Raw genomic sequence first — 72,089 nt, 5'->3', positions numbered from 1 at the left:
TAGGGGCCTTACAACTTTGATTGGGACCCTATCCTACTGTGGCTGGGCTGATATTTAAGATGCAAGACAAGGTCCTCCCCATTCTTCCCTCTCCTCTCCTCAAGCAGAAGGAACAAGTCACTTTTGGAGCCATGAGCTGTGCAGCCTGGAGTTAAGGAAGGGATTATGCCAGCACTCCCTTGCCTGTCGCAGCTGGTGTCTCAGTATGCCATGTGCCCTTCAAAATCCACTATCTCTTGGCCTAGTTCAGCACTAGGACTCATTAAGAATTTCAGTCTTTCTGGCCTAGACTGCCTTTCCAGTTTTCTTGTAGAAACAGAGTGCTGTGGCCCTTGGTGGTGAGGTTTGCAGGCACTCAAATTTGGACTACAGGGATTGATGATTCTCCTCTGGCTGGGGTTGGTTTAAATGCTCCCTCCATAGGTGGGTGCCAGCTGAGTTTGGTCCAGTTTTCCTTTCTGTTCTAACAGCACTGAGTTCAATGCCTCACAATTGCTGTGTTCTCCCTTCCTAGCTGGAGATGCTCTCTTCACCACACCACTGCTGCCAGAGGGGGAAGAGAGGGGTGGTGTCAGAAATTTAAACTGTTTTTTTCTATCTCTTCAGTGCCTCTTTCAGCAATATGAAATTACAACTAGGTGCTATGAGTGCTCATCTGATCGTTGGTTCTTATGAAGATGTTTTTTTCTATATAGATAGTTGCTAACCTGGTGTCTTTGCATGGGGTTGTGATCTCTGGAGATTTCTATTTTGCCATCTTGCTCCACCTTGCTCCAACTCTAGTTTTCTTTGATTGAAGCATTTCCTTTTCTTATTTCCTGAATGTTATCAGGAAATGACTCTCAAGATTCAGTATGTTCTCTTTGGCTTTGGCTCTGTCATTTCCCTCAAGAATTATCTGTTTTGCGGCTTCACTGTGCATTGTTTAGGTATGTTTTTACAAAGGGATTATTTCCCCAATTTTCATTTCAACCTTCAGCAATCCATTGGTTATCTCTATCTAGACAAGCCATTCAGACCTGAATCATCATCAGTTTCAAACCAAACTCAAGACCTAATTTATATGCCTAGCTTTATTTATATGGATGGTGTCATCATTTCTAGCTATACAAGCTCACAGTCTTCAAGTTATCCTTGTTTTCTCCTGTCCCTTAACACTGGAGCCCTAAACTGTAAGCCAAAGGCAGTTCGCAGGATCCAGCAGTGAGTGAGATGAGAGTACTATGAGATATTTTTGGTTTCAATTTAGCAACATTTTTATGTCCTGACGATATTCTGGATATACCTCAGCCAACCTCGTAGGTTAGGTTTCTGCCTGTTCTTCATATCCCCTTTCTTCTCATTTAATTTTCTTTTGCATCCATATCTCCAGTTTTATTTGAATTCCTTTCCTAGCTCTTTCTTTGTTTGCTTTCTCTTTCTCTTTTATTGGTAATCAATCATATATTTTTAAAAGTATTATCTTCCCTTTGTCTCTCCCCATCAGCATTAATTTATTGAACGATACCTACTGAATCCTATCTACCTCTCTGTCTATCTCACGTTGTAGTTCATTACCATACTCATTTTCATCATCCTTCTTAATCTTAAAACAATTCCAAGGGAACAAAGACCATTGTATAGCAATAACTTTAGCATACCCTGAAAATAACCTTATGGTCTAAGAAGAATGTGCTCAGAGTCTCAACCTAAGGAATCTAGAAGTGACCAATCCAGATTCACTCCTTATCTATGAAGGACATCTGAACCCCTGGCCCATCTCTTGCAATGCAGGCCACACAGAGGATCAAAGCCCTTTGTTCTGGATTAGAGGGAGGTAGCTACATGAAAAGTGCTAAGTAAAAATGCTATAAAAACTGCATGCTTTTTACAAATGGTAGCAGTTTGGCCTAACCAGCCTGCCACCAAACCAGGGCCATACCTGTATGTGAATCCTCCCAGTTAACCCTATGTCTTGCTCACTGTCTTTGGGTCTCTTCCTCAGCCTTTCAGACAGGGTGTCACCCCTATTGGAGTCAATAGAGGTTTAATACAACAACCATTTATGTGTTACTCATTATTTTGTCTTGTATCCCATGGTGCCAAGCACTTAATAGGTATTCAGTAAGTGTTTGTTAAAAGAAGAAAGGAATGAAGGGAGGGGAGGAGGGAGGAGGTGAATTTGCTCCCCACTTTGCAGATGGGCAACTAAGACAACAGTCATATAGCCAATTGGTGATGGAGTCAGATTTCTACTCTTCATCTGGTTAAAGTCCAAACCTATAATAAGGACATTACTTTTCTGTGTCCCCACCTCTAAACTAGATGCTAAAGGAGAAGACAAATATCTAAAAGACAAAGGTTCTGCACTCTAGTAGTATATAATTTAGTAAGGGAGTTAACAACACAAATAACTGTAATATAAGTTAGGATATAATTATGAGTCCACAATCTCCAGAATGATTTGTTCAGTATCTAACTTCTGGGTAAATAATTTTAATGTGTAATAGAATAAAACAAGTTAGTAAGAAGTCTCCAGATGGAACATTCTCCTTTCCCCTAGAGCCTTGTGGTTGCCCTTAAGAACTAGAATCTTAAAATTTAAACAAAGAGGGCTCTCTATCACAAGTCAAATCGAGAGGCTCAGGTTAATGAAGATGCCTGTATAGCTCTGAGACTAAAATCAGATTCAAGGTTCTGAGAACAATTCTTCAGTCCTGGCTCACAAAAGCCCAAATAGTGCCATTAAAATGTGATGGAGTTTATTATCTTTCATAAGTTTACTCAAGAGAGGAAACTTCTTTATGACTCAGAAGAGATAGAAAGTGAATTCATTTTAAAAGACTAAAGTAGACAAATAGTGTCATCTCCCACGCATACCATACCATGTAATTCTAAATACAGTTCCTCCTTTGAGGAAAAATAAATATGAGTAATTATATAGTTCCAGGAGTTCTCTATTACATGAATCGTGGCTCATGGAACCAAAAGGAAAATATGAGTCCCTTGGAAGGAACCTAGTTGAAAAGCTACAGGTTGCGACCTGTATATTGATAGGAGCATTTGTGACACCTGTCATTTGGACCAAGTGTTTACTCTGAGGAATGCGACCTTGTAATAAGATGAGGTTTACTACAGAAAATGTTGTTCTTATGTAAACAAGGGCTTGGGATTTTCTATTTAAAATGATTTTTATTTCTTCCAGAGTATTAGAAGATAAGATCCCTCTAAGTTCCTTGGAGTACTCCTATTTTATCCTTTCCTCCTATCACTGTTGTTCCTTCTCTGTTAATTTTCAGCAATCGTTTTTAAAGTGGCCATGTTTTTTTTCAATAATTGCAACTTGGAGGGTTAGATCTGTTCAGAGGTTTACTGGATATATTTTAGCAGTCCATACTGGGTGAATAATTATTTTAGCTGCAAATTTATCATCTTCGTAGCTTTAGTTTTTATCTAGCCTTTTCTCTTTTTCATTTTTAATTAAAGTACAAGACAATGTGTCAGCAAGATTAATCAAATTGTGAGTCTGAGAAGTAGCCAGCTAGGGCAATGTCTCTTTACTATTAGAGCTAATTTTTTTTCTGTAGTCCATTTATAAACTTGGGAGTTCAGGAGAGTATGATTTTGATGATCAGCAGAAATCACCTCAGAAAAACCTGAATGCTGTCTAAAAGTCTTTTCAAACCCTTAAAGTATGACACTACTGACTCATCTGGATGTTGCTGACATTGCTGTATTTTATTTCAATCAACTCCCTTTTGGAAGACTAAAGAAATGGTTGCAAATAGTGCCTTTCAGTGTCATGGGCATTCCAGCAGTCTTCTTTTGAACATTTATGGAAATCGGGAGATTTTCCAATGGGCTTTATCTAACCAAGCCTCGTTTTTAGCCTTGTTTTTTTTTTGAAGCTAACATGTAAACTAGTTGACATAAATCAGAAAACTCAGGGTAATAAGCTCAAATACTTAATTTCCCTAGCAGGGCAACGTAATTTAGACAGTAAAGGATAAAGAGAAAAAGGAGCTGAGGGAGGAAAAAGAAAACCTTCTGAGGGAGAAGAAGCTTCAGCAGCCTTTTTAAATTCAGAAATTGTTTTAGACAATCTTTTGGTTTTATTTACTGTAAAGAAATAATTTTATCAGAACCTCTTTTGGATACATTCAAATGCCATTGAAAATAACATTCCCAATTACTGTTTTATCCTACAGTCAACTTTTTCTAATTTGAATATGCAAGTAAATTAGTAGAAGTATTTCAAAGGCACCCCATTTTAGCCATTGAATTTTTGGTTCTTCACAAGTTATATGGGACCATTTTTAAAAATAATGATAAGAGGTGGTACCATAAGTATTGTACATTGAATCTAGCTGGAATATCTAAAGATGGATTTTTCCTCAAGGAAGACTTAGTTTTAGACAGCTGGTTGTCCATCATTTGTATTTTCCTCTTAAGGACTAAAAGCTTAAAGAGAAAGGTGTTTTGGATTGAGTGTGCTACTTGATGGAATAGCTCCCCAAGTGCTACCCTTGGGTTGGTTCTTCCCTTTTATGTGTCCTCAATGAAAACCAGGAATTCTGTGTGCTTAAAGCATGGGAAATCAGTACCTTATGTGTGCCCACAAGTTTAAGCAAATTTCCCTGTATGTTCTTCTTTTGTAGTTAAGCTCTGAGACGTGTACAAGTCCTTGGTTGACTAAGGTGCTTTTGGCTAAGAGTAACAGTGTCCTTTGTCTTCAGGACTTATCACATTCTCATAAAGTCTTTTATGAATTATTGGTCACTCAAATTAAGAATTCTAACTTGCCAAATTGAACCAAACTTCAAAACCTCATCAGTTTAAATCACAATTTTGCTTAAGCCACAGACATTTACTTTCTCATGTTAAAGAGAAACCAGATTTTGAACTAGAGAAAAGGTTGCAAACTTTAGCAAGTAAGACAAAATCTTAACCTTAAAGAGGATTATAACCACAAACTTGCAAACAACAGAATCTCTAGAATGATAAAAGTGAAACTACTACTTTAAAGCTTTAAGGTAAGCTTCAATTCCAGCTCCATCTGGTATGGAATCAGGCTGCTTGAGTAGTCTGCGCTTCACCGAACCCAGGGAGATTTGAAACCAGAGAGGAGTCTTACTAAGGGCTCCTACAAACTGCAGCAAAAGTCAGTTGGATGGAAACAGTTCATTCGTGCTGGTACCAGCATGCTAGTTTGTAAAGAATCAACATAGGAAGCTCACTTTGGGTCCCATCTGAGTCACCAATATGTCAATCTGAAATAATGGAAAGGATCAGAATCTAGTTTAAATGAGTTTATACAAGTGTAAAACTCAGGATGGCCATTTGGAAAATACAGACTCCAAAGAAATGGGGTCAGTGCTCAGAAATTGAAAAGGGAAGGTCTTACTTATATTTCCATACATGGCTATTTTATGAGTTACAGCAATTTGATTAGTTACAGCTTGTTCCCCACCTCACCCCTACCATTTTAAAGAGTATATTTAACATTCCACCTTAGACAATGTGATAGTAATGAGGTCTTTGCCTAAGAGAAGAAAGAGGTGGGGCCGGGCGCGGTGGCTCACACCTGTAATCCCAGCACTTTGGGAGGCTGAGGTGGGTGGATCATGAAGTCAAGAGATCGAGACCATCCTGGTCAACATGGTGAAACCCCGTCTCTACTAAAGATACAAAAATTAGCTGGGCATGGTGGCGCGTGCCTGTAATCCCAGCTACTCAGGAGGCTGAGGCAGGAGAGTTGCCTAAACCCAGGAGGCGGAGATTGCGGTGAGCCGAGATCGCGCCATTGCACTCCAGCCTGGGTAACAAGAGCGAAACTCCGTCTCAAAAAAAAAAAAAAAAAAGAAAGAGGTCTTTGCCTGTTAATCTATAATGAAGATTAACAGTTAAGCGGAAATGAGTCTTTTCTAAGAACCCTTTAGTCTTTAACAACATTTTACAAAACAATATAGGTAAGGGAAAAGGCTAATCTATAACCAGAGAAACAGAGGATGCAGCTGCCTAGGTTATATGTCTGTTACATGACTCAAATCCTATAATCACAATCTATTAAGGCCTATAATAATTTAAAGTTCCAACAGCTTTTGCTCTGTTTTTTAACTTTTATTTTAGGTTCAGGGGTACATGTGCAGGTTTGTTACACAGGTAAACTGCATGGCACAGGGGTTTGGTGTACAGATAATTTCATCACCCATGTAATTAGCACAGTACCCAATAGGTATTTTTTTCTGATCCTCTTCCTCCTCCCACCCTCCACTCTCAAGCAGGTCCTTGATTTCTGTTGGTTCCCTCCTGGTATCCATGTGTTCTTGATGTATAGCTCCCACTTATAAGTAAGAACATGCAGTATTTGATTTTCTGTTCCTGTGTTAGTTTGCTTAGGATAATTGCCTCCAGCTCCATCCATATAGGGGCAAAGTCCGTGTTCTCATTCTTTTTATGCCTACATAATATTCCATAGTGTGTGTGTGTGTATATGTGCATGCCACATTTTCTTTATCTACTCTGTCATTGATGAACATTTAGGTTGATTCCACGTCTTTTCTATTATGAATAGTGCTGCAGTGAACATACACATTCATGTGTCTTTACGGTAGAACTATTTATATTCCTTTGGGTACATACCCAATAGTACAATTGCTAGATTAAATGGTAGTTCTGTTTTAAGCTCTTTGAGGGATTGCCACATTGCTTTTCACAATGGCTGAACTAATTTATATTCCCACCAACAGTATATAAGTGTTCCCTTTTCTCTGCAACCTTGCCAGTATCTGTTGGGTTTTGCCTGTTTATAATAGCTATTTAACTAGTGTGAGATAGTATCTCACTGTGGTTTTGACTTGTATTTCTCTAATGATTAGTGATGTTGAGCATTTTTTATATGCTTCTTGGCCACATGTATGTCTATGTCTTCTTTTGAAAATATCTGTTCATGTCCTTTGCCCACTTTTTAATGGGTTGTTTGGTTTTTGCCTGTAAATCTGTTTAAATTCCCTATAGATTCTGGATAGTAGACCTTTTTTGATGCATTGTTTGCAAATATATCTTCTCCCATTGTGTAGGTTGTTTACTTTGTTGATAGCTTCTTTTGCTGTGCAGAAGCTCTTTAGTTTAATTAGATCCCATTTGTCAATTTTGGCTTTTATTGCAATTGTTTTTGGTGTCTTTGTCATGATACCTTTGTGAAGTCCTTCCTGTGTCCAGAATGGTATTTTCTAGGTTATCTTCTAGTGTTTTTATAGTTTTAGGTTTCACATTTAAGTCTTTAGTCCATCTTGAATTAATTTTTGTATGTTGTATAAAGTAGGGGTCCAGTTTTAATCTTCTGTGTATGGCTAGCCAGTTGCCCCAGCATCATTTATTGAATGAAGAGTCATTTCCCCATTGCTTGTTTTTGTCATCTTTGTTGAAGATCAGATGGTCGTAGGTGTGTGGCATTATTTCTGGGCTCTCTACTCTATTCCATTGGTCTATGTGTCTGTTTTCATACCAGTACCATGCTATTTTGGTTACTGTAGCTCTGTAGTATAGTTTGAAGTTGGGTAATTTGATGGCTCAAGATTTGTTCTTTTTGGTTAGGATTGCCTTGGCTATTCAGGCTTTTCTTTGATTCCATATAAATATTAAAATAATTTTTAAAAATTATGTGAAGAATGTGGTAATTTGTAAGGAGTAGGATTGAATCTATACATTGCTTCAAGCAGTATAACCATTTTAACAATATCGATTCTTTCTATCCATGAGCATGAAACATTTTTTTCATTTGTTTGTGTCATCTCTTATTTCTTCTAGCAGTGTTTTATAATTATCATTGTAGAGATCTTTTAGGTCCCTAACAGCTGTATTCCCAGGTATTTTATTCTTTTTGTAGCAATCGTGAATGAAGTTGTATTCATCATTTTGCTCTCAGCTGGATGTTGTTGGTGTATGTACAAATCAGTATTCTACTGATTTTTGTACATTAATGTATCCTGAAACTGATGAAGTTGTTCATCAGATCAAGGAGGTTTGGGGTTGAGCCTATGGAGTTTTCTAGATATAGAATCAAGTCATCAGAAAACAGGAATAGAGCGACTTCCTCTCTTCCCATTTGAGTGCCATTTATTTCTTTCTCTTGCCTGATTGCCCTGGCCAGGCCTTCCAATACTGTGTTGAATAGGAGTAGTAAGAGAGGGTATCTTGTCTTAAACTGGCTTTCAAGGAAGAAATGTTTCCAGCTTTTGCCAATTCAGTATGATGTTGGCTATGCATATGGCTAATTATTTTTAAGTATGTTCCTTCAATGCCCAGGTTATTGAGTTTTTAACAGGAAGAAGAGATGTTGAATTTTATTGGAAAGCCTTTTATCCATCTATTGAGATAGTGATGTGGTTTTTGTTTTTAGTTCTGTTTATGTCATTAATCACATTTTTTGATTTGCATATATTGAACCAATCTTGCATTCCAGGAGTAAAGCCTACTTGATCATGGTGATTAGCTTTTCCATGCGCTGCTGGATTTGGTTTGATAGTATTTTCTTAAGGATTTTTACTTCTATGCTCATCAAAGATGTTGTCCTGAAGTTTTCTTTTCTTGTATCTCTGCCAGGTTTTGGTATCAGAATGATGCTGGCCTCATAGAATAAGTTGGGGAAGAGTACCTTCTCAACTTTTTGGAATAGTTTCATAAGGAATGTTATCAGTTCTTCTTTATGTATGTGGTAGAATTTGCCTGTGAATCCATCTGTTTCTAGGTTTTTTCTAATTGGTAGGCTTTTTGTACTTAATTCAATTTTGTAACTTGTTACCAGTCTGTTCACAGATTCAGTATCTTCAGTCTTGGGAGGTTGTATATGTTCACAAATTTATCCATTTCTTCTAAATTTTCTAGTTTTTGTGCATAGAGATGTTTACATCTCTGTAAATGCCTCTGGTGTTTTCTTGTATTTTTGTGGGGTCAGTGGTAACATCTCTTTGTCATTTCCAATTGGATCTTTTTTTCCTTATTGGTGTAGCTAACAGTCTATCTTATTAATTTCTTTAAAAAACAAACTCCTGGATTCATTGATATTGTATATATGTTGTATGAGTGTCTCAATTTCCTTCAGTTCAATCCTGATTTTGCATATTTCTTGTCTTCTGTCACCTTTGCAGTTGATCTTCTCTTGCTTCTCTAGTTCTTCTAGTTGTGATATGAGGTTGTTAATTTGAGATCTTTCTAACTTCCTAATGTGGGTGCTACAGAATTCTCTCTAAACACTGCCTTAGCTATATCCCAGAGATTCTGATACATTGTATCTTTGTTCTCATAAGTTTCAAAGAATTTCTTGATTTCTATCCCAATTTCATTGTTTATCCCAAAGTCATTCAGGAGTAGATTGTTTAATTTCCATGTAATTGTATGGTTTTCAGTCATTTTCTTTGCATTGATTTCTATTTTGTTTTGCTGTGGTCCAAGAATGTGGTTGGTATAATTTTGTTTTTTTATAATTTGCTGAGATTATTTTTTGTCCAATTGTGTGGTCCATTTTGGAGTATGTGCCATGTGGTGATGAGAAGAATGTATATTCTGTTGTTTGGGGGTGAAGAACTCTGTAGGTATCTATTGGATCCATTTGATCAAGTGTTGAATTCAGGTCCTAATTATCTTTGTTAATTTTCTGCTTTGATGATCTGTCAAATATTGCCAGTGGGGTGGTGAAATCTCCCACCACTATTATTTTGTGGGAATCTAAGTGTCTTCAAAGGTCTCTAAGAACTTGCTTTATAAATCTGGGTGGTCCTCTGTTGGGTACATATGTATTTAGGATAGTTAGGTCATGTTAAATTGAAGACTTTGTCATTATATAATGCCCTTCTTTATCTTTTTTGATCTTTGTTGTCTTAAAATCTATTTTGTCTGAAATTAGAGTTGCAAATCCTGTTTTCTATTTTCTATTTGCTTATATCTTTTCCTCATCCCTTTATTTTGAGCCTATGAATGTTCTTGCATATAAGATAGGTCTCTTGAAGACAGCATACCATTGGGTGTTGCTTCTCTTTGTCCAGCTTGCCACTCTGGGCCTTTTCATTAGGGTTTTAGCCTGTTTGTATTCAAGGTTAGTATTGGCATGTGCAGATTTGATTCCATCTTCATGTTGTTAGTTGGTTATTATGCAGACATGTTTGTGTGGTTGCTTTATAGAGTCACTGGTCTGTGTACTTATGTATGTAGTGAGTGGTAATGGTCTTTGCATATTTAGTGTTCATTTCAGAACCTCTTGTCAGGCAGGTCTGGTGGTAAAAATTCCCTCAGCATTTGCTTGTCTGAAACAGATCATTATTTTCCTTAACTTATGAAGCTTAGTTTGGCTAAATATGAAAGGGCTGGAAATTGTTTTCTTTATGAATGCTGAATTTAGACTCCCAATCTCTTCTGGCTTGTAGGGTTTCTGCTGAAAGGCCCACTGTTAGCCTGTTGGGGCTCCCTTTTTAGGTGATCTGCTCCTTCTCTCTAGCTACCATTTTTTCTTTTTTTCTTTGTTGAGACAGTCTCACTCTGTCACCCAGGCTGGAGTGCAGTGACAAGATCTCAGCTCACTGCAACCTCTGCCTCCCAGGTTCAGGCGATTCTCCTGCCTCAGCCTCCTAAGTAGCTGGGATTACAGGCACATGCCACCACGCCCAGCTAATTTTTGTATTTTTAGTAGTGATGGAGTTCCCCATGTTGGTCAGGCTAGTTTCAAACTCCTGACCTCAGGTGATCAACCCACTTTGGCCTCCCAAAGTGCTGGGATTACAGGCTTGAGCCACCCTGCCTGGCCCACCATTTTTTCTTTTATTTCAACCTTGGATAATCTGATGGTTATATGTCTTGAGGATGGTTTTCCTGTGTAATATCAGGAGCTCTCTGCATTTTCTGGGCTGAATGTTGGCCTTCCTAGTGAGGTTTGGGAAGTTTTCATTGACAATATCCTGGAATATGTTTTCTAAGTTCCTTGCTTTCTTCCCATCTCTTTTAGGGATGCCAATGAGTAATGCATTTGGTTTTTCTTACGTAATTCCATATTTCTCAGAAATTTTGTTTATTCTTTTTTATTCTTTCTTCTTTTCGCCCATTTCAGGAGCCAGTCTTGGAATGCTTGAGATTACTTTCTCAACTTGGTCTATTCTGTTGTTAATACTTGCAATTGCAAGTATGAAGTTCTTGTAGTTTTTTTTTTTTTTTTTTTTTTTTTTTTCCAGTTCTATGAGATCAGTTTGGCTCTTTTTGGAAATGTCGATTTCATCTTCAGCTCCTCTATTATTTTATTCTGATTCTTGGCTTCTTTAGATAGGATTTTGACATTCTCCTCAATCTTGGTGATTTTCATTTCTATACATATTCCAAATTCCATTTATGTCATTTTAGCCATTTCAGCTTGGTTAAGAACCCTTGCTGAGGAACTGGTGTGGTCATTTGGAGGAAACAAGGCACTCTGGTTTTGTGAGTTGCTGCTTCTTTTTCATCTGTGTGGTCTGATGTTTCTTCAGTCTTCAAAGTTGCTGTCCTCTGGATTTTTTTCTTTGGCATTTTTTTATGATTTGATTTGAGTATGGTATAAGGGGGTTTGGTTATCTAACTTAGATTTTAGACTGCTTCTAGGTCTTAGAGAAGCCTGCTTTGATTACTGTCCCCATGCTGGCCTTTCCTTTTCTTGGGTATTTGGATTTCCCTCAGGCAGTGGCCACAGTTGTCAGGCGAACCATATTCTTACCAGGTCAGCCTTAACATGTTGTCTGTATGCTTTCTGGGGAAACACAGACTTGTGCCTGTTCACAGAGTTCAAATGGAAGTAGAACCACTGGGTTTGAAGCTCTCTGAGTGTGATCCTTCAGGCTATGGGAGGCAGGGGTGGGTAGAGTTGCCTGCCCTGCCATCTGGATGTTTCCAGAGCAGCAGGAGGTTAATGGCCCTCAGCAAATTCAGGCGGAATTAGGATAGCTGAGCCAGAAGCTCTAGCAGATATGGCTTGCCTGCTACCAGCAGTAAAAGCAGATGGGGATACTTCCCCTGCCATATGGATGCTCCCTGGGACAACAGGAGGCTGTCCCTACTGGCTGAGTTTCTTCAGAACCAGGACCACTCAGCCAGAAGCTCTAGCAGGCATTGCCTGCCTAGTTACCGTGGCAGGTGTGGCTGGGGTGACCATCCAAATTTGGGCTAAAGCAGGACTGCTAGGCTGAAACTGGAGCTGAGCCCTGCTCCATCAATTATTTGATCAAGCTTACTGCTCCCAGGTACTGTAGCTATATCCTCTATTGGGCTATGATGCCAGCACTGTTCTCTTCTGGAGCCCAAGGCTTATAGAGGTTCCCCTAGACTCAAGAGTTTCTCCCGCAATATGTCCAGGTTACTCTCTTCCCCAGTCTAGAAGCACTGTGTGGGGGAAGTGGTGCAGAGGGTGCAGGAGGGTTCTACCATTCTCAGTCTTGCTCAGGTCCCTGTGGAGAGTGTGAATCCACTGGGGGCTCTCACTTACTCACCCTTTCCCATGTTGAAGATGTTCTCCTGGCTCCACTCTGAGCCCACACTGGCTGGTGCCCAGCTTTGCTCCTCTCAGCTTCCCTTGCTGCCTTGGTGGCTCCTAACATGGTTTCTCAGATGACTGGCCTATAGGGTCAGTGTTCACCAGTCCTTTGTTTCCTCTCCATGAGAGCAGTGCACTGCTTCTAATCTGCCACCTTGGCCCCTTAAATTTACTTTGAAAAACACTTTGTTTGGCTCAGCTGAGCACATATGCTGATGCGTGAGCAGCTTTATTTTTAAATTACTTATTCTTGTACACATATTTGGTCACAGAAGTGTTTTTTTGTGTTGAATGTGAATATAGAGAAAAACAGTTCGTGTTTTTCTATTTTATAGAGTTGCAAGACAACTTGGTTTTTAGAAGAAAAATTGGGCACAGCCTTCTGGCTGCTTACTAAATAGACAGCAGGTAGCATGCTGAAAATAATGCAAGGCTACTAGGATATAATAAAAATAGCAAGCAAGTAGTATGGTTGAGTTAGTATAGAATGCAGCTCCTGGAATACAACATTTTACTATTATGAGAATAGCATTAGATATGGACAGGCAGGTTCCATAGGTATTTCTTGCATTTCTTAGTCCCCAACCAGTCTAGGATTAGAATAAGATTGTCATAAATCAGACATTTCAAACCAGATAGTATGATAGTATTAGGTCAGCTGGCTAGCTATTTGTGAAAAAATAAGTTGAATCATGGCATTAGTCTTCTATATAGAAATTCAGGTATGTTTTAAAACTAAAATATTAAACTCTAAAAGCACAAGAAAAATATAGATATATGTGAATAATTGTATTCTTTTAGTATGAATAAAAGTCTATATAGCATAAGCATAACGCCAAAGTAGGAATCATGAGGCAAAAAATTTAAGTAAGTATGTTAAAAGAGAAAAACTTTCATTTTGTGAAAAAAATGCCAGAAGCTAGGTCAAAAATAAAATTAAAAACTGGAAGAACATGTTTAAAATAAATGTTATAAAAAATTTACATTCCTACACTAATTCAATTCAAAAGGAAGACATATACCTTTGTTATATTCTGATAAATAAAAGTTTTTTTACCTGTTAGCCAGGTTGTCAAAATATTATAGGAATTTTAATATCTAGCAATAACAAGCATATAAGAAAATGGGCTCTCATACAGGATTAATGGGAGGATAATTGCTACACTTTTTGTGAAGGATGCTTTGGTAATGTGTGCCATAAAACCTTCAAAAGGACATGCTCTATAGCCCAGCAATTCTACTTTAAGCAGAAGAAAAATATAAATCAATGCATGTGTCAAACATTTATTGTGGCATTGTTTATAAGAGTGAAAAAACTGAAACAATCTAAATGTTTAGTCATTGAAGAGTGGATAAATATTTTGATCCATCTGTATAATAGAATGTCAGGCTGCTATTAAAAGTCAGAATCTTGATATGTTTTTGTTGACATAGAAAATTATTTATAATATGCAGTTAAGTGAAAAAAATTGTTGTCATTATATAAATTGTACAATTTCCTTTTTAAAAAAGCACATTATACAATTCGTATAATTTTTTTAAATGTATGTATGTGGATATACATATGAGAGAGAGAGAAAGAGAAAAACAGATAGTGGCTAAGGTCTTCATTGGGGTTGATTTGGCTTTACTGTTGAAGACATGTGGATTAAATCAGGGGTTCCCAATGCCCAGGTCACAGACCAGTACAGGTCTGTGGGCTGTGAGGAACTGGGTGACACAGCAAGAGATGTATGACTAATTTACCTCTGTATCTACACCATTTATAACAAGATGCATGGTCCCTTGAAAAGGAACTTGTAACAACCTGGAATTACTTAGAAATCACACCTCACAGACAAACTCTCTAAGTGTGCTCCTGTAGGAAAGCAGCATGGCAAGAAAAGTGCCATCTTGAAGTGAAACTACCTTTAATTCAGGCCTAATTCACAGCAAGGTTAAGAAACAATACCTACATCATAGATAACTCTTCATAAAGATGTATCTCTAACTTCCCCAGTGGTCATAAGCATCACAAGAGGGTTTGGGACATGACCAGCCTCGCATATCCTACCAAAAAAATTTATTGCTACAGAAAGGATATTTTCTGGAGTTAGAGTGTGTAGATCCATCATCTTGTGGCTGCCCAAAGCATTACTTCTGTTTGTTAAGTCCCTAATAAATGTTTCTTTCTGGGAAACTGGATTTGTCAGCCTCTTTCTTTGTTCTGTTAGCTCTCTTGGCCTTTGGGGGTAGATTTGTATATACCTACTTACCCAGAACATTTGGTGAGTCAGTCAGAAGCTGAGAGACCATGAGATGGGAAAGAGGAATAAGGCAACTGTAGGGTAAATCCCAGGATGGCCAGTCATATCTATGTGGGATGGTGTGGCATATCTGTTAGATGCATTTGGACTTCCATGTGAGTATGGAGACACCCTGAACATGCTGGTTGGCCTAGAGTGGTTATTAACTGAAAGGCATATGGTGCAGTGTGGTAAGGAAGGGCAGTGTATCACCACTGCAGTGGGTTGGCTGCCTCTTTGGGGCATTCATTTGTCAACACAGGTTCAGCTGGCAATAAAAGCAAAAAGCAAATGGCTAGAGGAAAATTTGTAGCAGCCTGATAAAAAAGTAAATGTGCTTTTTCACTTCTCTGATTGTGTCCAACATAGCTGCACATTTTATTTAAAAAAAGCTTGCTATAGAAATAATATTTCTGGAGAGTGAGTGTGGGAATCTACAGTCCCTAAGCTGCCCAAGGCATTGCTTCTGTTCATAGGTTCCTATCAAATGTTTCTTTCTGTGAAACTGGATTTGTCAGCCTCTTTCTCTGGCTTCCCAGCTTTGTTGGCCTTTTAGGGGGAGAGTTGCATATATCTGCTCACTGCAGAACATCCTCATACATGAAATGGATTTTGAGATTAGAGAAAGAAGTTTTACTTATAATCCCAAAGCAAACAAGAAAAAAATTTGTACTCACTCAGGAGGTTAGGGACTAGGAACATAGCTTAAAGAGTTACATATGATAGGGCTAAAGAAGGAAATTTGGCCAAAATAATCTGACAGAATTCAATTTCAACAAAGGTAAATTAAACCAAGGTAAGTCAATTCGTATAAATTTGTGTCTAAATTAACATCTCTAGCCACAAATAACAACTCACACTTAAAGTAGTAGTTGATGAAGCTAGCTGACACAGAGAGCCACATATCAATCTTGATTATAGAATCTTCTGAAACTTATGGTTATTTCAAAATATTTGGACACTGAGGGTGCATCAAAAGGGTTAAAAGATTATGGCTGGAAGACAAAGTCAATATGTCTCTCTATTCTCTTCTCTAGATATAGCTAAAATCTCTGGACATTATACATAAAACAAACGTAAGAAACTCAGAAAGGTGGAGACAAAAAGACAGGTCAGTTAGGGACTTTGAAACCCTAAAAACAGCATCACACTAAGGTCTCTAGGTTTCCTTTTGTCTCATATATTTTACACTGGATGCTAGAGAAGCCTGTAACTGAAGATACCAACGTACACTGATAAAAGAAAAGAAAAAGCCCCAAGAAAACCAAGAAAGGGTCAAAGGATCAGCCTAGTAAAAAAGAAAAAAAAATTAATTAATTTAATTTTTAAAAATAATTTTGACTATTATTTTATATTCAAGGAGTACATGTGTAGGCTTGTTATGTGGGTATATTGTATGATGCTGAGTTTTGAGGTATGATTGATCCTCAAATCACCCAGACACTGATCAGAGTACCCAATAGTTTTTCAACCCTTGCCCTCCCCCTTCCCTTGCCCCTCAAGTGGTCTCTAGTGTCTATTGTTGTCATCTTTATGTTCATGAGTATCCATCTCAACATTTCCCCTCAGCATTGCCTTTGTAGAGATTCTCCATGAGAGCTCAACTCCTGCAGCAGACTTCTGCCTAGACCTCTAGGCAACTCCATACATCCTCTTAAATCTAGGTGGAGGTTTCCAAACCTCAACTCTTGGCTTCTGTGCACCCTCAGGCACGGTACCGTGTGGAAGCCACCAAGGGTTAGGGTTTGTACCCTCTACAGCCATGGCCCAAGCTGTACCTTGGCCCCTTTTGCCCATGGCTGGAGCTGGAATGGCTGGGACACAGGGTGCCATATCCCAGAGTTGCACAGAGCAGCAGGACCGTGGGCATGGCCCACAAAACCATTTTTCCCTTCTAGGCCTCCAGGCCTATGATGGGAGGGGTTGCTGTGAAGATCACTGAAAAGCCCTGGGGACATTTTCCCCGTTGTCTTGGATATTAACATTCAATTTCATTTTACTTATGCAAATTTCTGCTGCCAGAAGCTTAAATTACTCCCCAGAAAATGGGGTTTTCTGTTTTACCACATGATAAGACTGCAAACTTTCCAAACTTTTGTGCTTTGCTTCCCTTTTAAACGTAAGTTCCAATTTCAGATCATCTCCTTGTGAATGCATATGACTTTATGCTTTCAGAAACAGCCAGGTCATATCTTGAATGCTTCACTGCAGAGAAACTTCTTCTGTCAGATACCCTAAATCATCTCTCTCAAGTTCAGACCTCCACAGATTTCTAGGGTAGGGGCAAAATGTTGCCAGTCTCTTTGCTAAAGCATAGCAAGAGTGACCTTTACTCCAGTTTCTTATAAATTCCTCACTTCCATCTAAGACTACCTCAGCCTGGATTTCATTGTCCATATCACTAAAACCATTTTGGTCAAAACCATTTAATAAGTCTCTACAAAGTTTTGAACTTTCCTTTATCCTCTTGTCTTCTTCTGAGCCCTTCAAACTATTCCAACCTCTGCCCATTACCCAGTTCCAAATTTCAAAGTCACTTCTACATTTTCAGTTCTCTTTATACCAGTACCCCACTCCTAATACCAATTTTCTGTATTAGTCCATTTTTACAATGCTATAAAGAATGATTTATGGCTGGGCATGGTGGTTCATGCCTGTAATTTCAGCACTTTGGGAGCCTGAGGTGGGCAGCTCACTTGGGATCAACCTGGCCAACATGGTGAAACCCATCTGTACTAAAAATACAAAAAATTATCTGGGCATGGTAGCACATGCCTGTAGTCCTAGCCACTTTAGAGGCAGAGGCAGGAGGATCACTTGAACCTAGGAGGCAGAAGTTGCAGTGAGCTGAGATCATGCCACTGCACTCTAGCCTGGGTAACAGAGTGAGACTCTATCTCAAAAGCAGATTGCCTGAGCTCAGGAGTTTACAGCCAGCCTGGGCAACATGGTAAAACACTGTTTCTACTAAAATACAAAAAATTAGCCAAGCGTGGCTGCATGCACCTGTAGTCCCAACTACTTGGGAGGCTAAGGCAGAAGAATTGCTTGAACCTTGGAGGCAGAGGTTGCAGTGAGCCAAGATTGCACCACTGCACTCCAGCCTGGGCAACAGAGCAAGACTCCATCTCGAAAAAACAAAACAAAATAAAACAAAAAAACACTACCTCTGAGACTGGTTAATTTATAAAGAAAAACCTTTTAATTTACTCACAGTTCTCCATGGCTGTAGAGGAAACTTACAATCATGTAGAAGGTAAAGGGAAAGCTAGGCACATCTTATATGGTGGCAAAAGAGAGAAAAAGGAAACATTACACACTTTTAAACCATCAGGTCTTGTGAGAAGTCACTCACTATCATGAGAACAGCATCGGGAAAACTGCTTCCATGATTCAATGACCTCCATCAGGTCCCTCCCTCAACATGTGGGAATTACAATTCAAGATGAGATTTTGGTAGGGACACAGAGTCAAACCATATCACTTCACAACACTGCCACATTGAGGAATCTAGTTTCTAACACATGAACTTTAGGGGACAAATTCAAACCCTAGCAGATGCCAACGTAAAGATGACATGAATATTGTTTGAATTATCTGACAAGAGTTTTAAAACAGCTATTATAAAATGGCTTCAGCAAAATTTACAAATACATTTGAAATAAATGAAAAAAAAATTAGAAAATCTCAGTGGCCGCGGTGGCTCACACCTGTAATCCCAGCACTTTGGGAGGCCGACGTGGGCAGATCACGAAGTCAAGAGACAGAGACCATCCTGGCCAACTTGGTGAAACCCCATCTCTACTAAAAATACAAAAAATTAGCAGGGTGTGGTGGCATGCACCTGTGGTCCCATCTACTCAGGAGGCTGAAGCAGAAGAATCACTTGAATCCAGGAGGCGGAGGTTGCAGTGAGCTGAGATTGCGCCAATGCACTCCAGCCTGGTGACAGAGCAAGACTCCGTCTCAAAAAAAAGAAAATCTCAGCAAAAAAAGAACCAAATGGAAATTTTAAAACTGAAAAGTGCAATAATAAAAATTAAAAATTTAATGAATGGGCTCAACAGCACAATGAAGAAGAAAGATGAAAGAATCCATGAACTTGAAGAAAGAACAACAGAAATTATCTAATGTGAACTCCAGATCGAATCTAGGTTAAGGAAAAATCAACAGAGCCTAAAGTACCTATGGACCCATAACAAAAGATCTAACTCCATACCACTGGAGTCCCAGAACGAGAGGCAAAATGAAGATAATAAGAAAAGCAATAAAAAAAAAAAATAATGGCTGGAGAAGGTCCCAATTTAGCAAGAAGTATAAACCTACAAAGTCATGAAACTGCAAGATTCAAAACAGAATAAGCCTAAATGAAAGCCCACCCAGACACATTATAATCAAACTTCTAAAAATCAAAGACAAGGAAAAACTTCGGACAGGCTCCAGGGTTGCCACACTGCCAGATAACATTTATAAACAGGAAAAGGAAAGTGATATGCAGAAAAGAGAAGTGAAGTACAGAAACAGCTAGATTGGTTAAAGCTGGGCATATACCTTATGTGAAACTGGTTTGAAGAGCTGGCTGCCTATGATAGGCTGAAGTTAAGCTGCTATGATTAACTGAGCCTCAGCTATTTGTTAATGTAGTTACATACAGTCTGTTTACACATCAAGTTGGGTTACAGTTTATTATGCAGCAAAAAGGCTTTAGGCAGAACTTAAAATATAAGGAGACAGCTATAGGCCAAACTTAATTTAACAATATGGTTCTCGGGCCGGGTGCGGTTGCTCACGCCTGTAATCCCAGCACTTTGGGAGGCTGTGGCAGGTGGATCACGAGGTCAAGAGATCAAGACCATCCTGGTCAACATGGTGAAACCCCGTCTCAACTAAAAATACAAAAAAATTAGCTGGACATGGTGGCGTGTGCCTGTAATCCCAGCTACTCAGGAGGCTGAGGCAAGAGAATTGCCTGAACCCACGAGGCAGAGGTTGCAGTGCGCCAAGATTGCGCCATTGCACTCCAGCCTGGGTAACAAGAGTGAAACTCCGTCTCAAAAAAAAAAAAATATGGTTCTCAATGTACATAGAGAAAGTATTTAAGACAATTATATTATAAATGGGATTGGGCAAAGGTAAGCGTTCTATACTTCACTTCAGCTGGTAAATGTTAACACTAACAGATTGTGATAATCTATGTAGGTATAATGTAATAACTTGAACAACCACTAAAGAAAATTATATAGAGAGGTAGACTCAAAAACTCCAGATAAATAAATATGGACTTTCAAAAACATGGTCCTGTGACCTACAGGAAATTGGGGGAAAAAAATAAAAAACATAAGGAAAAAAGAATATGTATAAACCAAAATGGCAGACTTGGGCCCTAATGTATAGATATTTTTTAAAATAATTATGGATGGGGTAGGTGCTGTCCCACACTCCTCAGAATCCTACTATTTTGTGCGCTAAGCATTCATTTTTTTAAATAAAAGGCTGCATTCCTAGATACACCCAGAATGGTTAAAGTTACATTTTCCCCTATGATTTTCCATTCCTTTGACTCATCACATGCTTGAAAATGTTCAAAGCCACAGACCTCAGAAACTACAGCGGTGATCAGCCAGGTAGCCTTTACCATTAAGCTAAAGCTATGACATTATATTCAGCACTTTCTCCAAACCAAGGCTTTCCAAATATTTCAGAATGAAATTAAGTTCCATTTCCTATCCTCTTCCTTTTAACCAACTGTGAAGACAATGTTATAATGTTACCAGGAAGAGATTCTCTAGCTTACTGTATGATAATGATGAACATTGTGGTTAGAAATGGAATAAAAGAATTTGAAATAAGTCCATTTGTGGTTTAAAGGCACCTCTCTTTTCTCCTTATGTCATCCTTGAGGTTTGTAAGCTAATTCTTGGAGACTCAACTTCCTTTTACATAGAAGAGAATTATGTCTATTTTGAGGATTAAACAAATATGATAAATGTAAATGTGTTTGGCATAGGCCAAGGAAAAGAGTAGGTACTGAATATTGGTTTTTCTCCTGCTGTACTCTTCCACATTTCTTTTTAATTTTTGGTGAGCCTGAGTACAATCCTGACATATAGATCACTTAAACAAGAAAGTAGTACAGTTTTTAATCCTGCTGATACTATTCACTCATCTGTAGGGTGACCATTTAATCTATATCCAATTTGCAACACCTTTGAGAATGAAAGCAGAAACTATTACTGTATTTCTCCAGGACATTATGACTGCCATGGAAAAATCAGGACGCAGAGTCACAGATGGGAAATCAGCTGTGACCCTAAAGCCCAATCACAAAGGCATCAGAGCAGCCACAATAAAGATTCCCAAATTCACTTGAGGTTACATGCTGTATTCATGAGAAAACTCCGGTAACTCGCAGCAGAGACAATTTAGTCTTATTTATACCAAATTTATCCATATTGCGTTTCTAGTTTCTAACTCACAAGGACATTGACTATAACAAGACAGTATAATCATGAATAGAAGACAGAGGATCCTCTAAAGTATAGCGGTTTAGGAGTGGTAGCAAACAGTTACAGAGCTCAATAGCAGAAAATAGCTGCATTGTAGAACAGTGCCAACTATCACTATCATGTTCATAGGACTGACCCTGCATCATGAGGGAAAGTTTGATTTACCTTCAGATATCATTTAAAGCACTAATAAAGAGTGAACTCCATTTCTATCCACTGTTTTAAATTTTTTGCTTTCTTTTTCAAAGGATAAATGTTTCAGTATTTGAAACTCAGCCCATCAGAAAATGTAATGGTGGCCTTAGCTTGAACCCAAGGGAGGCCTGGCTTAGGATTCACACCTATGTGATCACAACAAGAAAGCCCATGGAGAGGGACTTCAGGGCTCCTTGAGAAGGACCTCCTCTATTGAAAAGAAAATATTTACAAGAGAGGGTGTGAAATGGTCTGGCTCTGTGTCCCTGCCCAAATCTCATGTTGAATTGTAATCCAAATTGTAATCCTCATGTGTTGGGGAACATACCTTGTGTGAGGTGATTAGATCATGGAGGCAGTTCCATCATGCTGTTCTCATGACAGGGAGTGAGTTTGCAGATATCTGATGGTTTTATAAGGGGTTTTTCCCACTTTGCTTAGAGCACTTCTCTCTCCTGCCACCATGTGAAGGATGTGTTTTCTTCCCCCTCCGTCATGACTGTAAGTTTCCTGAGGCCTCCGCAGCCACGTGAAACTGTGAATCAATTAAACCTCTATTCTTTATAAATTACCCATACTTGGGCTGTTCTTTACAGCAGCATGAGAACGGACTAATACAAGGTGATAGGAGAGTGCCACTGAATGAGAATGGCATTTCTGAGAAAGTATGGTTCTTACTGCTACGTGGTCTATTTCCTCCCTCTCCTCCCGTATCTTGTACACTGCCTCCATCTGCAATCTGTGCAAGAGGCTTGGAGAAGGTAGCCCCAACATATGTACATCTGATGGCAGCTGAAAATACTGTATGCAAGCAACACATGAGACACCACAGGGACTTGGAAAGGTGTCAAAATCCCACAATAGAGAAGACAGATGAGAACCAATAAGTCCATGTACTACCTTCATGGTGGCCACAGGCTGATAGGACCTGAGACCCTGGCTCTGAGACTTATTTGAAGATGTGAATAGTTAAGATTTTTGCTATGCAATGTTGAACAGATTTTACTTCGCTTATCTACATGCATAAGTGTTTCAGTATTTGAAACCCTTGAAAATTTGAAAATTTTACACAAAAATTTTTTTTCTGATTATAAAAAGAATATATCTATAACTACCAATGTAAAAGTAATATCCAAGTCTTAATTGTGAAGAAAAAAGGAAATATATAAATATATGTTATACATGTATTATAAATACATATTAATATATATACATCTACACTATACATATATATATATATACACACACACATACATAGATTTATAGCTATATATAATACATATTTTCTTCAGGAATGTGGGAAAATGTAGGAGAATAAAGGTAGAGCAAACAGCTGAAAGAAACAAAAATCTGAGAAACTTGTTAGTGCTTTGAATATATAACTGTAAAATTTTTTTATACATGCATTTGTGTGACTGTGTGTTTGTGTTTGAAATTCTTGTATCCTGGAACAGGGGAAGTTACTTGGTGAATAATGTCTTTGGAGACAGACTCTAATAGAATTATTAAAATTTAGATCAATTTAGCTTAAATTCCTTGTATAAGGGGGGCCTTACACAAGGTTTACTTTTTTCACAAAGCTGTTACCTTTCTTGAATAAATTATTAAGATCTCTCCCTAGGTAAACTAGCTCTCATTCAAATATTGAAAACTATTGTGTGTGTGTATTTTACCTGGTATACACACTGGTTCTGGGATTAATTTTAGGCATACAAAATTGACTTGGACTATGATTAATTTATATAGAATTATTAAGAGATCATCTTATCTATTTTTATTTTATTTATTTTTTTAAAAGACAGGATCTCTCTCTGTCACTCAGGCTGAAATGGAGTAACACCATTGTAGCTCACTGCAGCCTTGAACTCCTGAGTTCAAATGATCCTCCAATTTCAGCCTCCCAAGTAGCTGGGACTACCAGTGTGTGCTAATTTTTTTAAGAAAAGTTTCTTTGATAGATACAGGGCCTCACTATGTTGACTAGGCTGGTCTTGAACTCCTGGCCTCAAGTGATCCTCCTGCCTCTGCCTTCCAAAGAGCTGGGATTACAGGCATGATCTACCATGCTCAACTGATAATTTAAAATAAAATACATTTATTTTACCTTGAAAAATAGTAATGCACAATGTTGAGACATGAGAGAAGCCCCAAAATGACACCTCTCTTCTCCTTGAATTTTAAAATAAGATCAAAAGAACAAGGCTGGGCAAGGTGGCTCATGCCTATAAGCCCAAAACTTTGAGAGGCCAAGGTAGAAGGATGGCTTAAACCCAGGAGTTTGGAACCAGCCTGGGCAACATCAGAAGACTTCCTCTCTATAAAAAAAATTAAAAATTAGCTGGGGTAGTGAAGCATGCCTGTGATCCCAGTTATTTGGGAGGCTAAAGTGAGAAGATTGCTTGAGCCCAGGAAGTCAAGGCTACAGTGAGCCGTGATCACACTGCTACACTCCAGCCTGGCTGTCAGCGAGAATAAAAAGCAGATGAAAAGAAACAGATGTAAAATCTAAATATTACCTTTATAATTGATAAAACTGATACTGGAGAAGGAAGCTTATATCTGAGGACAAGCAAATAGCCTCATATTGGAACCAGAATTAGAGGTTCTGCTCTCAGCAGTGCTAGTCAAGGCCACCGTCTTCATGTGGAGGAGGAAGACACATATCCTTTGTAGAGTAGCTTGCTCTCAGAAGGAAAGAAAAATGAAGTTTACGCTTTGTATGCCCATTTTTCTCCTCCAAACTCATGGGTTTATAAGTAAAGGGGTGGAGAGAGTGTTACCTAATCGATGTCCTTTACATGGAGGAAAACAGGAGAGTTTCCTACACATGTTCTCTAGTCATATGCTTTATTAACCATTAACCCTGGGTTACAGTCGCTCCGCTGGGGGAAAATATCAGCAGGCTCTCAGTACAGGTCCGTGCTCTCACCTCATGGTGCTTCTTCGATACCAATAACTTTCCTTTTGAATATCATCCTGGAACCACCAGAGAACAGTTTTGATTTTGCCCCCAGAAGATTCTTAAATGCATTGGAACAGTCCAGTAGGTAAATTAAGCCCAAAGCCACTTTCTACCCAATTCCAAATGTTGAAAGCCTATTCTGTTTCTCATCACAAATCCTGAGCAATTTCATAAGCCAGCATAGTCTATTAGAGGGTCAATATTAAGATGATACAAAAAAGATGGTCAGCAAGCATAGAAATATGGATGTAAACTCCCTTCCATTAAGAGTTCACAAGCGTTGTTTGAGACCAGGAGTTCAAGATTAGACTGGGAAACACAGCAAGACCCTGTCTCTACAAACAATTTTTTAAAAATTACCAAGTTTGGGCAGCTACCGCCATGCCCGCCCTCACTCTCCAACACCAGCACCGCCTCGTGTTCACCAAGCTCCAGCCGAAGAAGGGGGATAAGTAAGGAGGTCTCTATACCATGGCTCTTACAAAGCAGACTGCCCGCAAATTGACCTGTGGTAAAGCACCCAGGAAGCAACTGGTTACAAAAGCCACTCACAAGAGTGCACCCTCTACTGGAGGGGTGAAAAGCCTCATCATTACAGGCCTGGTTCTGTGACACTATGTGAAGTTAGACATTATCAGAAGTTCACTGAACTTCTGATTTGCAAACTTCCCTTCCAGCATCTGGTGCAAGAAATTGCTTAGGACTTTAAAACAGATCTGCACTTCTAGAGCTGAGCTGTCGGTGCTTTGCAGGAGGCAAGTGAGGCCTATCTGGTTGGCCTTTTTAAAGACAACAACCTGTGTGTTATCCATGCCAAACGTGTAACATTTATGCCAAAAGACATGCAGCTAGCACACGGCAGATGTGGAGAACGTGCTTAAGAAACAGTATGATGGGAAACATTTCATTCTCAAAAAAAACAAAAAAAATCCCTTCTTCCTGTTATTGGTAGTTCTAAATGTTAGATTTTTTTTCCCCCCATAGGGTCAAAAGGCACCTAAGTATATGATTGCCAGTGGAAAAATAGGGGATAGAAATCTGGTATTGGCAATTTTTCCATTTTCATTTGTGTGTGAATTTTTAATATAAATGTGGGGACATAAAGCATTAATGCAAGTCAAAATGTTTCAGTGAACAAGTTGCAGTGGTCCAATTTTATAATAATTATAAATAAATCTGTTAAATTTTTCTGGAAAAAAAATTACCAGGTGTGGTGGTGCATGCCCATAGGACAGCTTGAGCCCAGAAGTTTGAAGTCATAGTGAACTATGATCACACCACTGCACCCCAGCTTGGCAACAGAGCAATACTCTGTCTCAAGAAAAATAAAGAGTTCACATGAGCAACTAAGCTTTCTTACAAGTTGACTTTAAAAACATTGTTATCCAATGGAATTAAAAGTCCAGAATCACTTTCCCTTGCCAGGCAGTGTTAACATTTGAAGACATTCAAATTTAAAATATACTCCTCTCAATCTCTCCTCCTGTTCAGTTTTCAGAGAGAGATTCTCCATCTTGGATAATGTGATTCTTTCAGCAGCGATAGCTTAAGCTGTTCCATACCAGAATTAGTGTAGTTCTTAAGACATCGTATTACTTCATGCTAAGTCTTTCATGAAACACCCTTGAAAAAAGTTCAGAGTTAATTAGTAGTACATACAAGATTATAATAGCACTGGCCCCACATTTACCAAATTTAGAAAATTACTCCATCCCCAGTCCCTAGGGCAGTTATCCCAGAACAAAATTATATTCCCCAAACTCAGTACTTAGTCTAAACCAAAGAGAGTTGACAAAGACCATAGCAGAGATTCAGCAGCATTGAGAGGAAGAGGATACCTTCTTGGTTTGAGCTGCGCCAGCATGCCAGAGTTTATGTCACTTGTCTAGAGGCCATGATCTGAGAGCTTAACAATAACTGGGAAATAGCTCTTGGCAAGAGTGTTTTTTTGAACCATGAATTTTCCAGATGGGGAGAGAAATAGTCCTATGTAAACTGTCACCTCTTAGAGAAGAGCATTTAAGCTACCGCTGCTTTGATCAAAGTCTAGAGAGCTGACCCAACAGATTCCCAGTCTTACTTGAGGCACCTTTTTTTTCCCATCCAGTAAATTCAAAACTTCCTAAATTATTATTTCTCCTTTGAATCCTCTGTTTCTAGTGTTCAAAGATATTTTACAAAGAAACAAAATTATGACTCTCATATAGATAGAAAATGAGCACGTGTTAGAGGTGCTATGTAACTCATTAATTACAGCAGAGAAACTGGCAACTGGTTCAAAGGAGAAGAAGTCATAGAAGTCCAAATGTTTATGGAGTAAGAAATGTTGGTATGAATGCTCATACGGATGCAAAACTGGCTTCTACATGGGCAGAGGGTGGTGAGAAGGTAAGGGGGTATTGTTCCTCCACCAGAAAAAAAATTTCACTTCAACAAAATTTCAGACTACAAAGAAAATAATTATTTTGAGTGCTCTAAATATGTCCAGTTATTTTCCTACTTATAGAGTTAGAAAATAGTTCCCACAGACTAAAAATCAGCTAACCATAACGGGTATATTGTGCTAGTTTAGATGTGACATAATTTCATAGTTTTCCATTGGAGCACATGTCTTCCTTCACTAGCACCCTAATATTGAACTGAACATAGGCACTGCCAAGTTACACAGCATTTACATTCTTTTCTGACTTGGCTTTTTCTGTCTTTGCTCATAGAGGCTGTTTCTATGACCTTTACTGCCGGTTCACTATTCCTAAGAACTCTGCATTCTAATATGGGACATCTTGAGATCACACAATGAGAAGTGTTCCTTGAATTTGTGTACAAATCCTGTGAATTTAAGGTTAGCTCCTTCACAGCTCACTCTTTGGTCCAGGAAGCAAACTGAAATTGGAGCAGCTCAGCTAGTGCAGGGTCTGGCACTCTTAAGTGAAACTTCCTGCAGCACACACACACACACACACACACACACACACACACACAAATGCCCTTCAGCTGCATTGCATTTTAAAAGCAGGAAAAAAGGTGCTGCTTTAACAGTATGTCCAAAGATTATACAAGATTATAAGAGCATTTGCCCCACATTTACCAAATTTAGAAAATTACTCCATCCCCAGAACAATATTATGTTTTCCAAACTCAGTACTTAAACTAAAGAGAGCTGGCAAAGACCACAGCAGAGATTCCGCAGCATTGGGAGGAGAGGATACCTTCTCAGTTTGAGCTTCACCAGCATGCCAGAGTTTATGCCACTTGTTTAGCGGCCATGAGCTGGGAGCTTAACAATAATTGGGAAATAGCTCTTAGCAAGAGTTTATTTTTGGAACCATGAATTTTCCCCCCACCCCTTACAAATGGATTACTGCCTTAGCTCTTTCAGTATTAAGCCCTTTGAGGCCCACTAGAATCTGTCCAGAAGCTCAAGAGGCCAGAGCACGTATGCCTGTGTAATCCAACGACAAGCAGCAGCCAGCCCAGCAAAGCCCACACTAGGGGCAGTAGCTTTGTTGAGGGCAGCAAGGCCAGTGTCTGCTTGCTTGCCAGGCCTCATGGCTATCTTCTGAAGGCAACTGTGGACCCCATGCATTTGTCGGGTCTGCCTTCAAAAAGATAGCTATTGGCCTGTGGATAAGGCCTTCGTAACAGCAGTAATCAGCAAGTTCAAAATATCACATGGCCCAAGGGATGGAACCTCTGACGTAGGTGGCAACAGTTCAAAGCTAACTGCACAGCTGTTCAGACTGACTGCATCAAATCACCATAGTCACCAAGACAATAAAAAGGGCTGTCCATTAAGCATGTCACATCATCAGCTGTGAGATACATCCCAATTAGAAATCAGTTAAAAAATGAAAGAAAAATGTGAGTCTTAGAATTAATTAAGTATAGCAGTAACAGTAACAATAGCCAAAATGTGGGTCTAGTTACTATGTGCCAGGCACTATTTAAACTTTAACTTATATTGTTTTATTTTTCTCACAACAGCTTTATGAAAGTAGGTATTATTAATAATATCCCCATCTTGCAGAAAGAAATGGAAGTAGAGTGAAATTAGAAATTAGCCCAGGACCACCTGGGTGTTAGATAGTGGAGCCAGTCAGTCTGAGTATGAACGTCTACCCTTGGCATTCTTGTAGCTCATTTGGAAAGTACAGAAACAGAGAGAGAAGCAGGAGGAAAAGTCATTTGTCATCTTATCACTAAAAGACAACATCAAAACTTTGACGCTGTTCTTTCCAGTAATAAAAAAATTCTTTTTTATTCTATTTATTTATTTATTATTATTATTTGAGAAGGAGTTTTACTTTTGTTGCCCAAGCTACAGTGCAATGGCACACTCTTGGCTTACTGCAATCTCTAACTCCTGGGTTCGAGTCATTCTCCTGACTCTGCCTCCCGAGTAGCTGGGACTACAGACATGCTGCACCACATCCAGCTAATTTTTCGTATTTTTGTAGATACAGGGTTTCGCCATGCTGCCCAGGCTGGTCTCAAACTCCTGAGCTCAAGCAATCCTCCCACGCTGACCTCCCAAAGTGTTGGGATTACAGGTGTGAGCCACCACACCCAGCCTTGATCTACCTTTTGTTGCAACAATTCTATACCCTGAAGGGGATGCACCATTCCTGGAGATACTGCAATACCAGGTTGACGGGTAGAGTGGGGCAAGTTCCTATTCCATTTCCTAGCTCCAAAAATCCATTTAATATATGATCCTCCAATAGAGAATGTGTCAGATATTAAACTGATACAAATAGACACAACACTTGATCTTAGCCAAAAGGCTGAGAAGTGATAAAATAAATTTTCTATGAAACTTTTAACGATCCATGTTTTTGAAGTGATTGTTTTATAGGAACCAAATGGAACTATTAATAATTATCAAGCCATCCAACACTCAAGAACAGCCCTACGATGGATCCTTTGAACGCCAAGACTGTTGGGAATCCCAGCCAGTTCTTCCCTTGCTTTATCCCTTCATGGGTTAGTCCAAGCCTTCCCATGGTTTGCAACATTTCCACATGGTGCAAACAAAGGCCATGCAGTCGTCGTGTGTTTCTTATGTGCCTGTGTTAGACCCTGAGCACTGTAACATGATCCCACTGAATTCTTGCAGTAAATGATCCCAGACCCCTTGAGACACCATATGGCAAGCAACCAGATATCACAAAAGTATGATTTGTATTTCTGGGCGAGCAGCGGCCTCAGAGGACTAAGATCTTCTAAGGCCTTGAAACTCTTGCAGTTGCCAGTAACTGGATGAAACGCGCAACTCCAGGTGGAAGAATGGTCATCAGCCCACCCCAGAGAGAGTCTGACAATTGAGAATGCAAGTGGGGCTTAAAGCATGTGCAAAACAAAGTTGAAGACTTTGCCTGTACTTATGACATCAGCTATTCATGCACTCAGCAAACCCAGAAAAATGGAATGCAGAGTAACTACATATTGCATGAACAAATAAAAAACATTTGCTGTGATTTTTCTTTCCTTTAAATCCATACAGAAAGAAAATATGCAGGGAGCGGTGGCTCACGCCTATAATTCCAGCACTTTGGGAGGCTGAGGTGGGCGGCTTACATGAGGTCAGGGGTTCCAGACCAGACTGTAAAATTAACTGGGAGTAGTGGCTCACACCTGTTGTCCCAGCTAATCAAGAGGCTGAGGTGGTAGGATCGCTTGAACCTGGGGGCTGAGGTTGCAGTAAGCCAAGATCACCCCACTGCACTCCAGCCTGGGCAATGGAGTAAGACTTCATCTCAAATAAAAAAAGAAATAAATAGAAGAAATAGGTATGGTGCCTTACACTGTCAGGGCCTCCAAAGACCTCATATATAACTGGGAATATATAATATAGAAATAAACTTGTGGCTAGTATAGATTTTCTCAAACTGGGTGGGGCAGGGTTGGCTCATTCTCAGGGACTTGAGAGTTTTGTGAGGAATTTTAAATATTAATTTTTCATTTTAAAGATAGCGCAAAAATTACTTCACCTATTATAAAAATATTATCTGCAGTGACAATTCATATTTGAAAAACTTTGCATGTAGAACAAGACTTGTTCCACAAAGTAGTGTTTTTCCCACTGAAGTACACAGACGTAGTTTTGAGACTTCACGAAATTTTTCTCATTACAAGGTTAATATAGTTCTCAGATGTGAGAAACCTTGGTCTGGGACATTTTTAAAAATAGAAAACTGTAAGACATAATTATAATTTAGTATTAGTCCCCCTTTACTTTCAGTTTCTCAGCTACAAAACTTTCTCCCACTCTCCCATTTCAGTGAGATGTAAAGTCAGGTGAGATTAATGTGCACTACAGCTCCATAAGAGGAAAGACAGGGGCTAAATGGAGGGAAATCATTGTTTAAGCATAAATATAGTTACGGAGGAGAAGTGCAAATCACTACAGATCAGAAAAAAGTCATTCCTACCCAGCAGCCTTGTGACAGTGAGACTATGAAACACAGGCTCAGAGCCAGCTGGTTGGCTCCTCCATGGTGGCAGAACTTCCCCAGCTGTGACCAGTACAGGAAGGCTGGGTAGACGCCATGTGGGGCTTCTACTGGGGCTAAATGAGCAAAGCAAACCCATCTGGAGAGGGTTTGCTGCAAGGAGGAGCAGGTGATAATGCATGTAAAACTGCTTAGCACAGTGCTTGGCACAAAGCAGATGATCTACACACTTTATTCATTCTGAATCTTTAGTTCAACTAAATCTTTAATGTAAAGATTGAAAGATTGAAAAAAGAATTGAACAATTTGGTTTAGCAAGACTGTTGTTTTGATTTATATCCTGGATAAGCTTTTGTTTGAACTGATACCTCAGATACAGACCAAATCAACAGTCATGTCCGCCAAGTCGGTGGTAGATAGCTACCATAAGCTAGACACACACGCCAGGTGATTTTGCAAAGGCAACCCCAGTCCTTCCCAAATCCTCCAATGTCCTATTAATTAACAGTCTCATCTCAAATAAATAATAAATAAGTAATTAACAGTCTCTCTCATATGACTCTGGAAGTTTAAAGCCCAATGTTTCTAGGAGGAAACTCCCATTCTCCAAGTGGTTTTCTCTTCAGTTCACTTTATGCCACTCTGTGGACAGAGCTCCTTCTCCATCATTTTCCAAAGCATATTTAGGGCTATTGGGCCCCTATAGTGAATTCTGCTGCTTCTCTAGAAAAATAGAAGCCGAATACTACTGCCTCAGCATTAGGATTCTTATCACAAACTCCAAGAGTGTCTTTCCATTCCTCACTCTACCTTAAATTCCTGACCCCAGACAAATTAACCTGCCAGAAAAAGAGAAACCACCTCAGGCCAGCCCCTGAGATTCATCAAAGTGAGCAATTCAAAACAGCAAGGTTAAAGTTGAAATGCTGTTTGTGATCTGACCTCTGAGGTCACACACCATCGCTTCTACCATATTTCACAGCACATGCAGACCAGCTCTGCTTTTATTATGGGAGTACACTGCACATGGGTAGGAATATCAGGAGGTAAAGATCATTGACGGCCTTCTTAGAGACTGGCTACAACTTTGCCACTGACTTTGGGCAAGTCCCATAACCCCTCTGAACACCAGTGTCCTCATCTATGAAACATAGGAATTAATAGTCTCTACCTCATGAGGTTGTTTGAAAATGAGAAAATTCATGTTAAATGCTTTTCTCTTACTAGGAACTCAGTATACATTAACCATAATCATAATAATTCTATTATCAACACTGTTGGATAATAACTAAAAGCTTTCCCACACTAAAACCATGTATGTATCAGACAAGTCCACAGAGAAGTCCATATCGCTTAGGCAGTGAAGTGGGGGAGTGTACAAAGCTGCTCACTCCTTCACAGATTCACAGAATGTTACAGCTGCCCATCTCTTACATCTCTCTCGCTGCTCCACTAAGCACACATTTCAACTCTATATTGAACAACTTACAGTTTCATGTCATTCTACATTTTAAGTCTTTGTACATGCACCTCCTTCTGCATAGAATGCTCTTTCCAGCTCTCAAATACTTCACCTAACTTCAACTCATCCTTTACTTAATAAATACATTGATTTGTTTTCCTAAGCATTTTCTTTTTCTTTTTCTTTTTTCCTTTCTTTCCCCTGTATGTGTATTTATCCTTCCTTTTTTTCCCTGTTTTCTTTCATCTATTCAACAAATTGCTACCAAGTGCTAACCATGCACCAGGAAAAAATGGACAAGACGAAAGTCCTCGTTCCTGTCTAAAAGTCTTGATCCTCCCTAAAAGAATCCGATTCTTTTAGAGAGGAAAAACAAATCTGGGACAATAATTCTCAAACTTTTGGACTCAGGACTTTACCCTCTTAAAAATTACGGAACCTCCCAAAGAGCTTTTGTTTATGTGGATTATATCTAATGATATTCACTGTAATGGAAGCTAAAATTATGTAATTTATAAAAATATTTATTTAAAATAATGACAGATTGACTAAGTGTTAACATATCTTTTAATGAAAACCAGCTATGTTTTCTAAAACAAAAAAAGTAATGAGAGGAGTGGCATTTTTACACGTTTGAGAATCTCTTTAATGTCATGTTTAATAGAAGAAAGCTGTATCCTCCTATCTGCTTCTGCATTTGGCTAGTTATGATAGCATTTGTCATTTACCTCTGGAAAATTCCACTGCGCATTCATGAGAGAATGAATAGAAAAAGTCAAAAAACATTTCAGTATTATTACAAGCAGTTTTGATCTTGTGGACTCTATAAAAAGGACTTGGGGATCCCTAAGCATCCCCTTGCCCATACTTTCAGAAGTGCTGATTTGGAGAGTCATAAATTTATACTTTAAAAAAAGGAAATAAATTAAACTATGTCTTGGATTTTTCTTCTAAAAGTATATCTATTTTTATACTCTTATAGCAGTAGTTCTCAACTTTTAGTGTGCTTAGGAATATTTTGGAGGCATAGCTACAATGCTGATTTGGCTTCTACCCCAAAAATTGCTGATTCCCTAAGTTTGGGCTAGCACCTAGGAGTGTGCACTTTTTAACAAGTTCTCTCTCCAGGGGCTCTATCCCCAGATAATAATAATCCATGCTGCATTATTTGAGAAAAACCATTCCAGAGCAAAAAAGATCTTGGATATTTTACAAAACTAAAGCATTTCAGTAAGATGAAATTTTAAATTTTGAAAAGTATGTGGCTTAAAACAGAGAGAGATTGAGAAAAGAGAGACCCATTTCTTGTGATACACACAGGTCCATTCTACGGTTACTGCACCAAGAATATGTGTTATGGCTAAGATGTGGAATTTTTCTGTTCTCCAGATTTTGCTATAGCTAACGGTCCCTTAAATCATCTAAACACAGTTCTTCATTCTACTAATAAGATATTTACTTTATGGCACTAAAAAAGAATTTCTAGAGGTAGCTAAAGATATCATTAAAACTTATAAAAGAAAAACACATTAACGTAGTTGTTCTTTGCCTAAATACAATGACAGTGATTAAATTCATCTTTTCATTCATTCATTTATCAAAGAGTCACAAAGCTAGGTCCTGGAAATATTAATATATTTACCCCACAGGCTCTCCCATTTTTATTACAGGCACAATGACCCACCAAGCTATTCAAGCTGGAAACCCATGAGTCACTCTTAGTATCTTCCTTTTCTTTATATACTCCGTTTCTCATCTATGAACTAGTGCTGAACTCCAAAATATACCTCAAACTTGTTGACCTCTTTCTATCTCTACCACCTCCACTTTAGCCAAGCCACTATCATCTTATGCCTGGACTCCTATAATTCTTCCTAACTGTTCTAACTGTTCATTCATTCATTCAATACTGATGAGTACCTACCAAGTACCAGGAACTTTTCAACACTCTAAAGACAGAGCAGGGAAAAAAAATAGGCAAAATCCCTGCTTTATGGAACTTTCATTTGGATGGGAGACAGACAAAAAAATGAATTATACAAATAAATGTGGATATGTTAAGTAGATAATTAGGTATACAAGTCAGGTGTTCAAGGGAGAGGTCAGGACATATTTTAGTATTCTAGAAGGTCCAAGAACATGTCAAACACTCATCTGCATCAAGGCCTTTGTGTATATTTTTCCCTCTACATGGGACCCCCTTATCCTTACATTTTTTAAAAAATTGGTGCCTTCCCACACCTTAGCCTATGTGTTATCTACCTAGAGAGGTTGTCCCTGACCACCCAATCTAAATTAAGTCCCCTCCTATAATTTCCTCTCATTAACACCTGTTTATTTTCCTTCTTAGCCCATACCATAACTTGCAAAGTACTTGTCTATTTATTGTTCTCTCAATATTAAACTGTAAATTCTATCTTTATTGTGTTCATTATTGAATATTTAGTGCCCATCACATAGTGGACAGATATTTTGGTTAGGACTCTACCAGAGAACAGAGCTTGCAGATGTTATGTAAATATATAAATACACACACATACACACACAACGCACATATAGAGAGAAAGAAAAATATATTGCATGAACTACAAAAGGATCTTTTATTTCTTTTAATTATCTTTTTTTCTTTTTTGAGATAGAGTCACAGTCTGTCACCCAAGGCTGGAGTGCAGTGGCATGATCTTGGCTCACTGCAGCCTCGACCTCCTAGGCTCAAGAGATCCTCCCACCTCAGCCTCCCAAATAGCCGGGACTATAGGTTCGTGTCACCACACCTGGCTAACTTTTGTCTTTTTTGTAGAGACCAGGTTTTGTGGTTTTTGCCATGTTTCACAAGCTGATCATGAACTCCTGGGCTCAAGGGGTCCACCCACCCCAACGTCCCAAAGTGATTACAGGCATGAGCCATCACGCCCAGCCTTCCTTGGATTTGTTATTTTTAGCACCACTTGAGTGATATGCTTAGTTTGTTCTTTTCAGTCTTTCTTCTATATCTTTCCCTTCATGCGCTGCCTGCCATAGATGGAAAAATATATGGATACAGGACATAACCAGAAAGAATATAGTCTTACTCACAGCTGATCGTAAACAACTTTGAATGCAGAGGATGGCATTCTGGAAAGTATTTCTCCTTGTTGATTGCTTTTTAGTCCATGCAAAATCGTCCCCAGATAGGACCCCGTAAGTCTCCTCTTCTGTTGATCTCCCTTAACCCTTTCATCTCTAAGACTCCCACGTCCTGAAAGCTTGCAGGACATTCTTCAGGGAGCCAAAGCACTTAGCACTGGTCCAAGCTCAGCAACTCCTGTTAGCCCCTCAAAGTCAAAGCTGGTAAAACCCCTTTGCTCTACACCAAGCTTATTCAACTCAAGGCCCATGGCCCACGTATAGCCCAGGAGGGCTTTGAATGTGGCCCAACAAAATATGTAAACTCTCTTAACGTATTACAAGCTTTTTTTTTGCAATTTTTTTTAAAGCTTATCAGCTATCGTTAGTGTATTTTCTGCATGGCTCAAGATAATTCTTCTTCCAATGTGGCCCAGGGAAGCCGGAAGATGGGGCACCCCTGCTCTAGCCCAACACATTCTTCATTCCTAAAAGGTAAACATGCCTCTCTCTTATTTATATACCCCATCCTTCACAATTTCACAGTGTCATTACTATGCAATATTTTTCAGAAAGACTCCCCACAATAATGAGGAAAAGGCAGATTGAAGAGAATCAGAGATTGCTGTCTCTGCACATTACTTATGACACAGTTTTTGTAATTTTTCCTTAGTAGTCTAAACTCACAAGTTTGATAACATGTGCTTACATTAGCATTGATTTTTAACCAGTTGCAAATATTTGCTTTTATTTCTACTTTAACCCAAGATTACTTAGAAAAGTTTTTTTTAATTTTTTAACTTTCAAGTTTACTGTTTATTTTTTATTTTTGACTATCTTTTTTGTTAATTTCTGTTCTTACTACATTGTGATTAGAAAATGAGATTTCCCTTTGAGGCTTAATGAACATTTCAAATTTTTTGAAAAGCTAGTTAGCAAGAATTCAATGATTTAAGTACAATTAAAACATTTTTAGTCATTCAGGTATTCAAATATTCCACATATATTTGAAAAGAATGCAAATTACCTATGGTCAAACTTACAAGTGGTTTATTCATATCTTTTATAGCTTTACTAATTTTTCTTTCTCTGATCCAAGAAAAAAAGCATTAAAATATGTTACTACTGTGGATTTGTCAAATTCTCTGTTTTCTATCAATTTTTCTTTTATGTATTTTGAAGCTACATTGTTTTATAATTTTGGTAGATTATATCTTCACTAATAGAAATATTTCTTTTGTCCCATTGAATGATTCTGTCCATTAATAATTAATACTAATGGTTTGTTCGTATGTTTAGTATTTTCTTGTACTTTTTTCCCCTCTCTTCTTTTTGGTTTATAACTCAAAAAATAGCAGGTAGCCAGATTTTTTTTCTGTTTTCCTTCTCAGCATCTTTGTCTTTTAATGGGGAAGTATAACCAATTTACATAATTATCAATCTGATATGCCTTTTCTTATCGTTGACTTATTTTTAACGTTTTCTTTTTATCATTTTCTCATTTTTCCTCTCTTTTCTTTTGTTACATTAATTTTTTTGCCCACTCTTTTTATTTATTTGAAAGTTACAAGTCCTACATTTGTTTGTTTTTTTTTTTTTTTTTGGTTACCCTAAAAGTTGCAATTCACTTTAAAAACTCTGTTTGCCTATTTGTGTCTAGATATAATCTGTATGTTTTTTTGTCTAGCTACACAAAACAAAAATTTTAGCATGTTTTCACTTACTTCTGAATTCTTCATATTTATCTTCTAGTTAACATGATGTTTGATTTTATTTCTAGATTGCTATGTTTTTTTTCACATTATGCATGAGTGATTATCTAGACATAACTATGTGCTTTAGCAATTTCTTGGCTTATTATTGCTTCTGTAAGCTAAATATTTTCTCTCTTAGATTCATTTTCTGTCTTAGTGGATTATATTCTTGAGTAATCCTTTCAGAAGAAAAAATCTGTGGGTAGCAAACCTTTGAATACCTACATAACTAAAATGTTTTAATTGTACTTAAATCACTAAATGCTTGCTAATCATCTAACTTTTTAAAAAAACATTTAAGCTCAAAATTGTCTTACAGAATTTCAAAGATATTACTTCATTGTCTCCTCACATTCAGAGCTGATGATGAGAAATCCAAAGTTAATCTGATTTTTGTTTCTTTGGAGATATGATTTTTTTTCTTATTGGATGCTTTTAGGATTTTCTCTTTATTCATGGACAATTAAATACAATTTGATGGATGCTTTTCAAAAATCCTACCCACTGTCCATTGGACCCCTTCATCTGAAGACTCTTGCCTTTCTTTAGATATGGGAAATCTGTCTGCCCTTTTCTTCCTCCCTTCCACTCTTCCTCACTTTCTCCCTATTTTTCATTCCTTCCTTCCTTTTTCCCGTTTTTCTTTCCTTCCTTTCTTTCTTTTTCTTTCTTTCTTTTTTTCTTCTTCTTTCCGTTACCTCTACTCTCTCTCACTTCACTGTTCCTTCCTTCCCTCTCTTCTCCCTCCCTTTCCCTCCTCCTCTGAGTGGAACTTCTGAATTGGGCTAAATTATGAGAAAATTCTTCATCTAGATCTTCTAATTAATGTTTACATTTGTCCATTCTTCTATTAGGCTTATGTACTGAACTTTTAGTTTCTGTGATCAAAAATTAAAGACCAAAAAAACCCAAAACTATGTAATTTTTTTCTAGTTGCCTATCTTGTTGCATTTGAATGTATATCAATGTGCCTCTACTATCACACTGAGGATATTAACTACAACTATTTTGGAGTCTTTTCTGTTTATTCTATTTACTCTGAGTCTGACTGTTTGTTGAGCTTGGTGCCTCACTTTCACAGAGTTCCTCAAATGTTTGGTGATTCGTGGTTGTGTTCTTAACTTTTTTTTTTTGGCAGAGTCTCGCTCTATTGCCAGGCTGGAGTGCAGTGCCGGGTTCAAGCCATTCTCCTGCCTCAGCCTCCCGAGTAGCTGGGACTACAGGCGAGCGCCACCACATCCAGCTAATTTTTGAATTTTTAGTAGAGACGGGGTTTCATCATGTTGGCCAGGATGGTCTCTATCACCTGACCTCGTGATCCACCCGCCTCCGCCTCCCAAAGTGCTGGGATTACAGGCTTGAGCCACCCCCCCATGCCGTGTTCTTTGTATCGGCGGTTCTGCATATGCAGGTCTGTGAATTCTGCTGCTGTTGACTACAGCTTGCCTCCAGGGACATAAATAGATAAAAGATGAGTAACTTCCGATGTGGGGTGGGATGGGACTTGTGGCCAAGAGGAGGTATTCTAACCATTGTCTTCAGTGTGAGAGGTTTTCCCACCCACCTTGGAAATTGACAGCCATGTGGTAGCACTGCTTTGTCATTTCATACAGGGCCCATCTAAGGTGTCAAATAGCTGCTGCCCACCACTTTGTGTGCCCAAGAGAAAGGGGACAGGCTAATTTGTACAGCACACTTATCAGTATTACAACTGTATTTGATCTCTGTTAAGAGACCTGTGAGATATTTTTTAAAGCCCCCTTAAAAATACTTTTGCTTTATGATTTGCAAATTGTATTAAGAAACGTCTAAAGAAATATGCAATTGTTTTAAAAAGGTAAAACTAGCCCTTAATCATATTCCTGGTGATGTTAATTGTTCTCACAGAGGGAGAATTACAGCTTTGATTAAAGAAAAAAAGTAAGCAAATGCAAAAGAGTTACATCTTAAGTCAGACCTTATTTTAAGAATTTTTTGGGGGGACATTATTACCATTATCGGCAACACAAAAACTAAAAGGAAAACCAAGTGCCCACTTAACAGAATAGATCTTCAAGATTTCTATGTAATTTGAGGAGAATAAATGGGAGACAGAAAAAGGAATAAGCTCAAACCAAGGTCATTCAAATGATATTTTAAAAAAAACCTTACAAAGAAAATCTTATTACTGTTACATAAAACGTTTAATGTTTGTGACCACTAGAATATTGTATTTGGTTAGGGTTGCCAGGCATTCTTTACCTACAGGGCATATCCAGTGTTCTGTAATGACTTTGTCAGAACATCTTAAACGCCCTGTATTCGGCTTTTTTCTCCCCAATAAATTAGAATAATTCAGCAGTTAGAGCTATTTTTCTGCCACCATAATAAGTGCTTAAATTACTTAAATGGCAACATCAGCTAAAAAGCATACCTTTGCAAATAAACATCTGGACAATCCCTCATTGTCTCTCCTGCAGATTTCGCTAACAGAGGACCAAAAGAGGAAACTGGGAATTAAAAGTAGTTATTTTTCATATTTAAGAAAGGACAAGACCTTTTTTTTTTGCCACATTTACAAGTTATAAATGAGTAAGCACTTGTTCATTCTGAGACCATTTTGTACAGGGCACACAGGCTCTGAAAATCAGTCAAACAGCCATAGCTTCACTCCTATGACCATGCTTCTGATCATCAATCAGTCAGAAAACACCCTCCCTACAAGCTTCTGAAATGGAGCAAATCCTTGAGAGCCCCGAGCTTCTGAAAGCCAGTCAGACTCAGCAATCTGAGATGGCCCACCCTTCCAGACAACAGCCAATCAGCAAAGGCCTCCCTCTAGTAACCGTGCTCCAGTCAGCCAGTCAACAGCAGCCTTCCTCTGGTGACCATAGTAAGATGGCTGAAAATCCTTCGGTCTCTGCGCAACTCCCTTCTGAAAGTCCAGCAGTCCGTGAATGTCAGGATTCTCAAAACCTATATAAGATGAACTCTGGCTTTGCTCCAGACTGTCTTACAAGCACAATACCAACTGTATCTTATAAGTTATCTTCAAGCTCTTTGTGTAATTGCAGTTGTTCATTGAGCCCCAAAATTCTCAGCTATAGGTCAGATGTGGCTCATGCTGGTAATCCCAGCATTTTGGGAGGCCAAGGCAGTAGGATCTCTTGAACTAAGAATTTGAGACCAGCATGGGCAACCAAGCAAGATCTCTATCTCTACCAAAAAGTTTTTTAAAAATTAGCTGTTTGTGGCCCCAGTTACTTGGAAGGCTGAGGCAGGAGGATCATTTGAACCGAGGACTTTGAGGCTGTGATGAGCTATGATATACCACTGTACTCCAGCCTGGGCAATGGAGACAGTCCCTTAATATATATGTATATTATATTAGTTACATTATGTATATAAATATATATACTAAACCAATATACTAATATATATATTATATATATTAATTAATTAATATATATATTATATATATTAGTATATATATAATATATATATTAGTATACCAATATACTAATATATATATTAGTATATTGGTATACTAATTTAATATATACTAATTTAGTATATACTAATATGTACTAAATTAGTATATATTAGTATATACTAATTTAGTAATATAATATATAAGTATATATATTAAAATATATATATTAGTATATGCATGTAATATATATATTAATATATATATCAGCATATACTAACAGCTGTGCGTAAGAGAGGTATTATTTCTTCAACTAGTACCAAAGAAAATATCTTAGCGCTCAAATGACTATTTGAAGGTACTGCTATCAGAGCATTTTTCGATCCCAAAATTGCAAGCAAATATTTAAGTGCTAGGACAAAATCTACAGCAATAATAAAAAATCTATAATAGCTGCATTTACTCTGCAGATTATCAAAGATCTAAATGCCTCACTTTGTGGCATAGCCAAGTGTGAATAAAAAAATCATGATCAGAAAAAAAAATGTCCTATTTCTTGTGCAATACTTATTTTGAGGAAAAGGATTGGTTATAAGGCTATTGTGAGTAAAATCTTCCAGAAGAGACTTCAGAAACATTGGAAAATTTTAGTGGACTTTATTAGTAAGCTAGGAATTGATGAGATAAATTGTATAGCTTTTGGTGGGGACCATGCAAATGTATGTGAACAGGTACAGAACATGTGTAATCAAAGCTAAAGCAAAGCATGGATGATTCCATAGAAGGTGTTGGCTCTCCTGTCCATATTCTGCATGATGCTGTTCAAATAACATATGACATTCCTTCTACTGATATTGTTACGACATTGTTATGAAATTCTTCTCTTCAGCATCTATGCAGCAGGTCCCCAAATAATACCATTTTGTTTAACATTTCCTTGTAACGATGAAAAAAATTGCCTAAATTGTCACAGTAGGAGTGTGTGTGAGGGCACCCTGCAGTGGGTTGGCATCCTGGCCAGCGTGGGTTCCCACCTGTGCCCTGAGCTGCCGGGATAGACTCTGGCCACCCTCGACTCTGAACTGGAACAATTGAGTAAATAATTATCTTGTTTGTATTAATCTTTCCTAAATGTATTTATGTTTACATTTATTTCAGTGTTTAGTATTAGAAGTGTTTTGGGACTTTATTCAGAAGTTTGACGATGTTTTTGTGACCAGAATATGCCGTAGAAACTTTACTTTTGTTTATATCAATCAGCCAATGGTGAATTAGTTTCATTATATCGCTTAGTCACAGTTTCTAAGAACCTATGGAAGACCTCAAGTGAGGACTTACTGTACTGAACAAACAGCATTATTCTGTTCTCTCAAATTCAAAACCTATTGACTCTCTTTAACAAATGTATTTGGGAGAATTTTCAGTATGAAATCATACTTTAATTCAGAAGAAAAGACCTCCATATAATGTGGTCTTTTGTGACTGAATTCTTTCACACTTAGTGTAATATTTTCAAAGTAATCTATGTCGTAGCAAGTTTTTTTTGAGTCAAGGTCTTACTTGGTTGCTCAGGCTGGAGTGCAATGACGTGGTCATAGCTCATTGCAGCCTTGAACTTCTGGGCTCTAACAGTTCTTCTGCCTTAGCCTCCTGAGTAACTAGGACTATAGGTGTGCACCACCACAGTCAACTAATTAAAAAAAAATTATTGTAGAGATAAGGTCTTGCTATATTGCCCAGGTATAGCAAGTGTTAGGACTTCATTTCTTTTTATGGCCGAAAATATTCCATTGAATTTATGTATCACATTTTGTTTATCCATTTACAACTGATGGACATTTGGGTTTTTGCTATTTGGGTTGTTACTTAAGGGTGGAATTACTGGGTGATATGGTAAGTCTATGCTTAATCATTTGAGGAACTACCAGACATTTGCCAAAGTGACTGTACTGTTTCTCGTTGCCACCAGCAGTGTGTGAGGGTTTCAATTTCTCCACAACCTCTTCAGCACTTGTTATCTGACTTTTATTTTCTAGCCGTCCTAGTGGGTATAAAGTGGTGTCTCACTGTGGTAACAAGAACGAACAGACAGAATTCGGTTAGCTTCTACTGTAGTAATTGCTAGAGGAGGCAGAAGACAACTTTAACTAAAATAAAAATAAACAAATAAATAAGCACCCATTCAAGAGGATTTTTTTAAGTATAAAAAGGACTTTCTCTAAGAAGCATTGTTTTTAGGTTAAGTAACCAGAAAAAAAAATGGAAAAAGAGAAAAGAAGTAGTTGAGAATCAAATTAATGGTGTGATAATCAAGTGGAAAAATATTTAAAAACAAAGAGCAAAACTTCTGACCTATGTAAAGACTGAAGTCACCACCTTGAAAAGGTTTGCTGAATTTCAAGGCGGGTTAGAAAAATAAGTAATATGTCAATATCTGGATATAGCCTGCTAAGTTTCTGAATTGCAAGAATAAAGAGAAAATCTTTCATGCTTCCAGACAAAAGACAAACTCTCAGATTGGCGTCAGACTACTCAAATACAGTGATAGAAGCCAGAGGATGGTGGAATTAATATCTACAGGATGTCGAATGAAAGGAGTGCAGTCTAAGAAGGTTACTCTCAGCCAAGATGCCATTAGCCTCTTAAAATAAAAAGCAACCTATTGATCAATATATTATGAGTTAGATAATATATCCCACACATATCTTAGCTGAGGCAAATACTAAGAAAGGAGACCTCAAGTTCAGGGAAGCTCAAAAGAAGATGAAAGAGTGATGCACAATTATATTATTGCTTAAATATAAATAAATAGTGCTACAGAGATTAGGAATTTTTTGTCAATGAGAAATAAAGTCTTAAAATTGAAGACATATGAGAGAAAAATTTAATAGTGTAAAACTAAAAATACCAGGGAATCTCAGCAAATAGGAAAAGTGGGAGGTAAGTAAGGAAGCTTAGCATTTGAAAGTTTATTTAGTGACTGAAAAAGCAAAAACATCATGGGGATGAACAGAGGGCAATAGAACCCTTTGGTGTCTTATTTTTATTCAATAGTAGAAAATATTTATTAGGACTATGAGAAATTAGAAAATGACCTCCAATGGAATGGAAAAGTGAGAACTTCTAAAATAACAGTCACTTCCCAGGGGAAGTTGGGAAGAGCCTCTGGAAGTTTGATGCCTCAGGGCTTAGTTTCCTGGCTCAGCCACAGCCTGAAATCAGGATATTTTGCTGGTCTCCTGATCAAATTTGTGAGAAAAACCTGCTAGAGAAGCAAAGCAGCAGAATGCATGGAGCACAAACTTTGGAGTCAGATAGAACTTGGTCTCAATCAGAAATCTGCCTCTTTGCAGCTTGCTCTGAGCCTTTGATTTTCCTTATCTGTAAAATGGGGATAAAAGCAGCTCCCTCACAGATTGTTAAGAAGACCAAGTAAAATAATATGTGAATATGCAGTGCAGTGCCTAGCACGAGTAGCTGTGCTACAAGTCATTTTTATTTTATTATTACTCTAATGATGTATTTATTATTATTATTTCTTACCCTAGCCTGTTCAGATACTCTGACACTTAGAGGACCAGGTCGGGCTCAGCTGGTGAGCCAGGGGCTTTTGTTTCAGCATCCTGACCCCTGTATTAGTTCTTCCCTTTGTGACTTTGCTGTGCAATTTCAAAGCCATTCTCTCATGCTGAGATGACCCAGGATCTTTCTAAAATCTCACCTCTCACTTAGCCTGGCTATTTGGACCACTGTTTATTTGAATCATTGAAAACATTTTTAAATAAATTTGTTCACCAATTTATTTACATTTTGTGGAGTGAAGACAGAGTGAAAGAGGTAAAAAGAGATTATTTTATGGCTATTTTGAAAGAAATATGTGAAAATTACTTTAAGTAAAGAATTTTGATTCCAACCATTTTGGATTTTGAAGTTAAAAGAAATGAGATTGAGTTTGACTTTCTCAGACTAAAATTGACACCTATATATTAAAAATAATTGTTTTCCCATTGAGACTACTTCAGTTTCCTGCTGTTATCTGATATGGGTACGGAAAGATGCATCAGACTCAAACACAGTTAACAGCTCAGATTAACTGCATCTATCTTAAAATATTGTAGATGGAAAAAAATGATGTTCTTGCAACCGAGGGCTGAATTAACATATGCAGATATATTTATATCTTGGAGAAAGATAAAGTATAACAAAATAAGCAGAACTAGATTTTCATGAAGCAATAAAACTACATTTAATGATTCGCACAAGGATTCTTCTTTCTGAAACAAATGTGACAACTCTTCCCACAGTATACCTAAGAAGACTGCTGTGTTTGCTGCATAACAATCTATTTACCCAAGCAAATTAGTGAATCTGTGTTTTATTATCTGAGACATTCACACGGAATAGGCTGTCCCTAGAAAGCACCGTGGATACCATCATTAGCTGCATTTATTTTTCTTGCCCCTTCACACTCCAATTTCCCTTCTGGTCATATTCTACGGGTAACAATGCAATTCAGTTTGATAAGAGAATTAGTATAAATCAGACTAGTTCATAAATTCCATTTCCCTGTAACACTGCCCCATATCAAATTTCACTTTAATCATCCTAAGATATGTTTCTTCCTGATTTGTCTAGGTCAAATGTATAAGATCCCTTCTCCTTGGAGCTTGGTGGAGATTTAACAGTAATCTTTGATCACTTTTTCTCTGCAGCCAATCCACAATCAGATCCTTTGAATCCTGCCTCTGCAATGGCTCACCTGTCCCCTTACTTCCTGTCCATTTCCACTGCCAACTCCTAGTCAAGATCTTCCTGTCAAAGCTCCTGCAGGGACCTCTGAAATGACTTTCTTGTCTTCAGTTCTCTCCTTCCAACAAATTCATACAAAGAACCAGGTAAAATGTCCTGATGACCAGCTCTGATCACATCACTATTATGTCTGGATCTCTCGTCTTTATTTACAGAATGAAATCCAAAGTCTTCAGCCTTTGCCAGCTGCTTTTCCACTCAGCCTTCCACTCTCACTATGCCCTCTAGTCAAATTGGACTCACAACTTGCCAAACTAATGAAGCCTCCTTAAATGGATGAGACACAGAAGTATATAAGCCTTGGCCACCTTAAGACTTTCCATCTCCCTACAGTACCCTGTCCTTCAGGTCTACATGTAAAGATACAACCCATCCTTTAGGCAGAAAAGTTCCCACTCTCAACTCCCATAGTCCTCAGTTCATATATCTTTCATTTGTCATTATTCTTATTGGTTTGATATTTATCATGTGTGTGGGGGGGGTGTGTGTGTGTGTGTGCATGTGTGTGCGTCTGTGTGTGTGCGTGTGTGTGTGTATGTGTGTGTGTGTGTGAGAGAGAGGGAGATACTCCTGTTCAGGATGGAAGCTGTGTTTTTAGATTTGCTACAACTCCTTGCAACAAGGTCTAGCATCTCCGAGGGATCAACAGATGTATGTTGGAGAAATAAATTATTTTATTTACTTAATTGGTCTCACTGATAGCAGACTTTCTACAATTTATTTAACTGCAAACTTAGTTTCCTAATAGAGTTCTCTGACATTTGGGCAAATTTTATTGTATTATGGATAAAAACATTTTAATTATATATCAGCAAGTTTTGTGTGTGTGTGTGTGTGTGTGTACAAGCTATAGGTATTTATTTTTCTGTTGGTGACAATCTGGCAGCCAACTTAGGAGCTGCCTGTGATAGAATATATGTCCTACTGGCCAGGAAATGATTAAGATGGCTCTGGGAACAACTTAGACCAGGGTCAGATAAATTCTCACAGCTGCTAGGCTGTGTTCTGTAGGGAAGGAGTTTGACAAGGGAGACGGAGTGCTTCCCAGCAGATGATGCTGCTGGCAATCTGGGGTGGGTGCCATTTGTGTCTCCCAACATGTCCAGAGAGAGCAGGTGTTTCTTTGTACTGCACTTTTCTTATTTATACACATAATGGGTGTCCCCTGATTCTTCAATTAATGGGAGTCATGAATCCTTTCAGTACCTCAACTTCTGGCCAAAGGAAGAACTTTGTCTGCTCCCACCAAGAAGGAGGTGCCTCGTCCTTTCCCGTTAATGGGCACCTTTCCTGTTAACCTTGCCAGCATATGGCCACTGCTGCCCAATCTGGGAGGATGTCTCTCTCCCTTATTTGCTGATTGTGGCTGCCTTGTCCCAGGGGCTTTCTGCTAGGGTGATAACACATTGTTCTTGAACAGAGAGAAATAATGTAGAGGGATTATCTTGTCCTAAAACTTTGTGTTGCCTCACAGAGTGGAAATGTACCTTTTGAATGCTCTGTATGTTCTCTGAACAGTCTGTTGTCTCTATCCACACACAACTTTGAAGTCATTTATCAGGAACATCACTGTTAAAGGGGGTGAAATGGTGGGGACGTGGTTACTCTGGAGACTGAGAAAAAACAGATGGAGCACTGTCCTCTCTGACAATTAGGCTTAAATGATTCTTGAGTGGATTCCCCAGTGGGAAGAATCCACTATCACCCTAGCAGAAAGCCCAGTAGCCCAGTAGAAGTTAATGACAGAGCAAGGTTAGAAATCAGGACTCTTGGTTGAGTGTTCTTTCTGCTCCTTGTAGAGGTTTGGCACAGGCTGGGAAACAAAGTTAAAGGACGAACAGACTAAAATTCCAAGGAGTTACTACGAACAGTGACCATGTTGTTCCTGGCTGTTAATACAACATGCTTCCCAGAAGGGAATCTCTCCTCCCCAGTCTAATAAAACTGGCTACCACAGTTGTGGTAGAGTGGAAAAATCCCACAAAATAGACATGTGCCAGAGTTTCTGAAATTTGAGACACCAAAGATCAAAGGAACTCTTTAAAGACCTCATTAAATCCTGTGGATTAAAAACAAAAAGAAGTAATCAGGCAGGCAAGACTATTACTGAAATCCCAAGATGTATAGTAAAATTTCAAAGCCTGGCTGGCTTAATTGCTAGAGGAGTTGAAGGGTTGGGAGGCCCTAATCCAAGACCACTTAGTCTATCCTTCACCCCTCACTAAATGTTTGTGTCTGGAGCAAATCTAGGGAATCCTAGGGTTCTGTGGAGCTCAGTTTTTGTTTTTAATCCTTTAATTGAATGATAAGGAAGCTAGAAGCCCAGTAGCCCAGTAGAAGTTAATGACAGAACAAGATTAAAATTCAGGACTCTTGGCTGAGTGTTCTTTCTGCTCCTCGTAGAGGTTTGGCACAGGCTGGGAAACAAAGTCAAAGGAGAAACAGACTAAAATTCCAAGAAGTTACCATGAAATAATTTAGGCATATGAGTTAGAGTAGAAGAAACTCCCATTAATAGTAATGAACATGATTTTTCTTCAAGTCTATTCTGTAGACATTCTGAATCAGAATGCCCTAGATTTCTGGGAAATATTGTTAAAAGTATGTATTTCTGGTTTTCACCCTAAACCCGCAGAATTGGATTCTCTCGAGGTGAGTCTAGGAAACTGCATTTTTAGAAACTCCCCTAGTGGCTTCTTACACTGACAGTGGCATACTCTATCCCTGCCAGCCATGGCCTTCAGGCCAAAGCAGGATAGGTTAGTACTTAACAGAATATGTCAGCTGCATACCATCTCCCATAACTGCTGTTACTTGGTTTTTGACTTTTAAAAATACGTTAGGTAAGGACCAGTGTGATGACTCACACTTGCAATCCCAGCACTCTAGGATTCTGAGGCAGGAGGATTGCTGTAGCCCAGGAGTTTAACACCAGCCTGAGCAACACAGCAAGACCTCCATTGCTACAAAAAAAATTTTTTTTAAATAGCCAGGTATGGTGGTGCACAGCTGTAGCTGCAGCTACTTGGGAGGCTGAGATGGGAGGATCACTTGAGCCCAGAAGTTTGAGGCTATAGTGTGCTATGATTGCACCACTGCATGCCAGCCTGAGTGACAGAGCAGGACCTTGTCTCAAAAATTAGCTAATTAACTTTTTGTTTAAAAGCAGGATACAAAATAACTGGAAATTAGGAGGAATAAGTTCTAGTGTTTTACAGTGCTGTAGGATGGCTATAGTTAACAATAATATATAGTTTCAAATAGCTAGAGGGAGGATATTGATGTTCCCAACACAAAGAAATGATATTTGAGATGAGGAATATGCTAATTACCTTGACCTGATCACTATACATGATAGGTATTAAAACATCACCATGTACCTTATGAATATGTACAATTATTATTTGTTAATTTTAAAAAGTGAAATTAATTTAAAAAATGGTCCTGCCACAACTCAATGCAAGAATTGTTACCTCGGGACCCTTTTACCTCACAGCAAAGCAAACACAAACTCATTCCTGTAACGGAGCAGAATGTGGCATGCGCTATAAGAAAGTGAAAATAAAATTCTATGGGAGCCCAAAGGTAAAGAGATTGCCTCCCACTGAGGCAACATCTGAAATAATTGATATTTGGAAAGGAGCTGCTATGTTGTCAGAGGGCAGGGAACTGGGCAGAGTGTATTTTAGGTGGAAGGAGAAGGAGGCAGAGCAGAGCCAGTGAGGTAGAAAAGTGCCATTTGTCCAGAGTGCATGGGTGGGGAAGGGGTGTGTGTTTGTTGGGGGTCAGGAGGTGCAAAGATCCAAGTGTAAAACCTGGCTGTATTGGGCAGGGGAAGGGACAAGCAGATTGAGGGTCAGGGCTAGAGCCATGTGGGGTGTGATCACAGCAGGAGCTAGAACATGGTTGTAATGCATACAGACTTAGAAATAAACATTAAGAGAGGTATTTCAGTAATTCACAATGGTAATGCAAAGATGGTGAAGGTGCAGGGGTGCTGCTGGAAGAGCAGGCTCCACCAACACCTACTAAGTCATCGAGGGAAAATGCCTGATCCCACGCTCTTAGTAACTTTTGTCCGTTTTCTTTATAATGTAAGGGTATTTGATACCTTTTGGGTTTGACCTCAGGCCTTAGCTAGATTTCATGACATTGAAAAAAAGCTCACCTGTCTCCTGTTACACAGAGCAGTAATTCTGATGGAAGAATTTTGACATGGGTTGGGATCGATGGAGGATGTTGGAGCCTTCCTTTGAGCTCACTCATGAGTCTACCTGTAAAGTGCTTTATCTTTGGAGTAATAAGAGTGTTTGTGTAAGTTTCATCAGTAAAAGAAGAGAAAGAAACAACCATATAACCTAGAAGTAGTGTTATACGGCCAGGTATGTTAGCTCATGCCTGTAATCCCAGTACTTTGGAAGGCCGAGGCAGGAGGATGGCTTGGGCCCAAGAGTTCAAAACCAGCCTGGGCAACGTGGTGAGACGCCATCTCTACCAAAAAAAAAAAAAAAAAAAGGCTTAGCCAGGCGTGGTGGCATGTGGTCCCAGCTACTCTGGAAGCTGAAGCAGAAGGATTGCAGATTGTTTGAAGCTGAGAGGGTGAGGCTTTAGTGAGCTGTGATCCTGTCACTGCTCTCCAGCCTGGGCAAAAGAATGAGAAAGAGAGCCTGTCTCAGAAAAAAAACAAATTGTGTTATCAAGGGTAAAAAGGTGATGGTCATTTGGTTGCTAAAATCCTTTGTTCATTCTTTTACTCATACATTCAACAAGTATGCTTTGGTGGAATTTGTTCCACCTTTGACTCCAGAGACCAACACTGGACTCCATCTAGGCCAAAGATCACACCCTGCTGACCACAGTGAATGGGTTGGGGATCATTACTGATGGACTCAGCACCCATATAGCTAAAATTCCTTTCAAAGCCAATGGAAAGATTGTGAAGAAATAACCCCTTATCTTGCCAAAATTGAAATAGAGAGCTTGGGTTGTAAGTCTGCAGGTTTGGGGAATCATCTTAACACACAAAGGTAGACCTTAGGATCAGGAAATATGAAGAGCAAGATAGAGTCATAATAAGCTGTTTGAATTCCTTGGCACAGCCTTGCCTGATTACTTACCCTTGGACTTTGCAGTAACATAAGCTTGCTTTGTTCAGGTCAGTTTGGGTCACATTTTGTCACTTGGAACTATGCAAGCCCTAACTGGAATGACCTGGAATACTAGTCTGGTGCCATGAAGTATAGCTATGAACATGGTCCCAAAGTTGATTACCTATACCTTGTCAAATAAGTAGAAATAAAGCACAGCCCAGTCTCAGCCTCTGCTATGACGTAACAATTAGTGGGAGCTATTCAGGAAATATAAAACTACTTTATATTCCACTGGGCCTGAGTATCTCCTGAATATATTTTGTAAACTAAGAAGTCAGAAACCAGTTGACAAATAACAGACAGGAAAATCAGAATCACAATTGCGTTGGCCACATTGTTTACTTTCTGTCCCTGCTGAATAGTTTTTCTTTTTTGTCAAAGGTCCAATGTCCTGGGCAGAATTGGTGTCTATTTCATTTTTTCCATTATGAAGCTGTGTGTCCTTGAGTAAAACATTTCATGTACTTGTGGCTAAGTGTTCTCATTGCTGAAATGGAGCAGGGTGAAATAATATCTACTTAAGAAATAGATCTTTCCTTAAAAGATCTATTTCTCTGAAGTGGCAATAACAAATATATATGCAAAAGAGATTTTAAAATTTAGAAGTCCAGTTAAAATGAAAGGATAAAAATGTGTGTGTGTGTGTGTGTGTGTGTGTATAAATGCAGTCTTTCTTTGTCACCGAGCTGGAGTGCAGTGGCACGATCTGGGCTCACTACAACCTCCAACTCCTGGGTTCAGTGATTTTCCTGCCTCAGCCTCCTAAGTAGCTGGGATTACAGGCGTATGCCACCACAGCCGGCTAATTTTTCTTATTTTTCGTAGAGATGGGGTTTCGCCATGTTGATCAGGGTGGTCTGGTCTCAAACTCCTAACCTCAGGTTATCCACCCACCTCGGCCTCCCAAGGTGATGGTATTACAGGTGTAAGCCACTTCACCCAGTCTATAAAAGTATATGTAAATTGCTCGAGCAAATCTTGTCTTTACTCTGAATTGGTTGAATAACCTTAGCTATAGCAATGTGCTGGCACATGTTTAACAAAACCTTCTGAGGCAATAAAAATACCCTACTTTTTAGCATTGACTACTTTCCACAGTAGAAATTCTATTATTATGGTCAATTTCAACCTGTTGATTTGTTTGCAAAATTCCTGAATATCAGTTCTAACGGGGCTGTTTAAGCCTGTACGAGCACAACATTGCTCAGATCTATTGGTTAACTCCACTGCTTCAGTTTCTTCACTTATCAAAATGCTTGTTTCACTAATTATAATCAAACAGCTTTTGCTGAAAGGTGTCTTGCAGTCATCTACTGTTGTAATGACACTTTTTCTTTATGCTATGACATGCCTAGCAGGGTTCTTGGCATCAAAGGCTAATCAATCTTTATTTGTACTAATTTGCTTTCTAGTTCTGTAATATGTCTATTCCTCATGAGCAAGCAACTGGTCTATTGATGCTTTTAGGCAAACATTACACATAGCGCTCTAGTATGTGGATATTTAGATACAGATATTTTAAGCAGATAAACACTTCCTTGAGCTTGTATAAGAACATCCCTCAGATTACTGAGGGAGAGTCAGTCTCTCACAGTTGATGTCTCTGTGTGAATTATTCAAAAAATTAAGCAAATGCCCCTCAGTAAACAGCAGGTGAGGCATATTTTCAAACAGCCCTGAAAGCTATTACATCTCCGTCAACTACACAGAAAGCTCAGTGATGAAAAACAAAAACAAACATCAGGAATGCCTCAATTTTCCTATTGAGAATGGGGCTGAATTCTAAATTGACTATGACCAGATCATGACTTTTCTTACTAACAGGAGTCTGCCCTAGAGCTTTCTTGGTTGTGGTATATACCCTCTTTGTAAGTGTCAAACTTCTGACAGCTTTGGAGCTTCATGTGAATACACAGACCAGTGAACAGAGTGGAAATGGCTGAATTGAAGAGCCAAGACACGGAGCGGAAGGCTGTAGACTAAAGGGATGCCTTCAAGCAGGGCAACTGGCTGTGACTCTCTGCAGTTAACTTATTTCTGGAGCCCTGTTATCTTGCTTGTTTGGCAATAAAGAAATATGTAAATGGATATTATTGTATGGTATTGATTTTATAATTACAAGCTATTCTGCAATGAATAACCATGTGCATAATATGTATAACAAATGGGAAAAAATAAATGAGGAAACACGAAAAAGTGATAATATTTTAGGGAGGGAAATTAAGTGCCTGGGATTAGGAAGGAGACTTCTCACATACGTTTTTCATAGAATGGTCTCATGATTTAGGAGTTTAGTATTTGCTATGATTGGTATGTCTTACCTATACCAACATACATACATGAACATGCTTTTTTCCCACATTACAGAAATAATAAATTATTTTTACAGAAATAATTTTTATCATGGGAAAATGCAGTTATTTTAATCATTTATAAATGTATAATTCAGTGGCATTAAATAGATTCAGAGTGCTGTGTACCCATCACCACTATTATACCCACCAAATTTTTATTATTCCCACCAAAAATTCTGTAGCCATTAAACAATGACTCCTGGTATCCTCTGTTCTACTTCTGATGAATTTGCCTATTCTAGGTACCTTGTACAAATGGAATCATACAATATCTGTTCTGTGTCTGGCTTATGTCATTCTCCCACATACTTTTGTTTTCTAAAGAAAACATCTAACAACTGGATAAAGTTGTGAATGTTTGAAATGTCCTTCATGTATTTAGAAACAGAGAGAACAGATCTCATGAAATGTGTAAATGTGTCTTGGACAAGGTAGCTCATGTCTGGTGTTGTCTAGAAACCTCACTGTAATCTTTAAAAGATTAACTAATTGTCCAGCATGCTAATACCCTCTTAATCTCAAAAAATGAAGTCCAACAGCCACCATTTTCTACAAACCTTGGCTCATATATGGCAGGGCTTTTTGACCAGGGGCCCTAGAGGCCTTCAGAGAGTCCATGAATCTTTTCTGAAATTGCATGCAAATTTGTTGTTTGTTGCCTTTCAGGAGAAAAGCTCTTTGGCATTCAGAGATTTTCAAAGTGATCCATAATAATAATAACTTTTAAAAAGGCTAAGTACCATTGTTAAATAGGATAGTTAATTCTGTCCCTTCCCTTGGAACAAAAGTAAAAACGCTTTGTTCATCCATAAGATTGTGTGAGTACATGATTAATGAATCCATGTCAAGATAAGTCTTTGAACTGGCTTTACAAAAGAAGTCTGTGGTTTCAGAAAATGATCCTTTAGAATTTCCATCCTTAATAAAAATAACATGGCACATCTGATTTGGTGGCACAAAGAAAAGACCAAAGCATCCATGTGTGCCAGTACAAGATTATCATGTAAGGAGGCTGAGGACTTTTTCATTCATTTCAAAAATACTGAACACTTACTATGTGTCAGGTATAGTCCAAACACTCAGGATAAAGCTGTGCATCCGTCACCGCTATCTATAAATAACACAATGTCTCTCTGCTTATGGGGGCTTGCATTTTATTACTAAAATTTAGATAATAAAGGAGTAAAAAAAGAAATGACACTTTCAGACAACCATACATGCTTCAGTGGAAGTGGAAAGATATTTCACCGTTAGTGTGGTTGGGAAATTCCTCTCTGGGCAGATGGTATCTGAGCTGAAACCTGATGGGCAAGAATGAGCCCACTATGTAAAGAGCTAGAAAAGGACATTCTAGGCAGAGGGAGCCACATTGCCAAGCTCCAGCTGCAGGTCAGATGGCAGGTACTGAGTGCTAGGGGGTGCTTGGCCACCTGTCTCCTCACCGTAGGGCTACTCCTCTTCTACCCTCAAGTCTCCACTCCCTTTTACATCCCACCTATACTTTAGCAAACAGTATGATTCCAGCATTCAATATTCCTTCTCACTCCTGCAAAATCTGCTTGAGCTCTTGATATCATTACTGCCTTGCATGTGTACAAACACATCAGTGACACAAGCAAACAAGAAATATGTCTGCTCCTGCAAAACTGTTGTTATGGGATGGAGGGAGCAGGCCAATTGCAGAGGCAGGGAGGGTAATGAGGCCATCTAGACTGAGCCTCACATTCACAAGGGTCTTCACATTTACCTTTGGCCATCACTGTCACACACAGGGTATGATATCGTTTATTTGTGTTAAAGGTGCTATTTATTAATCATTTATGTATATGTATAAAGCATATAACTATACTATAATTTTGCTTTTTGTTATAATGGGATACAAAAAAAAATGGCAAGTGGCCCAAACTTCTTTTACCTTGAAAGGCCTGAATATAAAGAGAATGAGTTTTAGAGGATGACTGCTTGAGATCAAATCCTGGCTTCAATCCTAGCTCTGTAATATCTTGGCTAGATACTTTTTTGACATGTTTCTTAACCATGCTTAATATGTGTATATATAGAGAGGAGTGTCCTAGGATGGATTTTAACAAGAGCCTCCCCCATATCTAATTTAGATAATGATATATGGACAAGGTTTTTGGACTTTCGAGTTGATATTGTAATGGGATGCAACTCTAGGGATCTTAGGGTGAGTGAATTTGTTTTGCATGTGGGAAGAATATGGTTTGTTTGGGGCAAGAAAGTAGACTGTGATTGTGAGAATGGCCTTCCAAAGGCACTCATATCTAATACTCAGAACCTAGAAATGTTATTTCATGCAGCCAAAACAAAACAAAAACGTCTCAGATGTGATTAAGGATACAATCTTGAGATGGAGACATTATCTAGTCCTCAAAGTAGAAAACAGAAGTAAATGAGACGTAGAAGGACTAAATCTACCATTTTTGTTGGCTTTGAAGACGGAGGAAGGATGTTCAAGTTAAGGAATGCCTAACCATCTTTAGGAGCTGAGGGAAAAAGAAACCCACTAAACAAGAAGACAGATCCTGCCCAGCCTACAGAAAGGAGTGCAGCCCTTACAATACTGAGTCTAGTGATGCAAAACAGACTTCTGATGTACAGGGCTACAGGATAATACATCTGCATTGATTTCACCCACTAAGTGTGTGAAACAACTTGATTCATGGAGGTTACTTTTCAGAATTGTTAGTAGGCTCAAACAACTTATAACAATACCTAATACATCATAAGCATTCAATAAGTGTTAATATCTTTCTAGACGATGAGGGGAAGCTAATATGTAAATACTTATATGAGATATATAAACAAAATAATCAATGAGCTACATAGAAACTATGTTAAGAGAACTTTGCTAACTGATTAGGTTTCCAGAGATAATAAGCTCTATGATTATGACAGATATTCACATCTGTAATCCCAGTAATTTGGGAAGCCAAGGTGGACAGATCACTTGAGGTCAGGAGTTTGAGACCAGCCTGGCCAGCATGGTGAAACCCCATCTCTACTAAAAGTACAAAAAAATTAGCCAGGCGTGGTGTCCTGTAGTGCCAGCTATCTGGGAGGCTGAGGCAGGAGAATGGCTTGAACCCAGGAGGCAGAGGTTGCAGTGAGCTGAGATCACGCCATTGCATTCCAGCTTGGGTGACAGCAAGACTCCATCTCAAAAAAAAAAAATTTGCTTAGAGCTGGAAGAGCAAACTCAAATGCATATGCAGGATATGCAGGTAAGAAATAATAGAAATAGTTGAGTTTACGACTGCAGCAGATTGAAGGGATGGCCCATTTAAGAGGCAGATCAGAGCCTACCTAATACAAATAAAAATGCAATGCAGACCAGTGTTTAGATAATTCAAATTTTGAGCAGCTAGAATCCCTCAAGTTCTATGAAATCTCCAGTTTTTAAATGTTGAAAATCAATCCACGTTTAAACACATACAGATTACAGACACATAATTTTCAGGCAAAACTGACCATGTCTGAGCCACACTATAGCCAGAGGCTCTCAGGTTGGTGTCTCTGATCAATTAGTGAATTAAGTCCAAAAAGGTAAGATGGTTTTGAACGTTTTTTTGGCTCTCTCATATTCTTACATCATAAAAGCATTTTTAACAGTGCTTCTGTATATCCAAATCTAGGAAACTGATTTATATGAAATTTGTATCATGTTAATCAGAAAGACAACTTCAAATTGTGTTCAAATCCAGTTTATTAAAATTATTTGGCAATTTTAGCAGTACAAAATCTTTGACTATGACTATGGGACACAGACATGAGTTTTTGTTTTGGTTCATTGTGGTTTGGGGAACATGTACTTTAAATCCTCCGCACTTCCTTTCATTACCAAATGGCAGAGTGCCGTAAGTTTCTCTACTACTCATAGAAAAGAAATTTGTAAGCTAAGACTGAAAAAATAAAATCTACAGATTCACAAAATTATCTTCCAATATTAAGAACATACAAAGTATACTAAAGACATCTACATTTAGTCTTCCAGGTAATAAAGCAAGCATTTGATGTTTGAGGTTTCTGTTTCTACTTCTTGCTAATTATAGTTCAGAAACCAAAGTATTTCCCAAAGCTATTAAAACCCTCATTGACACTCCTAGTATGGATTCAATGGAATTAGAGGATAGAACTAGGAGAGCACTTGAAAACATGCCTTTAAAAATCAAAAGACTTTTTTTTCCTTAGTTGGGCTTTTCTTCTGCAGTAGCTGAGGGCACTAGTTGCTTACTTAAAGCCTTATAATTAGCATCTGCCTTACAGTAGATCTAAATATTGGCTTATTTAAGTATATTACTGGACACACATGGTAGGTAACCTTTTTGTCCAAGGCAAACATACAGTGAGCCATAAAGTAAAACCTCAGAGGGTTTGGTGCTCCTTAGTTGTTCTCCAGCGAGCCCGAAGTTGCCTGTAAAAAGGGAAAAAAGAAAGTTGTGTAAGAATCTTTACAAAAGACATTGTACCTTGTTCTAAATAGTTCTGGTTTTGCAGCAGTGTATGAAAAGTCAGCAAGGGCAAGGGAGCCTTGTTGCTTTTCTTGCAATAAGAGTATCTCTTAGGGTTTGGAATGTGAAAGATAACGACGAAGGAGGATGACAATGAGAAAATTCCGCCCTGGCTTCCCTCAGAGGCTGAGCTTTCATTAAGATTTAGAAGGATTGCTTTTGGTCTCCATTTCACACATTTGCTATTTCTGGACCTTCTGATGATTAAATAATGAATATTCCTCTAAGTGAAGAAATTATTCCAGAGGTGGAAGACTGCCCTACTACATTAGTGTTGATTGCCTTTTCATTTTTGGTAGGGAATGCTTGCTTCCCAAAGAGGAACATGTTGGTATAGTCTACTTGCATTTGTGGTATAACTGGCATATCAAAGAGTAAGCAAACTTGGCAAACAAAATGGACACGTTTCTTTATTACATCATCAGAATAACCTTTACAAAGGTTAACTATGCAACTTATTCCTGTTGGCCTAGTAAAGTGGACCTATGAATAGTAAGTCATAGCAGTAACAGTTATAACAAATAATAGTTTTCACTCTTCTTTGCCAAGTCAATGAAAACATTTTCTTTAAAAACAAGCATACATTTTGAAGTTTCTCAAATAATCTTTGCATCTCACTTGATAGGTTTTTTTTTAAATAAATGGAAAAGATAGTCTCTAAAGTTAAATAAAACAATCAAGATATGTTAGATCTTACCCATGAGTTAATACTCATCTCATTCTTCAAGAATACTTAAAATATTTAAATAATATTTAGAACAGCAACAGAAAGCAATGCGTATACATGGCGTAATAGCACAAACCTACAGAGCATTTAAACCTAGAAGAAATTATACTCACACATGTAGTTCTGATTCCAAATTTACTATGGAATGTCATGGTGACTTTGTTTTTATGTCCTGTTCTTTGATCAAAGGCATGGCACGTATCAAAAGGCGGACTGTACAAGTGAAGGCTCACGGCAGGTTCTGTATGGCTGATGTTCTCTACTCGGTGTAAACCAATGGAATCTAAACAATATCCGAGAGGGAAAAATAGATAAAGGAGCCTACACAATAGCTCTAGGTAAAATTTCTTTGAGTCATCTTAGATTATGAATTAAATGTGATGCATATGGAATAGAAATTAATTAGAACTTAACTTCTGAAGATAATAAGTGACATGCATGCATTAGCCTCTGCTCCTTCCTGAAAACTCTCTCCAGTGTCAGTAAATGAATAAAAAAGGCATCAATATTCAAAGATAAAAATAGGAAAAAAGAAAACACTAACAGAAATTTGAAAGTAAGATGGATAGCTTTACAGAACAGAGAAAGCTAAATGCTAAGCCATCCATGGGGAAAGCCAAGAAATAACCTGATTTATATCTTGATACTCCAAAGAGCACAGGAATTGACAGCACCAGGTAATTCTGGAAATGAGAGTGAAAACAGGGCTACAGATTTAAGAACTGGTTTAAAGCCTATTTAAGAAATCGAATCTCAAAACCCTTTTACCAATTCTCTCTCCCTTTTTTTCAGCAGCAGACTAAGGTCTAGTGTCTAGAAAGAGTGTAAGAGATCAACTTGGGACTGACAGAAATCAGGTGAATGAAACAAATTTCCATACGGAATGGTAAAAATCCCCACTTTAGTCACCACCTAGCTGCGAGAATGCTGCCAGACAAGATTTTTCTTTCCAGGTAGAAGATAGGAAGCAGCTTTTCAACATTGCCAAGGTCACCAGACATTTGAGCAAGGCCATTAGGATGAAAGACAGAGGTCAGAGCAAAAAAAAAAAAAAAAAGCAACCTGCAACAGAGACTACTCAGGGGAAGCGTTCAAAAGCCTATCATTAAGGTTTTCCCAGAGATAACAGGAAATACCATAGAAGGGACCAAAAAATAAAAAGAGACGGTAGAAACATAAACAAGAAAAGAAGAGTGGGTAGAAAATGCCGAGGAAGACTCAAAGAACAAAGACAGAAAACGAAAAGAAAGAAAAAAAAGACAGAGGAACAATTCAAGAGATTTAATATCTACATAACAGGAGTTTCAGAAACAGAATAAAAAAAAAATTCAAAGAAATAACCTGTGAATGTTTTCTTGAGCTGAAGGACACAAATTCCCAGATTCAAAAACCCATTGAGTACCCAAGACAATGAATGAGTTGTCAAACAAGATACATCACTGTGAAATTTCAGAATACTGGGGACAGAGAGAGGGCACCAAAAGAGAAAATCCCAAAAGTTTTTAGAAAGAAAAAAAAAAGTTTTATAGGAAGATTCAAGAATCAGAACAGCACCAGGTTGTTCTTTTCCTTTTATTAAAGACAGGGTCTGATTCTGCTGTCCAGGCTGAAGTGTGGTGGTGTGATCTTGCCTCACTGCAGCCTGCCACTCAAGTGATCCTCCCACTCGGCCTCCCAAGTAGTTGGGACTACAGGAACCTGCCACCACAACCAGCTAATTTTTGTGTTTTTAGTAGAGATGGGTTTCACCATGTGGCCCAGGCTGTTCTTGAACTCCTGGGCTCAAGCAATTCTTCCAGCTTGGCCTCCCAAAGTGCTGGGATTACAAATGTGAGCCATGTGCCCGGCCAGCACTAGGCTTTTGGTAAGAACACTGGAAACTAAAAGACATAGAAATTATCTTCATGGTTCTGAGGAAGATGTTTACAAGGTGTTAATCCATACCTAGCTAAATTATCAATCAAATCCTAAGAATTGAATATAGAGATTTTTAGATATATGGGGTCTCAAAAATTTACCTTTCATGAATCCTTTCTTGTGGAGCCATTGGAAGATATGCTCCACCAAAACAAGGACATCAATCAAGAATGAAAAAAATCATGAGATCAGGAAAGAGGGGATCCAACCACAGGAAACAGCAAGAAGAAAGCTTGAGAGGATGTCAACCTTATATTGTAAGGAATCTCAGGATCACAGTTCACCCCTGGCCTGCAGACCAACCAATCTATGCTGAAGCAGTCAAGAGGCCCTGGGACAGTGATCTTCAAGAAGATTTAAAAACAACAACAAAAAAAACCAGATGAAATACTCAATTAAAAAATGCCAAGCTTATACAGTTATAAGAAAGTTTCAGGGATTAATCAAGAAATGAATTCAGCGTAGCTAATGTAGGCACCCCACATGGCTTTCTGCTTTCTTCTTTATGATCTAGCTCCATGACTGCACATCATAAAGAAGAATGAACCAGAAGACTGAAGTTCTACTTCTAGCTAATTAGCTAGGCTATCTTTGAACAAATCATATCTTCCAGGATCTTTTATTTTCCTTATTTCTAAAACTGGGGCCTAATTCTCAGACCTGCAAATTCTTTAATCCTGTAGCTTATTGCATTCATAATATACTGGCTTAAGCAGAGTTTTGAACAAATGCTCAACACTGCAGGTACCTGCGTCATCTAATGCATGCTGGACAATCCTGCAAGCAAAGACCTACAAAAACAAGTCACCCATCCTTTAGAGAAGCTCCTATTATTAATAATCCATGCATTATTATTATATCTTGATCTTTGCTTCTTTTTCCTTTATGATCATGGTGTACCCTCTGTCACAGTAACACTGGACTTTTCCTGGGACGATTTATGAAGGCCAGTTAGGTCCAGGCCCCGTCAACCTTTTGCCTATTATAATAGGCAACTTGGTCTCCTTGCCCCAGCCCTCCCTTCTCCTCCATCCTATGTTGCATGCTGCTACCAAATCAAACAAGAAATTTCAAATTAAATCTCTGCTGTCCAAAGAAAGTCCTTACTTTTAGCTGGTCTTGCAGGCCCGTACCCTGAGCTTACTTTACTCTCCTGCAAATCCACTGTCCAAGCTCATTCTCCTCTCCTTCCCCCAGTGCTTGAATAGTTTCCATTTTTTTTACAACAATTGTACCTTCACTTGTGCTCTTCCTTGTATCCTTCCCCCACCCCCAATCACTATCCATCTCCACCCCTACTCCTGCAACTTTAACAATCAGAGGTTGAAAATTTGTGGCTTTTAAGTTCTTTGGGTCATTAGTCTACAGAAATAACATATCCCACTCAATATTTTACTGACTGGCAAAACTTCATATAAAAACCAGAATTTCCAACTTCTATGGAAAAAGAAACCAGGTTGATCTCACTGGAGCTGGGTGGCCACTGCTGTCCCCTTAGTATGAGGTTTGTATACTCCTATTCATACCAGGCCTCACCACAGCTTTATCCCTGGTATATATCACTTCCTTATCTGTTTGAATTCTATAGGCTTTTGTGTTGAAGACCGTTGAAAAAGCTTACCTGTTCTTAAAGATCTGATCTATTTTCACAAGCACTCTGACTCCAGCTGAAAGTAATTATACTCAAAGGTGTTTGGCTTTATTGTGAATGTACAGACAACAGACTTGTTCTTGGAAATCTGGTGTGCCTTATAGATAGCAACCCTCACATTATTTGGGTAAATGAATCCGAGCTTCCTGACATATAGGAAACTAACATCCTCGTGTCATGTGAATGAGGGAAAACTTCCCATACCATCTGACTGTTGCGAGTGGCTTGGATTTCTAGATTAATGGACTAATACATTTAAGCCAAGTATGGAGGCCAGTAAGACTTATGAAGGAAAAACACTTGCTTTGCCAAAAATTACTCCCCAAAACGCATAATACTTTATATAGATGGGATTCATGCTGATTAAGAGCACAGCTTTTTAAATCAAAGTGCTTAGGTTCAAATTCTGGTTGCCACGTAAAAGCTGGACAAGTTATTTAATCTTCCTATCATGTTGGCAACATAGGTAAATGGGAATAAAAACTATCCGTCTCATATACAGTTTAATGAGCTTTCTGGAAAGTTACTATTCCTTTTAGGAATATGGAAGTTAATCACTGCCTCTCCTGAAAAGCATTTGGCTATCCCATATCCCATTTAGAAAAGAGAATAAATTCTTGGTAAGACATGTATAAATCACTGGCCAATAATGTGCTTTGTAAAATTTCCCTGGAGGATACTTTTTAGGTATGCTCTATGTATTTTAGAAAAACAGAGACTAGCTAGCATTCTTAATTAGTTACAGACATTTTGTTCTATTTTCTAACACAAGACTAATGTTTCCAACTTGCTCTCTTTGGTTGAAAGACTCCACTTAAGTAAAATCATATTTTACTTTAACTGTCTTAAGTCTTGGCAAGTAAATGACTTTTCAGTGGATTCTAATCTGCATGCATATGTTTTCAATAAGTGATTCCAACCCAGATGCAAAGGCTTAAAAAACAAAACCTGCTGTGTTTAAGTCATTTCCCAACTATTTTAAATCATGATTCATGATCCAGGTTCTACTGCATAAAAAGTAAAAGTAACCAATATTTCAAACAAAAGGTCACATTTCTTCCCATTTGCCCTTAGAAAAAGGATAAAATGTTACCATTGATGTAGGCACACTGGTTTTCCCTCAAGACTCTTTCAGACTTCTTGACCATCTCATTGGATTTTTTGTCAGGCCAGGCAAATAATGTCTCCTTTAGATTTCCCTGTAGCATCTTCAGAAAGCAGTGGGAGTTGGTATGATCATGAATACTGCTATATGTATACAAAATGACAACCAAACTCAGTAGATGGTCTAATACCTAGACCTGCAGTAACAGTCTTCCCAAAGCTGACACTTGCACACTGTTAATAAGCCATCTCCCAGGCCAAAATCCATTTCAGCTGAATTTTTAAAATGTTATTAATTTACAGTTCAACAATGTTCAGGTCAAAATAATAAAATAATATGTCATCTATATCAATTCATATAAAAGATACAGTTTTGATGCATACTCCTACTAAAGAATTTTTTTTTAAAACTTTGTTATACTACTACTTTGATAACAGAAACATAAAACCAGCAACATTTTATCTTCCCCCAAATACATATAACTCCCTTAATCTGGGCTAGAATTTGATGATGAAAGTACATTAGAGAACTTTTAGAAAGGATTAAGACAATCATCCATAATAATTCATCACACTGAGAAGATTCACTTAATGTTTAATGTTTTTTTTTTCCCCCAAGGCTTTTCTCTCTCTTTTCTCCTTCCTTTGGAGAGCTGTGGGAGAGAAGGCATCTGTATGTGTACTATCATCCTAAAGTTATACTGTATATAAAATGTTAACATTTTGTCAATTTAGAGTGCTCTACCTATGATTACCTTCCAACATTGGTGGGAGAAAATAAATCGGAGAAAACAAAGGATGTATTTATGCAATCTTAAATAGTATTTAAATATATGAAGTAGTCATGGTTACAGGGTTGATTAAAATACATGCATCTATATACATTTTGGGTATTCATTTCATATACTGAATTTTATTAATCTATATATGTACCATAAGAAGAACTTGTTAAGAGTCCCACTTTGGACATAAGGGGCTTTTAAAAATATCGACAGAATGAATGGAAACACCTCATTCCATATGAGTAAATAAATACACTCTACAGATCTAACTTTCTAAACACTTACACATTCATGTTTCCTTTTATAAAAATGGATCAAAATTATTGCTTTTACCATTTTCAAAAGACTAAGAAAGATATGCTTCAAAAGACAGTCATACTTGGTTGATAATAAGACTGTCAAATGTAAAACTAAAGACAAATTAAGGTGTTAAGTTTCAAAGAATAAGTTGCCTTTTCAGTAAAGAAACTAAATAATTAACTTGAAGTAGAAAGAAGTTTTCTGAATTTGCAATGCTTTTCCAGCTTCAAATCTCCATGCTTTGATGTTTGGTCCCACAATTGTTTACACACCTCAAACACCACAAATGTCAAGTTTAAACACAATTTCACATAAAATTTAACTCTACAGAAGACAGAGTAAGGTTAACTTAAGAGGTTACTGACCTCTTTTGATTTCATTTTGGGGACTGGTTTTAATATGTGGGGTGTATGTTTGAATGCCTTCTGCTAACTCCCATGAGAATTTTTGTTGGAATTAGGGAACATTGTGAACAAGTAATTAGAAAATGAGGGCCGAGTGTGGTGGCTCCCACCTGTAATCCCAGCAATTTGGGAGGCCTAATGGGGTGGATCACCTGAGGTCAGGAGTTTGAGATCAGCCTGACTAACATGGTGAAACCCCGAAAAATATAAAATCAGCTAGGCATGGTGGCTCATGCCTATAATTCCAGCTACTCAGGAGGCTGAGGCAGAATTGCTTGAACCCAGGGAGGTGGAGGTTTCAGTGGGCCGTGAGCCAAGATTACGCCACTGCACTCCAGCCTGGGAAACAAGAGTGAAACTCCGTCTCAAAAACAAAAACAAAAACAAACAAACAAACAAACAAAAAAAAAAAAACGAAAGAAAAGAAAATGAGATTTATTGGTATTTGTAAGACTTGTAGCTAGCCTGGAACTATTCTTTTCATATGCTGTAAAAGATGCTCTAGTAAATATCCGTGAATGAATAGTTATTTTACCTGCCATGTCCTTCACCCCAACAGAGAATCATCAGATTAAATTTTCCATTTCCTTGATCCACAAGATTTCGGGTATACCTAAGAAAAATATAATATATTCAGAAGTTTTACTTTGGTTGCTGAAACAAGCACTGAGAAAAATAAGTGTGGCACGAAGTACCATTTATTCACAAATGTTAACATTTCCACCTCTAAGCAACTTTGAATGCAGTTTTCTAATTAGAAATCCAACACAAATGAAAATTCCTTTTTCACAGTTTATCTTGAACCACTGCATTTATAGAGGTAGCTGCTCAGTTTTAATTAATGGCACTGGAAAAATAACAGAAAAAAAAAAAAAAAACCAAAATTGCATGTCCCACAGCCTCAAACTGATGGAGTAAGTTTCTCAGAGAAAGTATTTGCAAAGTGCATTACTGCTCCAGACAAGAATGTTGCTATTTTTGTTTGGCTAAATCAGGACTTGACAAACAAGGTTTCATTAAATGGCAGCTGTTCTAGAATTCTTAGTTTCACTAAAACCTAGACACAAACCACATTCAAAAGCCCTTATAATGAAAAGTCTTCCACAAATACCATGGGGGGTGATCTAAGTACATGAGCAAAGGAGACTACATTAGGGAAGCAAAGAACCCTTTAAACCGCTTACAATTAGGAGAAACCAGTAACTGGCAAACAAACACACACAGATACACACACACACACACACACACACACAAACCCCACAACCAATCACCACCACCACCACCAACAAACCGCAAACCACAATCATAACCATAACACCAGGAAAAAAGCTAAATCAACGTTAAAGTTTCTGTTGGTCCAAGCTGTACTGTTGACAGCATCTAGTCCACAAAGTTTCATAATTATGACATTCATTTAGACCATCAGGTTAAAGAAAAGGGGTCTTTACTCCATTGCTTTGGAGTTTTTGTTCCCTTGGTCATCAGTTAACTCTTGTCCAGCATGCCCCTTCCATCCTGTGCCATTCCTTCCCACCCCCAGTGCCTGAAGGGCATGATTGTCCAGGGAGTTACTTAGTAAGTGATCTTTAGCCTCATTTTCCCTACTTTGTAGCTCTTTATGACCTAACAAGAAGCTGTCCGCACAACCGTTAATTCACATTAAACTGAGTTCCTGCAGAAGGATCCTAATGCTTCCTCCAAAAGTCTTAGGATATTCTTGGTTCTCTGCTGCTTCTTTTAAAGAATTCACAGCCTGGCCCACACTGGAGCATATTCTGTCCTGATTCTTCTGCACTGGCCCTCCCAAGATCACAGCACTAGGCACCTATTCAGTGCAAAAAATACTGTAGAATTGACTTCTCTCCCATCTCCTGTCTTCCCCCAACTGCCCACTCAGGACTACATCCCTTATCTTAATGAGCTGTATACCTCAGATACCTGTGAATAGATCAATCAACCCAATTGGTTGCACTTCAAAAGATTTAGTTTGTCAATCAAGACTAATTCAAGGTCCTTGAAAATACACTCGTTCTAAAGATTAAAGATTAAGAACGGTCACCTCTGCCCATCCTAGTTTAATAGTGGTTTAGAGTGTAGACTCGGAACAATAATGCTCATTTGAACCCCCGGAGCCTGGAGCTGCTACTTGAAAGAAGATCTTGTGCAAGTTATTCAAACTCTTCATTGCCTACCATTCCTCATATGTGTAAAGTGACTGGAAGAGTACCTGTCCCATAACAAGTCTTCAATTACCTGGAGCAAATGCAGGAAGATGTAAACGCTAGACTCTCTGGTAGCTTTTACAACTACAGAAGGCTTCTATCATGAACTAAGTTGGTAGGAACCAAAGGAATTTCCTCAAGTCACTTGCGAATGAAAAATGGGATCCTTAGTGGTCTTTACTTTTTTCAAATCCTAAAATACAGCTGAAACAGCCCATGCCAACGAAACTTTACCAAACATCCTACATGTTAAAGAGTGACTAACAGAACCTGCTCCTGAGAAAAACAAACTTACTTCTTTCCTTATTCTTTTCTTTCACTTACCCCTTTCTCCCAACCCTAAACCCAAAAACCCATAAGGACAGACACGCTGGCCGCTCAGAAAAAGTAGAACCTCTCACACATCGGGGTGATTAAATTTTACCTCTGGCCCCGGAGAATTGGTAGAGAGATTTGACTTAATCACCAAGGCGGGGCTGCCAAAAAAAAAAAAAAAAAAAAAAAAAGCCAGCTTACCAGGACACCTCACTCAAGTACATCTAGGGAGTAGGGGTCTTTAATTTACATTGCAGATCCTCAGAACCAAGGATAAGAGAAATCGGATTGTTTGAGGGCTGAAAAAACGGCGGTTCTGTGTTTAATTTGCGAAACCAGGCAGTGGATTTGAATAAACTCGCAGTCGGAGAAATCAGTTAAATTGGTTTGGGAGAGTGAACAGCAGAAATGGCATAGTGGCAGCTGACAGCCCCAAGACGCTATTTTACATGAATAAAAACGCCTGCTAGAAGGTGCCCGGCTGCAGGCGACGGAAGGCGCAGTGATGGACAACTGACGTCGGGGACTTGTGTTCTTCATCATCACCCACTTCTCCCGTAGCGCTCTCCTGGGAACACACTCTGCTAGTCCCGCCAGACGGTTCTTTAAGGTGCCAGGCGGGCCCGAACCTGAGTGCGATCTCTCCGCACCTCCTCGCCCAGGGTTAACGATGGCTTGGGAGTGTGGGCATTGCTCCCGAGGCCAGGGGCAGGAAGGACTGGTAGATTGGAAGCAGAGGGGTTTGCAGGAGAGGAGAGAACAGAAAATCTCTCAGACGCGCGGTGGCCTTCCTTTCCTGGCGCCTGCCCGCCGTCGAGGGCCGCAGGCCAGCAAGGATAGTAGGAGCCACCTTTCGCCTGCGCTGCGGCCGTCGAGGGCCGCAGGCCAGCAAGGATAGTAGGAGCCACCTTTCGCCTGCGCTGCGGCCGTGGAGCCCAAAGAGCTTCGTGCCAGCCCCGCGGCTTGCCAGGGAAGGGGCGAGCGGCGGGGGCCGCGTAGCCGGAGCTCCCCGAGCCAGCCTCTTTGGGCTGCGTCCCCCACGTCCATTCCTCCTCAGACTGGGCGAGTGGGCGCCGCCAGGCTTTGAGGCTGGAGCGCGCTCACCTGTACTGGTCGAACTTGGCGTACACTGCCCACTCGGCGGGGTCGCTCTCGTAGGCTTCCATGATGGCTTGAACCTCCTCTGCATTGATCTCGTCGCCGGCGAAGAGCTGGTGCAGAATGCGGATCAGATCGGCCAGGGTCCGTGGCTTCAGCACCTCGGTCTGCTCCATCCCGTGGGGAGCTGGCGGCGCGCGCGTCTCACTGCTAGGCTGCGGTGGAGGGAGCTGGGGGCGAGCGAGCCTAACAACCCGCTAGACCGCTAACCAGACACACGCAGGAACCCAGCGTTCGAGTGCCAAAACGCAAGGATACCCTCACAAAGACAGCAAGAGACCCACCCCCCTGGCAGCGCAGTGGATCCTGGTTCCCAGGAGATGCGGCGTGCACATAAATCAGGTTCAGATCTGCGGGCTTCACCACCCCCCAGCTCCGCGTCGGGCCCCTTTTAAGCGCTTGGAATCACTGGGAATGTACCAAAGGCCCTCGGAGGGTGGTGGAGCGAGGTGGAGAGACACCCAAGAAAGGTGGCGGAGGCGGGGAGACCCTGCGGACACGGCCCACGCACACGGACCCTGCTCCCCCAGGCTCCGCGCGCTTTCCAAGAGCTCCGTTGTCTCCGGGTCCCGGGCTCGCGTGGGCTCCGCGCAATCTCTCCCCCACTTTAACGGCGCGTTTTAGACGTCCTGCCTAACGCCTCTCCCCGCTCCACCTCCGCGGCTGTGGTTCGCGACTCTGGGACGTAGACAAAAAGAGTAGGAGGAGATGGCTGCGGGGGTGGACGCTGAGTAAAGAAGGAAAAGAAAAGGGAAGGAGAAGGACCCTTCTTCCACATTGAGAATTGTGGGGAGCCTGTGAAGACTGAGAATGGATTCCACTCCTAGGCCAGAGAGCGCCTGTTTTGTCGATTGAAACTAACCAGAATATGCCGCAGGCTAGGGGAAAGGAAGTTGAAGACTTAAGTGTATATGTGTGCGTGTATATATATATATATATGTATACACACGTGTGTGTGTGTGTGTGTGTGTGTATGTACTGAAATATATTTTGACAAAGAGACTCAGGTCTGTAATAAGACAATTAGCGAAACAATGGAAGACCAGAACTCTGATTTTAAAACCAAATGTTTTCTTTAAAAAAAAAAATCCAGTGCAAAGAAACTGATATTTCATTTGCTGGTGTAAAAAGAGGGCTTTTCTGAAGGGATGGGGCTCCCACACAATAATTTAAAAAGCTCTATTTAGATTTGAATTTTTCAACCTTAGGCATGTGCTTGAAGGAGCCTGCTGGTACCTACATAAAAGGAAACACGTTTCTATATCATGCATAGCATGTTTCTGTCATGCTTTCAACCTTAGGCATGTGCTTGAAGGAGCCTGCTGGTACATATATAAAAGGAAACACGTTTCATGTCATGAATAGCATCATGATGCTAGCTGGTTATTTTGCACATTAGTTGATGCGGTTTCTTTATAGTGTCATTGGTCTTTATATTTTCATGAGTTTTTTTTTTCCAGTGGCTGGTACTGGTTTCCTTTCCATATTTAGGGCTTCCTTCTGAAGCTTTGTGAGGTGATGACAAAATCTCTCAACATTTGCTTGTCTATAAAGGATTTCTCCTTTACTTATGAAACTTAGTTTGGCTGGATATGAAATTCTGGGTTGAAAATTCATTTCTTTAAGAATATTGAATATTGGCCCCCAATCTCTTCTGGCTTGTAGGGTTTCTGCAGAGAGATCCACTGCTAGTCTGATGGCTTTCCTTTGTAGGTAAACTGACCTTGCTCTGTGGTTACCCTTAACGTATTTTCCTTCGTTTCCACCTTGGAGTATCTGACAATTATGTGTCTTGGCATTGCCCTTCTTGAAGAGTATCTTTGTGCTGTTCTCTGTATTTCTTTTTTTTTTTTTTTTTTTTTTTTTGAGACGGAGTTTCGCTCTTGTTACCCAGGCTGGAGTGCAATGGCGCGATCTCGGCTCACCGCAACCTCCGCCTCCTGGGTTCAGGCAATTCTCCTGCCTCAGCCTCCTGAGTAGCTGGGATTACAGGCACGCGCCACCATGCCCAGCTAATTTTTTGTATTTTAGTAGAGACGGGGTTTCACCATGTTGACCAGGTTGGTCTCGATCTCTCGACCTCGTGATCCACCCCGCCTCGGCCTCCCAAAGTGCTGGGATTACAGGCTTGAGCCACTGCGCCCGGCCTGTTCTCTGTATTTCTTGAATTTGAATGTTGGCCTGTCTTGTTAGGTTGGGGTAGTTCTGGATAATATTCTGAAGTGTGTTTTCCAAATTGGTTACATTCTGTCTGTCACTTTCAGGGACCTCAATCAATTGTAGGTTTGGTCTTTTCACATAGTCCCATATTTCTTGAAGTCTTTGTTCATTCCTTTTAAATTTTTTTCAGACTTGTCTTCATGCCTCATTTTAGTAAGTTGATCTTCAATCTCTGATATCTTTTCTTCCACTTATCAATTCAGTTAGCAATACTTGTGTGTGCTTCCTGAAGTTCTCGTGCTGTTTTTCAGCTCCCTCAGGTCATTTATGTTCTTCTCTAAACTGGCTATTCTAGTTAGCAGTTTATGTAACCTTTTGTCAACCTTCTTAGCTTTTTTGCATTGGGCTAGAACATGCTCCTTTAGCTCAGAGGAGTTTGTTATTACCCAGCTTCTAAGCCTACTTCTGTCAATTTGTCAAACTCATTCTCTGTCCAGTTTTGTGCCCTTGCTGAAGAGGATTTGGGATTATTTGAAGAGGCATTCTTGTTTTTAGAATTTTTAGCCTTTTTGCACTGGGATTTTTCATCTTCTTGGATTTACCTACCTTTGATCTTTGAGGTTGATGACCCTTGGATGGAGTTTCTGTGTAGGAGTTTCTTTTGTTGATGTTGATGTTATTGCTTTCTGATTGGTAGTTTTTCTTCTTACAGGCCCTTTTTCTGCAGATCTGCTGCAGTTTGCAGCAGGTTGACTGCAGACCCTATTTGCTGGATATCACCAGTAGAGGCTGCAGAACAGCAAAGACTGCTGCCTTTTCCTTCCTCTGGAAGCTTCATCCCAGAGGGGCACCAAGTTGATACAGCTGGAGCTCTCCTATATCAGATGTCTGTTAACCCCAGTTGGGAGGTCTCTCCCAGGCAGGAGGCACAGGGGTCAGGGACACACTTGAGGAGGCAATCTGTTCCTTAGAGTTCGAGTGCTGTGCTGGTCGAACCCTCCTTGTCAGGAACCATTGCTCTCTTCAGAGCTGGCAGGCAGAAATGTTTAATTCCACTGAAGCTACACCCATAGCCACCCCTTCCCCCAGGTGCTCTGTCCCAGTGAGATGGAAGTTTTATCTATAAGCCCCTGACTGGGGCTGCTGCCTTTCTTTCAGAGATGGCCTGTCCAGTGAAGAGGAATCTACAGAAGCAGTCTGGCCACAGCTACTTTGCTGCACTGTGTTGAATTCCACCCAGTCTGAACTTCCAGGCCTTTTTAAGGCTGTGAGGGAAAAACCACCTATTCAAGCCTCAGTAATGGTAGACGCCCCTTCCCACCACTGAGTTCAATCCTCCCAGGTCCACTTAGACTATTGGGCTGGTGAGGGAATGTATTCTTTTTCTGGGTTCATGAGGTGGTGTAGTTTTAAGGGCAAAAATTTCCTAGTGCCATGCCCTCCCATCTCTCTCCATCCGGGAGATTTAACGGTTTATGTTTGAATTTCGTGGGCACAGGAAGAGTTAGTCACCCCAACGGAAGTTTAAAGGAACTACTTTCATTGGCCAGAGGAATTTGGGAAGGTGAGAATTTCTCCCAGGATAAATTCCCCTGCTCCTTCACCCACGCCGGATTTCCAGCTCTCTGGAATCCCTTCCCACATAGTGGGAGTTCCCTTTCCTCTCTGGGATTTCCCTTCTGGAATCCCCTTCCACACTCTTCATGGAAGTCTTTCTCTTCTTCTCTTTCCTCTACCTAAGTAAAATCACCTTTCTGTAACACTTCTTGGGTCCGCTATTTACTGTTACGAGTGTATGGAGCAACTGCAGTGGTCTCATCACTTATTCTTTGAAAGATTGGAGACCAAGAA

The 72,089-nt window shown here is 39.1% G+C and overlaps 1 protein-coding gene and 1 non-coding gene across 2 annotated transcripts; both read right to left on the bottom strand.

Moving 5' to 3' along the window:
* Window positions 1–29,080: 29,080 nt before the first annotated feature.
* On the bottom strand, window positions 29,081–29,267 carry LOC118151712 (U2 spliceosomal RNA). The gene has a single exon (XR_004740145.1). It is a non-coding gene; the product is annotated as a U2 spliceosomal RNA (small nuclear RNA).
* A 27,408-nt stretch (window positions 29,268–56,675) lies between these two features.
* CDO1 (cysteine dioxygenase type 1) lies at window positions 56,676–68,442 on the bottom strand. Its single transcript, XM_002744691.5, has 5 exons — window positions 68,025–68,442; window positions 64,919–64,996; window positions 62,887–63,041; window positions 58,339–58,508; window positions 56,676–57,401 (listed from the first exon to the last, which is right to left on the bottom strand). Exons 1-5 carry the CDS (start codon window positions 68,192–68,194, stop codon window positions 57,372–57,374), a joined length of 603 nt encoding a protein of 200 aa, XP_002744737.2. The 5' UTR covers window positions 68,195–68,442; the 3' UTR covers window positions 56,676–57,371.
* Between the last annotated feature and the right edge of the window lie 3,647 nt (window positions 68,443–72,089).

The sequence above is a fragment of the Callithrix jacchus genome, chromosome 2, assembly GCF_049354715.1.
Source record: "Callithrix jacchus isolate 240 chromosome 2, calJac240_pri, whole genome shotgun sequence".
NCBI lineage: Eukaryota > Metazoa > Chordata > Mammalia > Primates > Cebidae > Callithrix > Callithrix jacchus.
The sequence above is the reverse complement of the archived record's forward strand: the minus strand, read 5'-3'. Positions and strand labels throughout refer to the sequence as shown.

Excerpts from the sequence above, each read along its gene's own strand:
- CDO1 (XM_002744691.5), bottom strand. The coding sequence starts at position 68,194 with ATGGAGCAGACCGAGGTGCTGAAGCCACGGACCCTGGCCGATCTGATC. Across the intron at positions 58,509-62,886 it reads CCAGTGTGCCTACATCAATG|ATTCCATTGGTTTACACCGA; the intron begins GTAACATTTTAT and ends GATATTGTTTAG. Across the intron at positions 57,402-58,338 it reads TTGGAATCAGAACTACATGT|GCAACTTCGGGCTCGCTGGA; the intron begins GTGAGTATAATT and ends CCCTTTTTACAG.